The following is a 72,089-nucleotide window of genomic DNA, read 5'->3' on the forward strand; positions in this document are numbered from 1 at the left end:
ACCTCATCTTCCTCAGTCAGTATCGCAAGAATTTCAGTGTGGGATAGAAGGACTCCTATTTGGAGCAATTGAGCCAACCAAGCCCCCAGAAAAATGGCACGTGGCTACTTCTCTTTAAGGAAAAAGGGAGGATAACCCCATTTTAGATCTTAACAGTCATAGCAGCTTGAACATCTGCAGGGGAGAATTAGATGAGAAGAAGTAGGTCTATTTCTCAATAGGAAATCAGGAGTATCTGTACAAAACACACCCATTGTAATGCTGCTGTATTTTTTTTTTTGTTATCCTGTGGCAGCCTTGCTGTGACATAAGGACAGTGAATACAACATTAGGTCCTCCTGATTTTAAACCAACGTATTTGTGCACCAGACTAGTAAAACGCTAGTCGTCAGGCATGTTCATCTACACTATCGTAAAGCTTGGTCCTCATGACTGGACATTGGAGCAGTAGACCGGTTCCACTGTGGTCCTTTCCCATAAAGGACACTTGTTAGTCTCTGTTTATCTTCATCACTCTCTAGACAATATCGAAGTGTTAACAATTGGTTTAGCGATACTTTATACCGCTTCGCTTTGAAAAATGTGTTCAGTCAGCATGATCCGGTTGCACACAGTATAGCACGAACATGCGCACCTCTTGCAATGTGTCACTCCCCTTGTAAAAAGGGTTCATAAGGAATACATCTGTAGGGCTCTTAATGTAGCCAGATTACGCTTGTGATTTCTCTAATACATGGGAGCTAGCATTTCTTGTTTAAAAGCCGGTCTCTAATTTATTCATTATAGTCAAGTTGTGATGTCACTCGTCACCTGTAATAATGAAATGACATAGCTGCTCCAATATATTGAGCTATTATAGTTGACTTCTGAAGTCACAATGCCTGGTGTTTGAGCCAGAAGCTATGGTGACAGGTAGTTTGCATAAGATTAAAGCTGTAGTTTAAACAGTGAATATGGGAACTGGCCTTTCCTCCTGATATGTATATTCAAAAAGAAAATATGGTCAGTAGAAAGGAGATTCATGGCAAGGTTGTAACTGGAAAGGTAGAATTTGTGCATGTTTCTAAAAAATCTAAGCTACAGGTTTTTTTTTTTTAGCCTGATTTGGCATTAAACCGATTCTAATACTTTAACAACAAAAATACTTACTGCTTTTTGACCGTTTAATTTTGCAGTACATATTCTGCTTTTATTCTTCATTTCTACAATGATCATGAAAAGAATTACCTACCAAATATTTAAGTGGTTTGTGGGAAGTGTAATGTCTGCCCATGTATAATAAGGGATAAAATATCCTTTGCCATGTTATTTCCTGACCTTACAAGGGTCATGGAACTTCTCATAACCTGCAGTATTTTTTTTATGTAATGTAGGGGTACTTTATCCCATATATGCACATCTCTCAATACCATCCTTTGGGTTACAATTGTGTGATTATGTAGCTAAAATAATAGGCTATTTTTATCACTTAGACTGTTAAAATGTCAATCATAAATAACCATATACCTTATGAAGAATTTCAAACACCTACATTCTCACGGCAATGTTGCAGAATTGCTGAAAGCAACCATGGTGCACCGGGTGTATAGCACCATAAACCGTCACGAACGACGTTGGGTATTTACAATACTCACGGCTCGTAAAGCCCCTGCCTCATACTGAAAGCTCTAAGGGGCACAATGTCTGAGTCCACTGGTAGCTCCTGTGAGGTTTCTCCTCCAGTTACCAACATGTTAGGTACCTTGATTCTAGCATAGCACCAGTGATAATACCGAATACAAATCAAAGTTGGTAGCACAGCATCAAAGATGTATTGATTTGTCAAAATAAAGTTCAAATCGGGAATGTGTGTATGTGTGTGTGTATATGTATATATATATATATATATATATATATATATACACACACACACACACACACACACACACACACACACATACATACATACATACACTTCATGGGTGAAGGGTGCACCATTGCTATTACCTCTTGACACCTACTATATTAAAGGTATTCAGCTTTGCCAGCTGTATTTCTCTTAAAGTAATTGTCCCATGGGTCTCGCATCAAGATTGCTGGTCTTACTCCTCCCTGCACCCAGCCTGTTCATCTAGTAGACAGTGGGGCTTCTGTCAATCCAAAGCAAAACATAGCACTTGAGTCTGTTCTGCAGGAAAGGAATGCAGATGTCCCAGCTGGTGCTCCCAGAAATGTATGTGGACCGAAGACAACTCTAGAGAACTTGTTTCCCAGCTGCATCAACAATGAAGGTCAGCGACCTAGTGGAGCTTAGTAGTAGTGCACATGGCTTGAAAATGTGGTGTGAAGAGGAAAGAAGTGCCTCTAAGCTGAAAGGCTCCCATGACGGAAAGCCGGAATGATCTAATACTGTTAATTCAGAAGAGGTTGTCCTGATTCGCTTCAAGAAGCAAGACTGGGAGAGTATAACAAATACCACAACATGAAATCTGATACAGTGTACAATCCAATCTCCTTATGTTGATTATGAAGCCCAGGGTCTAAAGGTTTATAATCCTGGAAGTATCCTGGGCCATTAGAAGGATACTGTTAAGACACCGAATTAGGTGAATGTCTGAGTTCTCAAGAAGGTAAAATGGTCTAGAAAAACTTTTAGAAACACCAAAGATAAATAAAAAAGGATGACAGATGGGAAGGCAGTGAAGATGCTGCATCTCGTCATACCAGAAAACTTCAACAAAAAAAAGTAACACATAGATTCATCAAAGTGCCATTCTGCGAATTTATAATTGCGAAAAATAGCGAATCGCAACTTGAAAATCGCAGAATGGCATTCATGAAGAAATGCGATAGAAAAATGCGAATCGCAGTCGGCCGCAATTTCCGATTGCGATTTTGCCACAATTGCTTAAATTTCGCAGAATCGCCAGTTTTCCATGTTGAAATTGCGATCTCGCAATTTGCGATCTCGCTAACTGCGAGATCGCAAAAACGGGAAGTTGCATTTCGAGCCCATTGATGACATCACAACCAGGAAGTAGGCTTTTCCCTCCCACAAACAGATCACTGAGCCAGACAGTGGAAGCAGCATTGTGAAGAGCTCCACAACAGTGATTTTTCAGCACCCCAGCCGGACACATATCACCAACATGTCCCAGGAAGCAGCAGGGAGCAGTGGCCAAGGAAGGAAGAGAAAAATAAAGTTCGCAGAACAAGAACTTGAGTACCTCATAGAGGGGAAAGGTCCATAGGTCGCACGCTACTCCACCATTCCAGCGGGTATACCCCAAGAGCATCATGGTAAATGCAGTTTTCTCAAAGCGGGTGCGCTTTTCAAAAGTTCCGAAGTGTAATGCAAAGTTTCAGGCCAACTCTGGACACCGGTGTTTCAGGATTATTGTCCTTCATCAGCAGAGTGTAGGAAGATTTTCAGGGGTTGCTGTGCAGGCTGCCAAAGTATTCTCAGGTCTGGTACCTCTCCGGGCGCGTAGGGCGTTACCTGAGCTCGTCAGCTCGAAGGCTCGAGGGAGCCGTATTTAAGTAAAAGGTCCATAGGTCGCACGCTACTCCACCATTCCAGCGGGTATACCCCAAGAGCATCATGGTAAAGGCAGTTTTCTCAAAGCGGGTGCGCTTTTCAAAAGTTCCGAAGTGTAATGCAAAGTTGCAGGCCAACTCTGGACACCGGTGTTTCAGGATTATTGTCCTTCATCAGCAGAGTGTAGGAAGATTTTCAGGGGTTGCTGTGCAGGCTGCCAAAGTATTCTCAGGTCTGGTACCTCTCCGGGCGCGTAGGGCGTTACCTGAGCTCGTCAGCTCGAAGGCTCGAGGGAGCCGTATTTAAGTAAAAGGTCCATAGGTCGCACGCTACTCCACCATTCCAGCGGGTATACCCCAAGAGCATCATGGTAAATGCAGTTTTCTCAAAGCGGGTGCGCTTTTCAAAAGTTCCGAAGTGTAATGCAAAGTTGCAGGCCAACTCTGGACACCGGTGTTTCAGGATTATTGTCCTTCATCAGCAGAGTGTAGGAAGATTTTCAGGGGTTGCTGTGCAGGCTGCCAAAGTATTCTCAGGTCTGGTACCTCTCAGGGCGCGTAGGGCGTTACCTGAGCTCGTCAGCTCGAAGGCTCGAGGGAGCCGTATTTAAGTAAAAGGTCCATAGGTCGCACGCTACTCCACCATTCCAGCGGGTATACCCCAAGAGCATCATGGTAAATGCAGTTTTCTCAAAGCGGGTGCGCTTTTCAAAAGTTCCGAAGTGTAATGCAAAGTTGCAGGCCAACTCTGGACACCGGTGTTTCAGGATTATTGTCCTTCATCAGCAGAGTGTAGGAAGATTTTCAGGGGTTGCTGTGCAGGCTGCCAAAGTATTCTCAGGTCTGGTACCTCTCCGGGCGCGTAGGGCGTTACCTGAGCTCGTCAGCTCGAAGGCGCCGTATTTAAGTAAAAGGTCCATAGGTCGCACGCTACTCCACCATTCCAGCGGGTATACCCCAAGAGCATCATGGTAAATGCAGTTTTCTCGAGGGTTACACTCGCTGGTGAGTTCAGAAGTGTGCGACCCACAGACTTTTCACTTATTTATGGTTCCCTCGAACCATTGAGCTGACGAGCTCGGATAACGCATCTTCGCGCCATGAGGGGTACCAGACCTGTGAATACTTTGGCAGCCTACCCAGCAAACCCTGAAGAAACCTACACTCTGCTGATGAGGAACAACAATTCCGAAACACCGGTGTAGAGAGATGGTGCTGCAACTTTGCTTTTACACTTCCAGAGCTACGAAAGGCGCACACGCCTAGAAAGACTGCATCTACCATGATGCTCGAGGGTTACACTCGCTGGTGAGTTCAGAAGTGTGCGACCCACAGACTTTTCACTTATTTATGGTTCCCTCGAACCATTGAGCTGACGAGCTCGGATAACGCATCTTCGCGCCATGAGGGGTACCAGACCTGTGAATACTTTGGCAGCCTACCCAGCAAACCCTGAAGAAACCTACACTCTGCTGATGAGGAACAACAATTCCGAAACACCGGTGTACAGAGATGGTGCTGCAACTTTGCTTTTACACTTCCAGAGCTACGAAAGGCGCACACGCCTAGAAAGACTGCATCTACCATGATGCTCGAGGGTTACACTCGCTGGTGAGTTCAGAAGTGTGTGACCCACAGACTTTTCACTTATTTATGGTTCCCTCGAACCATTGAGCTGACGAGCTCGGATAACGCATCTTCGCGCCATGAGGGGTACCAGACCTGTGAATACTTTGGCAGCCTACCCAGCAAACCCTGAAGAAACCTACACTCTGCTGATGAGGAACAACAATTCCGAAACACCGGTGTACAGAGATGGTGCTGCAACTTTGCTTTTACACTTCCAGAGCTACGAAAGGCGCACACGCCTAGAAAGACTGCATCTACCATGATGCTCGAGGGTTACACTCGCTGGTGAGTTCAGAAGTGTGCGACCCACAGACTTTTCACTTATTTATGGTTCCCTCGAACCATTGAGCTGACGAGCTCGGATAACGCATCTTCGCGCCATGAGGGGTACCAGACCTGTGAATACTTTGGCAGCCTACCCAGCAAACCCTGAAGAAACCTACACTCTGCTGATGAGGAACAACAATTCCGAAACACCGGTGTACAGAGATGGTGCTGCAACTTTGCTTTTACACTTCCAGAGCTACGAAAGGCGCACACGCCTAGAAAGACTGCATCTACCATGATGCTCGAGGGTTACACTCGCTGGTGAGTTCAGAAGTGTGCGACCCACAGACTTTTCACTTATTTATGGTTCCCTCGAACCATTGAGCTGACGAGCTCGGATAACGCATCTTCGCGCCATGAGGGGTACCAGACCTGTGAATACTTTGGCTGCCTACCCAGCAAACCCTGAAGAAACCTACACTCTGCTGATGAGGAACAACAATTCCGAAACACCGGTGTACAGAGATGGTGCTGCAACTTTGCTTTTACACTTCCAGAGCTACGAAAGGCGCACACGCCTAGAAAGACTGCATCTACCATGATGCTCGAGGGTTACACTCGCTGGTGAGTTCAGAAGTGTGCGACCCACAGACTTTTTACCTCATAGAGGGGGTCTGTAAGGACCATGGACGCCTCTTCAGCAAGGACTCCCAGAGGGTGCCAGAGGCAGACAAGCGCCGGATCTGGCTGCGCATCCGCGCAAAAGTAAATTCTGTCGGGGTGAGCCAGCAGGCAATCGACGACTTGAAGAAGAGTTGGTACGACCTGAGAGGTCGTGCAAAGGAGCGTGTTGCGGAGAGGCTTGGGGAGCGACTTGCCACCGGTGGAGGGGATCCAATTGCCACACCCAACACTCCATTGGAGGACCTTGTCGAGGACACCCTCACACCAGAAGCCTGCGTGGGTGTTATTCAGCTGGACTCGTCCGGACCCAGCCAAAAATCACAAGGTAAGTGCCATGCGACTGCGACCCCGTCCCCTAACAATGCCCATGACTCCTGAGCTAGCAATATGACATCCCCAGTAATGCAGTCCATGAACACCTGAAATGCCCCAATGCATTGTGGTAGTTGTAGTGTAATCATAATTTCCCAGATAGCCCAACAAAGCCAGACCTGTCAAATCATAGTAATTCCAAAAGCCAGTCAGGGAATGCAAGCCTGCATGCATGTAGCAACATCTCATGTGCAAGATACACATCATTAATCATTCACCCTTGTACATCACAGGTGCTGCCAACCAACCCAGCACTGACAGCGAGGCCCTACATGTCGAGGAGGTACCGGAGGACACTGAGGGAGAGGGCCAATCTGAACAACAACCAGGTCCATCCCAGCCACCTGCAGTGATTTCACCACCACCCCGTGTGGACAGGGCCACCCCTGCTGCCACAGGTGTCCAGCCACCACCCCAACAGACACCCACGGCAGTTGTACAGGCAACACCACCAGCGGCTAGGAGGCAGACGAGGCGCACGGCCGGAGCAAGATCCCAGTCCAGAAGACTGAGCCGCATGCAGGGTCAAGCCTCAACAGGCACGGGCAGGGCACTCCATCTACCTGATCCTGGCCTGGCCATTGAACGCCGCATGCTGGCGGTACACCAAAGACAGGCGCGTCACCTGGCAGCGATACATCTTGAGCTGCAGAAGACTGGCCAAAATGTTGGACAGATGACCGCAGCTGTCCGTGAAAATAGCCAGCTGCTGGTAGCCCAGCAGGACATGACCCGCCGCCGCCACCGCCAACTACTGGCCCGCCTGTCAGCCTACACCAGGTCCAACCATTTAGTAGGCAATGCTACATCGCAACTGTCGCGCAGATCACTTGCCATGCAGGGTCAAATGGTACAGTGTTGCCAAGATGTGGCCAGGTCACTCGAACTGCTGACAGCAGCAGTGCTCAGCATGCGGCCCACTGCCCATGGTGAACCAGGGGGGGGTGAGGATGCCAGCGAGGTCGCGTCCACCAACAGCAGCATGTCCTTGGCGCCGGTGCCTGAACGCCGCCACAGCAGTAGGGCCACAGCAGGATCACAGGCCAACACCGTCCCTCAGGACCCTGAGAGACGACTCTGTGCGTCTGGACGTAGGCGCCAGTGACACCTTGAACACTGTCTGTAGGGCCATGCTGGACACCTAAGCAAGCCCTCTACCCCTGCATGGGGAGGTATGAAGCAATACTGTCCTCATGTCACACCAAGGAAAACAAAGGCAACATTATTGTGATTTAACAATAAAAATGTATGGTCTCACTTAATTCCAACTCATGTCATTATTACATTTGTCATGCATGAGTGCAGTGTTGTGTGAGGGGAATGGGTGCACTAGAAACAGTTATTAGTGAATTGGTTGCGGTGCCTGTGTCCTTCTGCAGGATTTTTCCCGCGTGCATGACGCACATGTGGAGGTGGGCGGTTGTCCCCTTCCGACTCACTGCCAGATATCTCCACTGGTATCCTGCGCTTGGTAGCAATGTTGTGGAGTATTGCACACACGGCCACGATGCGGCAGCAGACCTCAGGCGTGTATTTCATGGCCCCACCAGTCTTGTGAAGTATGCGGAAACGGCTCTTCAAAAGCCCAAATGTCCTCTCAATGCAATTTCTTGTGCGTATGTGTGCAGCATTGTAACGCCTTTGCTGTGGTGTGGCAGGGTTGAGGTATGGGGTGAGGAGGTAGTCACGGAGACCGTAGGCGCTGTCACCTGAATTCGAATCTGCTCAAAAAAGCGGTAGCTAGAAACTGGCACCTAATTAAAAACATCAACACTGAATTCAATGCGAAGCCTCTATTAGCTTTCAGAAAAAAATTGGACCATTGGAAACCATTTGGTAAGGGCAGCCATGCCACAAAAGGGTGTTATATCAGTCAGAAGTTACATTGGCCTCCCTCCAGTGGTAGGACAAAAAAAATGCGTAACCTGTGTATGTTGTCCATCCACAGAAGAAGGATCAGTGTTCCAACATAAAAACATCTTCTGGAAACACAATTCGTTTACCAATTGTAAGCCACGCAATGTAATCTATGGAATTAAATGTCCATGTGACTTGTTATATATTGGTAAAACCAACCAGGAAGTGAGGTCCCGCATTACACAACATAGGTCACGGATAAGAAATAAGGTACTTACAGCGCCATTGGTGAATCATTGGTTGACAATGGACCCCAAGGAATCTGAGCTCAAATGGACAGTCATCCTGAAGGTTGACAAAGATCAAAGAGGCGGAGACTTAGATAAGAAACTATTCCAAAGGGAAGCAATGCTTATCCTCAAATTTAACACGGTGGTAGAGGGTTTGAACGAAATGTCAGAATTATATAAACTCAGCTGAATTGTCTATACAATTTCCTGCCCTGTGAAGCCATGACCGACACACAACCTGTCTGTATTCCTTAGGTTGCACAAATAGATTCCCACTTTTTTGCAACCGCACTTAAGTTGGCAACAGTGTCCGGATCAGCAAACACAAAATCGTCTGAGAACTACAACATCCAGTGCACACCAGCCGATGGATGCCTGGAACAACCTATTCAAACACCAACGAGCATTCTCCTCATGCTCGTTTCTGCATGTTTTCAGCCATCTATTAATGTTGTCGGCTCCCAATACACCCTCCTATCTAAATCAGCTAACAGCCTGCACTTTCGCCCACTCGCGGGACCGAGTAAACACTACATCACCCCGAATTCCTAGCTACTCCAATGACGATTCTTAACATCCAATGGGCGCGCCCATCAAACGAGTTTGCCTTCCGAAGATTGCAGAGACTCGAGCAGAGGCACAGACGCCGGTTGCACGAAGGTAAGCTTCGTCCGCCCCGGACGACACGCTAGAATACAATATTTGTAGTTATTTCCAACAATTGAGGAGACTTACGCAGGACTCTGTTTTCAGGTCTTTCATTGACCCGTGACTCCCGCCAGTGTTGCGAAGATTTACAGCCCGACATTGGAAACGAAAACAAGTAAGCAAAAACCGTCTGTGACATGTTTTGTCCCGCCCTTGCTCTAAATTAGCCCGTTAGCTCACTCTAGTCTTCTTTCCCCTGCAGACCCCTGACACACCCCACCACCCGAATTCATGTAAGTAATACTCTAGAAGGCTCTGTGAGCCGTGTTGTATATGGTTGTACATATATAGGTCGATTGACAACAAGTTGTCCTTTACATTTGTGTTACAGTGGTGCCTCGCCCGGTTTTCCTCATTTACAGTGTACATGCTCATTCAAGGTAAGAGGTGGTACACGAGTGGTGGTAGCTAGTAATCCCCTACGCTAGTAGTTCTCATTAGTGACATCTCCCCCATTTCTCTCGTTCAGTTATGAGGTCCTGATGAGAACCCTCTCACTGTACAAGGGTTCGAAACGCGTAGACCGTTTTTCTACACCATAAGACTCTTTGAATTACAAATAGTATTGCAAGAAAATCTTTAAATAGGATACCCAATTCCGAAAAAATATTGCTATGGTGTATGCTTTTGTTGTTGTATAATTTCATTTTGTGACATTGTAAATTGTAAATATTGTTGTCTGGATGTGTGGTTTGGATGAGAGAGTGAGTGTTTGAATGCAAAAGTTGATCAACCAGGTATGATTGCGTCCCTTCATTATTGAGTCTTTTATGATAATGTCATTTTTATGAATATGATATTTTGTATTGTTTGTGTTTTCTACTATTGTTAAATCTTGGTGAACTCTAACCAACGAATTGTTCGAAAAATCCTTCGTTAAAATAAAAGTGATTAACTCTATGAAATTTATTTTCCACCCCGCACTCAGTTTAATTCTTTGCGCGTAGGTTATTGAAACAAAATAGTAATCACAGTACTGGCAGGTGTTTTGTTTGGACCTGAAGGAAAGAAGCACAGGGTGAGTGCCTGTTCTGCGCAGATACATGATCACAGTGTACTATTTGGGGGCATGTGTACTTACCTAGTAGGTGTCCTTCGCCAAAGTCTCCCCTGGCCAGTCGTGTGTGCATGCCGCTGTGCCGGAATATGAAGGAGTCATGTGTGCTCCCCGGATATTGTGCCACTATGTCCGTGATGATTGTTTTGGCGTTGCACACCATCTGGATTTTGAGGGAGTGGTAGGACTTGCGGTTGCGGTACATGTATTCCGTTTGTGCTGGTGGGCAGATGTGGATGTGGTACAGTCGATGCATCCTATTACATGTGGGAATTGCGCGATATTGTAGAACTGAAGCTTGGTGTCATTCAAGGCCTGTTGGGAAGGAGATGTAGTGGTGTAGCCGGGTCAGCATTGCCTCCAGGAAACTCCTTAGGCAGCGGGACATGGTGGGCTGGGATATCCCCCCTGCATCAGCGACTATCCCCTGGAAGCTTCCGGATGCCAGTAGGTGCAGGCTGCACAAGACCTGGACATGGGTGGGCAAGGCATTGGTCCTCCTTGTTGGGTGCTGCATCAGGGGCTCTAGGTCCCGGATCAGCTTGATGATCATAGCCCCATTCAGGTGGTACTTAGAGTATATTTGCTCATTAGTTTGGCCCAGAAGGGTGATCCGCTGGTGGAATATTCGCTCCTGGATCCTGCGTCTGTTCCCTGCTGTAGCCTTCGCCGCCTGACCACCATGTAGAGTCCAGGCATTGTGAGAGTCCTCATGCTCCAGCTGCGTATCCTTAAGTGTGTTTGGTCAGGCCTGCACCTGTAGGTAGTTTGTTAGTTATTATTATTATTTTTTCTCATTACTGGTTACCACCTGGTTTGGGTTCTCCTTAAATTGCACGTCGCTAATAGCGATTTCGGTTTTTTTCGCATTTTGCGATTTTACATGAATAGCGATAGCGATTATTTAGCGATTTCGCAAATTAATTAGCAGATTCCATGGTTTCTCGCAATTTCCGATTTGCTAATGGGCTTCTTCCAGGATTCTGCGAATTACTTTGCGATCTCGCAATTTTTCTTTAGCGAATTCGCTATTTTGGAGTTTACACTGTCATGAATTCCTTTTCTTCAAATTGCGATCGCAATTGCTAATTCGCAGCTATTGCGATCGCAATTTGGCTTCATGAATCTATCTGTAAGTGTCTATCCGGTCCAGCTAGACTATGCAGTTACTTGTAAGCAGAGATTCCACTCCAGCTTGAAACAATCAGGCCAAGTACGTTCAGGTGTGTCGAGTTTTTCACAGGCACCTATCCCCCCTGGCCTTCTTGGGCACAGGAAAGAAGGAACTAATCAACACCCACCCTAACAATGAAACTGGTAAGATGGCACACTTCAACGCCAGTTTCTAGACCTTCTCATATATGTGAAAGTGTCCTGTGCCAGGTAGGGGTGGGTAGATGTCAACACCACTGGACCAGTCACAAAGTCTATGTATCCTTGGGCAGTGTGGAAAACCCAATGTATTGGGCTTGTCCTTCTGTATCCTCTTTCCACTCTCCCAGACTCTTTCCTTACTTAGAACTTTCTCATCATTCACCCATCTGCTTTTCATAGTCTCAAATTCCATTAACATTTTAGCCACCTGACCCCAATGGGCATCCTAAATTTTTTTAAATAACTGACTCACATGTAATTCATTTACTTTTTTAAACATATCCTTCCCATCCATCTTTATTTTAGCCCCGTTCCTCGTTATTTGTTATTGTATCTGAATCACTCAGTTTAAGTTTAAGTTTAAAAATTTGTATAGCGCACTACTCACCCAGAGGGTCTCAAGGCGCTTGAGGAAGGGGGTACTTTACTTATCGAATATCCAAGTTTTTAGTTGTTTTCTGAAGGAGAGGTGGTTCTGTGTAAGGCGGAGGTGGGTGGGGAGAGAATTCCAGGTCTTGGCCGCTAAGTAGGAGAAGGATCTTCCCCCCATGGTGGATCTTTGGATGCGTGGAATTGCGGCGAGGGCTTGATTGGACGATCGTAGTTGGCGGGTGGGGGTGTAAAAGGACAGGCGCGTGTTGAGGAATTCGGGTCCTAGGTCGTATAGGGCTTTGTGTGCGTGGGTGAGGAGGCGGAACGTTATTCTCTTGTTGACGGGGAGCCAGTGGAGGTCTTTCAGGTAACCGGAAACGTGAGCTTGGCGGGGGATGTCTAGGATGAGTCTGGCCGAGGCGTTTTGGATGCGTTGGAGTTTTTTCTGTAGTTTGGCTGTGGTTCCAGCGTAAAGGGTGTTTCCGTAGTCCAGTCGGCTTGTGACCAGTGCATGGGTGACCGTCTTTCTTGTTTCGATGGGGATCCAACTGAAGATTTTTTTGAGAATACGTAGGATGTTGAAGCAAGATGATGAGACGGCGTTGACTTGTCTGGTCATCGAGAGGGAGGAGTCCAGGATGAAGCCCAGGTTACGTGCGTGGTCCGTCGGCATTGGTGCGGTTCCCAGGGCCGGTGGCCACCATGAGTCGTCCCAGGCGGAGGGGGATGATCCTAGGATGAGGACTTCCGTTTTGTCCGAGTTCAGTTTTAAACGGCTGTTCTTCATCCATTCGGTTACTTCTTTCATCCCTTCGTGTAGGTTGGTTTTGGCGGTGTTTGGATCAACTGGGTGTCGTCTGCGTAGGAGATGATGTTGAGGTTTTGTTGGCGCGCGATGGATGCGAGGGGACTCATGTATACGTTGAAGAGGGTGGGACTCAGTGATGATCCTTGTGGTACGCCGCAGATGACTTCGGTGGCCTCTGATCTAAAAGGGGGGAGGCGGACTCTCTGCGTTCTTCCGGTGAGGAACGAGATGATCCAGTCGAGTGCTTTTCCTTGAATTCCGACGTTGCTGAGGCGTTGTATAAGGGTGCTATGACAGACTGTGTCGAAGGCTGCGGAGAGGTCAAGTAGGATGAGGGCAGCTGTTTCTCCGTTGTCCAGTAGAGTTCGAATGTCGTCAGTTGCTGCGATGAGGGCGGTCTCGGTGCTGTGTTTGGCTCTGAAGCCGGACTGTGAAGGGTCGAGGGCTTTGTTGGATTCGAGGAAGGTGGCGAGCTGATTGTTGACGGCTTTTTCGATGACTTTTGCAGGGAATGGGAGGAGCGAGATGGGGCGGTAGTTCTTAAGTTCAGTAGGGTCTGCTGTGGGTTTCTTCAGGAGGGCGCTGAGTTCGGCATGTTTCCAGCTTTCCGGGAAGGTAGCGGAGTTGAGGGAGCAGTTGATGACGTCTCGGAGATGGGGTGCGATAATGGAGTCTGCTTTGTTGAAAATGTGGTGGGGGCAAGGGTCGGTTGGCGATCCTGAGTGGATGGTGTTCATCAGACGGATGGTGTCTTCAGTGGTGATTGGGTTCCAGGCGCAAAGGTTGTTGGAGGGGGGTTTTAGTTCGGAGGTGGGTGGGGTGGACTGGTCTCCAAAGCTGTTATGTATGTCCGCGATTTTGCTGTGGAAAAACGAGGCTAGAGAGTCGCAGAGGTCTTGGGAGGGAGTGATGTCGTTGGTGCCGGCGGTGGGGTTGGTAAACTCTTTGACGATGTTGAATAGTTCCTTGCTGTTGTGGGCGTTGTTGTTGAGTCGATCCTTGAATGCTGATTTCTTGGTGGATCGGATCAGTTGGTGGTGTTTTCGGGTGGCGTTCTTGAGGGTGGCTAGGTTGTCAGTGGTTGGGTTTTTTCGCCAGGCTTTCTCGAGGGTGCGACATATCTTCTTGGATTTCTTAAGGTCATCATTGAACCAGGGGGCTTTTTTGCTACCTTGCTTGGTTTGATTGTTTTTCAAGGGTGCTAATTCGTCAGCGCTGTGGGTGATCCATTGTGTGAGGTTAGTGGCTAATTGGTTTGGGTCCGATGAATTGGCAGGAGGGTTTTGGTGGAGCGATGTGAAGAGCTGGTCGGTGGTGATTTTGTTCCAGTTTCTGCAGGGAATTGGTTGTGGGTGGTTGTAGGTCGTAGTCTTTTTGTAGTTGAAGTGAACGCAGCTGTGGTCCGTCCAATGGAGAGCTGTGGTGTGATTGAAGGAGATGTGTTTGCTGGAGGTGAAGATTGGGTCGAGTGTGTGCCCGGCATAGTGGGTGGGGGTGTCAACAAGTTGTTTGAGTCAGAGATTGGCGAGGTTGTCCAGAAGGGTGGTGGTGTTGCTGTTGTTGTTTTTTTCCAGATGGAAGTTGAAGTCTCCCAGTAGAATGTAGTCCTCGGAGGGGAGGGCGTGAGGGCTGATGAAGTCAGTGATGTCTTCGCTGAAATGTGTGCGGGGTCCTGGTGGCCTGTAGATGAGGGTGCCTCTGAGTGTGGTCTTGGGGTCGGTGTGGATCTGGAAGGGAAGGTGTTCGGCGGCTGCGAGGTTATCGTCGGAACTGGTCGTGATGCGGATGGTGTTCTTGTGGACGATGGCTATGCCTCCTCCTGTTTGGTTGGTGCGGTCTTTTCGGATGATCTTGTAGCCGTCCGGGATGGCTATGGCGATGTCGGGCGCTGATGAGGCGATCATCCAGGTTTCTGTAAGAAAGGCGACGTCCGGCGATGTGGTGTCGAGTAGGTTCCAAAGTTCAATGGCGTGTCTGTGGACCGAGCGGGTGTTGAGCAGGATGCACTTCAGGTGATTGTAGTCGGAGCTCTGTTTGCAGTTTGTGGATTTGGTGTGGGTCCTGATGCAGTCGAACTTGCAGGAGTGGCAGGTGAAGGGTCCATGGGTGTGTCCTGGGACGGCTTGGTAGCATTTAGGGAGTCGGCCGGGGTTAAGTGCTGAGAGGGTTGCGGCGTCGTACGTTATGCGGGTGGAGTGGGTTTTGCGGGGGCCAGGGGGTCTGGCGCTGGGCGCGGTCCAGGCGCGGACGGGCGTAGACGGGCTTACCTTTGGCGCGCATGGGGCGCGTTCGCTGCGCGTAAGCTGTTCTGACATAAGTGGATAGTGGGGGGGGCGGAGCGAGGGAGGGGCAGCTGGGAGGCGGGAGCGGGGTGGAGGGACGGGCTGGGAGGCACAACAACAAGATGGCAGCAAAACAAAAGCGAAACACGACGAGATTGGGGCACAAGATGCAATATCGCTATGATGTGGGTAGAGGCACCGGCACAATCAGGTGCTAATTCAATTAAAAGGCAATGCGACCTTTGCAGTGAAGCGCTACGAGTTAAGACAGGCACAGATCAAAATCCATATACACGCTATGTGGGCTCTGCAAGTATAGCGCTACGCTATAATCAGGCACTGATAAATTACAAGCAATGACAGCAGAGCGCTACGCTATAATCTGCACTAATATGATACAAGCAATTGGGGCAGAGCGCTACGCTATAGTCAGGCACTAATAACATACAAGCAATGGGAGCAGAGCGCTACGCTATTATCAGGCACTAATGAGATACAATCAATGGGGGCAGAGTGCTACGTTATAGTCAGGCACTAATACCATACAAGCAATGGGAGCAGAGCGTTACGATACCAGGTGACCAGGGAGCGTGGGGGAGCGATCGCCTCAGCACGAGTCAGGACGATCACAGCGCTGGAGGCTACGGGTCCGACCTTTTCTTTCAGTGGGAGGGAGGGGCAGCTGGGAGGCGGGACCGGGGTGGAGGGACGGGCTGGGAGGCACAACAACAAGATGGCAGCAAAACAAAAGCGAAACACGACGAGATTGGGGTACAAGATGCAATATCCATATGATGTGGGTAGAGGCATCGGCACAATCAGGTGCTAATTCAATTAAAAGGCAATGCGACCTTTGCAGTGAAGCGCTACGAGTTAAGACAGGCACAGATCAAAATCCATATACACGCTATGTGGGCTCTGCAAATATAGCGCTACGCTATAATCAGGCACTGATAAATTACAAGCAATGAGAGCAGAGCGCTACGCTACAATCTGCACTAATATGGTACAAGCAATGGGGGCAGAGCGCTACGCTATAGTCAGGCACTAATAACATACAAGCAATGGGAGCAGAGCGCTACGCTATTATCAGGCACTAATGAGATACAAGCAATGGGGGCAGAGCGCTACGTTATAGTCAGGCACTAATACCATACAAGCAATGGGAGCAAATAAACCATAAATACATTAATTTGGTTTCCAAAAGATGTCATAGCAAGGAGAAAAAAAGGAGGCTCCTGGTCTCGGATCCAGAGGATGTTTCAAGTACAAAGCCTTCACTTCTGGCTTATCGTCTTCCTGTTCTGCTGATTACTGCATCTTAAAACTTGGAGCTTAGGCCTCCACGTATGTGAAAAAAAAGAAACATTGATTGGTTTGACCAGTAAGTTGCCCAATCCGATCATTGGCAAGTCAAGAAGCATGACTTATATAAAGCAAGTTCATGATGGCAGAGCACGGACGGAGCAAACATTTTTAAAATGTTGAGGATTCACTGAATAATGAATCCTCAAAGAGCAGCTTACAGCTTTCTCCAAAAACCAAACCACTGAACCTACCACTAAATGCTACTATACACAAAGCGAAAGATGAGAAACCCTGCTCAAGAATGTATAGGAGTCTGAATATGGGGTTGATGATGCCAGTGAGTTGAAGTTTTAAGGACTTTTTGGGTCCTTCCTTGAGCAAAGGATAAATGGAAACAAAATTAGCATTTACATCTAGTGTAACACAGTTCTTCGCCCCAAAAGTGGATCCAGAACACTCAACTTCAAGGCTAAAACATGAGGGTTATTTAAAGGTCTGTGTGACCAGTGCATATTGAATTGTACCACACAGTCAACTTTTAACCACTTCAAGGAAACCTGGTTGCCAGAGCTTACCAAGCTTCAATTTGGGCTCGCAACTGAACTCCAGAAAGATGAAGTCTTTAAAAGCAAGGGAATGTCACGTGGAGTCATTGCCCAATGTATTGGGTTATAATCGGTTGAGTCCTTGTCATGTACCATATTCTTGATTGCTGCCTGGGGAGAGGAAACTAGGTCCTCGTCATTATTACCTTGGGCATGAATACCCACCTGAACAGAGGGAGACAAGTGGCTCATATAACAATCTTCAAAAAGCCTTCACTCCAGCAAACACACAGAAATGTGTTTGGAGGGAAAGGGTGGCTCATTTTCTAACATACTTTGCCAGTATGTAATATACAAAGGTTGCATAAACCATTCTGCAATGGTAGGCTAAAAGGCTCCTGGTTCTTAAGAAGAGAATGCCCTGGGCTGAGGGGGTGGCACTACGTTTGCAAAAATGCACAAAAAGAGGATTGTGGAGTGAAACCTGAGAGGCAGGCTCAATTGCCTCCCAGGTGAAGGCTTGAGATGATTTGAATATGCCAATAACTTTAGTTTTGACCATCTAACAAGGAAAACAATCATGGCAAAACTACAGATATAGGCTTGAGATTGCCAACATTTTCTGGCAAAAATAAAGATATTTTATTATTTTCCCTCTATGAGCTTACATTCCAATGTAAGTAGGTAGTAAAATAAATCTACAGATTTTTGTTTATTAATCTTCCTCTTAAGATTTTCCAGAACTGTGGGTATATGTTGACTGCCCAAACACCTTATTTTTGGATGCAAAATGTCTTGGTATTTGCTCCTTATGCTTATTAGGACAGTGTGGAACAAATTGGAGCAGAGTGGGAAACCTTGACTAACTTGGAGTGGCTATTGCTTTTCATCCTTACAGACGGACCATAACAGTACAGTGAGGCCATAGAAAAGGTGATGCAGACTTGAAGGTTACCTGCTAACCACAGTTTTAGGACACACAATTTAATCTTATAAAATGCTACACGATGAATGTCAGCACCTACAGTGTATTAGTCCTGAACAACCAGAGTGCTCACAAAGCCTTAAAGCAACCCACGGTCTTCCAACAGCCCAGTGGAGTTAACAGCCAATCTAGACAATAGTATGTGTCCCTTTTGTTAAGAAGAGTAATGAGTTTTATTTTCTTTCATAAAAACTGAAGGAAGGTAAAGCAGTGAGACTTCAGGGATCTTTGGAAACAATTTTCCACAACTCTGAGATGTGCTGGGAGACCGATGTCTTTGCATACTGTCGGTGTAACACTAATGTGAGAAAATGACTCAACTTGAGTCAAAATATTCTGCCATGGTTGAATAATAAAGAGGTACACTGATGGACTGAGCGATTGTTCCTTGTCATCCCTATAGAAAAATGACCCTTTTAGGTCTCGCCTGTCGATGCGCATGCGCATCGAGCAAGGCGAGAGTATTGCGAGTTATCCACTCTTTATCCACACTGCAAGGAATCGTGGCGATTCCTTGCAGTGCCCGTGACTTTTAAGGTCAATGCGCATGCGCATTAAGCTTATGCGCATGCGCATTGACCTTAAAAGTCACGGGCGCGTGCACGTCCGTCTTTGTTTACCCGCTCCGCCCCCTCCCCTTCCCGCCGTCTCGCATTTCTCCTCCCCCCTCCCCTCTCTTCCCTCCGGCTTGTTTGTTTATTTGACCCGCTCCGCCCCCTCCCCTTCCCGCCGTGTCGCATTTCTCCTCCCCCCTCCCCTCTCTTCCCTCCGTCTTTCTCTTCTCACTCATTCCTTTTTCCAATCCCACCCTCTCTCTGTTTAGTTTGCTCTCCCTTGTATACTTTTACTCTCTGTCATTTTTTCTCTATTTCTCCCTCTCCCTTTTTGCCCCTTCCTGTAATTTCTTTCCGTCCCCCTCCCGCCGCCCGCCCATGTGCCTCTGCCTCCTACAACCCATCCCTCGCTTAACAATCTCAAACGCTCCGTCCTCGGCTGCCATCTCGCAGTTTGCTATTAATTAGCCCCTCTCAGTCTGGAAGACCAGCTCAGCCGGGGAATTATTATAATATGCATGAAATTAAAAATGATAAAAGAGCCGTCATTAACTCCCAATTCACCCCAGAGAGTGAGATATGGACAAAGCCGGAGATACGACACCGAATCTCTCTTCATCCTTTGCAGGCGCGAACAAGCCTATCACAGCGGCTGATAATGCATTCACCACGTAACAGTCACGGTTTAGTGGCTTACAAAAAGCTTCAATGGGATGTGCGTCTTCGCTTTCATTTACTAGCGCGCCCGGCTCCGGCCGCCATTCCGCACGTATCGATATCAGCTGCGATAATCACACGGCTCCTTTACACTGCGGTGCTAATCACGGGGTGACGAAGGGAGGGGGTGCAGCGCATCCCCCCACACCCGCAGCTCCCCCGCTTCTTGCAACTGGTCTTTCCCATGTAAGGAGTTCGGCTGGTCCTGCCAGCATGTATATATCAGGTAAGTGGCAACTGTGTGACAGTGAGAGTGTGTCGGCTGTGTGTCAGATAGGTGAGGGGCGGCCGGGCAGTGCTCACCTGTGTATTGAGCTCCGCATCTGCTTCGCTGGGGCTTCTGGGCCTTGGCATTCCGCATCCAGGGGTAATACTATAAAGTTATCTGCTGTTGGCGTCTGCTGTCTGGATGTGCAGGACCTCCATCATGAAGGACTTCCAGTTTTACCTCTCTCAATCCACTACTACATACACTAAATTATTGCAGGAACTTTGCACAAGCATCTTCACAAGATTGAGTTCAAAGCGTGAAGATGTCTATAGGCCACGCACTTAAAATCCATTTAAAAAAAGATTGTTTATCTAGGGAGCTGCTCATCATTATTCACACCATTCACTCTGACAAGCCCTTAAGAAGGCCAAACACACCCCTTACAGTTTAAAGTCTCGAGGCGACATAGCCTTCTCATGTACTTTCAGGAACACCAAAAGATTTTACTCAGGATATTAGCAGGAGTGTCTCCTGCCTTAGATGCCAACATAGAACAGTGGGGTGTGATACCTGGCGGAGGCAGGGTTACTGAAACCAGTCTGTGACGGGGAATGGACATATCAATTGGTTAACCTCACTAATGCATGCCCAGCATGCATGCAAGTGGTGAACGTTTGCGCCTGTGCCAAGGACAGCACATTGCTTGTTTTAAACCACAAGCCTTTCGGTTACGCCATGTATGTTCTTGTTATTTGTTAACCCCTTCGAAGCTAATGACGAGCTGGGCTCGTCATGGCGCTTACCTGCCGTGCGCGGATGACAAGGCCAGCTCGTCATGAAAAAAAGTAAAACAGCAATTCCCAGCGCAGGACGGGAAAACGCCTAGCAGCCATGGGGTTAAGGAGACAAATATAAACCACCACTGAACTTAAGCACTCAAATCACGGCAGCTGTAATGTTACTATGCCACTTAAATACTTTATAACAAACTTCAAGGAGTGCAACCAAAATACGCAACCGGCATTGTAAGTTAATATACAAAATAAAAACAATTGGAAAAACACCCTCAACACCTCACCCTCACTCACTCACCCTCAACCCCTCACCCTCAACCCCTCACTCACCCTCACTCAACCACCCTCAACCCCTCACCCTCACTCACCCTCACCCACCCTCACCCACCCTCACCCTCACTCACCCTCACTCACCCTCACCCTCACTCACCCTCATCCCCTCACCCTCAACCTCAACCCCTCACCCTCAACCCCTCACTCACTCACCCTCACTCACCCTCAACCCCTCACCCTCACTCACTCACCCTCAACACCTCACCCTCACTCACCCTCAACCCCTCACCCTCACTCACCCTCAACCCCTCACCCTCACTCACCCTCAATCCCTCACCCTCACTCACCCTCAACCCCTCACCCTCACTCACTCACCCTCAACCCCTCACCCTCACTCACCCTCACCCACCCTCACTCACCCTCAACCCCTCACCCTCACTCTCACTCACCCTCACTCACCCTCAACCCCTCACTCTCACTCACCCTCAACCCCTCACCCTCAACCCCTCACCCTCACTCACCCTCAACGCCTCACCCTCACTCACCCTCAACCCCTCACCCTCACTCCCCCTCAAACCCTCACCCTCACTCACCCTCACCCTCACTCACCCTCACCCTCACTCACCCTCACTCACCCTCAACCCCTCACCCTCACACAGTGCAATAGGTCTCGGAGCATTTGAGTTAGAGCTTTTAGAAATGTTTATGGCTTTTTTTTAAATTCTTTAGCATTGGCTACAGGAAACAAAAATGCTAAAGATTTACAAAAAAACCCATAAACAATTCTAAAAGCACTAACTCTAATGCTGCGAGACCTATTGCATTTCCAATGCTTGTTGCCATGGTCACCCCACCAGTTTTTGCCTGGTAAATTATGCAATTTTGACAGAAGTGCACCGGGTTCCAGCTATCCTGGTCCTCCGTGCCAGATCTTGGGCCATATGTATGAACATATTTTCCCAAGGACACAGAATGGGTAAAACCCTTTGATACATATGGTACCTTGTTACCTAAAATAGTATAAATGTTCCCCTAATTGGCAATACCTTTAGCACCCCCTGTAAGTCCCTACTAAATTGTATCCCAGGTATCTAGGGCAGGGTGACTAAAGAGAGTCCCTAAGGGCCGCAGCATGTATTGTGCCACCCTAAGGGACCCCCCACCAAACTCATGCAAGACTGTCATTGCAGGCTGCATGTTTTGGTGCAGACAAAAGTGAAAGTGACAAGATACGCATCCCCTAATTCTACATTATTATTACATGTTTGGACATAGATGCAGGAGCAGATATTCCCCCTGTGATGGCCATGCTTAGGGCAGAAACAATGCCTGTTACGGGCAGTAGTCTTGTCTCTTCCTCCAAGCAGGATGGCTAATAATCAGCATATCAAGGCAGGAGGTGTCAAAAGCATCTGCTGCCTTTGATATGTGATACAGGCTTCCCCAGACAAGCGAAATACCACCCCCTGCACCGGGCCCATTTGGCACCAGGACAAGTGGGAAAATTTGCTAAACTGGAGGCCTGTTCACTATCAGGCCCATTCCTCCGCTAAGGTGGATTACAACACGAATACTAGAATTCCACCATCTTTGTTTTTGGTGGAATTAGGCTCACTGGGTCAGGGTTAGGCCCACTTCCCACAGGATGTGTTCATATATGGAGTGTAGTCGCCCTAAAGGAGAGTATCCCATTTGCTACCACCTGTCACTCACCTTAATGCCCCTAAATGGAGTATTTAGGTGGCACCCCTGATGCCATGAACTCCGATTTGACTGACCCAGAAGAAGAGGATAAGGAAGAGGTGCGAAAAACAGAACTTAAGACTTGCTGTGGACTTTTTGGCGCCAAACCCAGCATGCCTGCTCCAGTCTCGACAATCGAGAAGAAACTGACTAGTCCTGTAGCTGTATCAAAAACCCCGGTAGACTGTCGACTCTTCGTAAACTGCCAGCAATCTCCCTTGCAGACCGCAGGCCCCACAACAGCAGAGTCCGGTTTACCGTGCTGCAGCTCCCTGGTTGTACAAATTTAGCAGCCACCCACGAAGAGGTCACTGTGCTCTGAAAGGTTAGATCTGTTTCCCCATCAAGTGAGAAGATGCCAGGACCAACCAGTCGAAGGATGTCAGCACCGCAGGGGCCCACTTCCAGAATGGCATAGCTGTCCTGATTTTTGCACTCTCCACCAGCGAGACTGTCAAGTGCAAGGTCCAACGACGTACCAATCTAGCTGACCTAACCATTCTGCACCTGAGCGATCCAGCCTGAGTTCTCGAGAACTGATTGTGCTGCCCTGCTCCCAAGATCCTTGTAAACCGAGCCCCCGTTGGGAGCTTCCAGACTTGTCACCAAGTCCTACTCTGCAGTCTCGTTGTAGGTGGCTTCTCTCTTTTCTTTGGTGTAGCACGTAAGGCTATGAACTTGACTAGCACCTCTATACTCGAACGGCCCAATCCAGGTAAACTCTAACTGCAAGCAGTACTTTGGACCTTATCCCCTTAAGTCCAGAAGGGGACCACTGGAAACCTACCTACTGTATATATTTTTTTCTTCCATAGCATTACGCATAAAGGAGCACTTAAGTGAACATTTTACTTACCTTTGAAAGTCAATATCTTAAAAAGTACTTACTTGCTTACGAAGTTCTTGATATCAAAATGTATATGAAAATATGAGTTACTTCTCTAAATTGGCCTCAGATTTATTCTGAGGCGGTTTTCTCATTTATCGCCTCAGAGTACAACAAATGCTTATTAGCACTAACCTCTGAGAAACCTAAACTGCTTGCTCGCACTACCACAAAAGAGAGCATTTAGCGTTATCAATTTTGCCTCTGTAAACCAATAAGTGTTGCCTGCACTCTACACAGTGTATCTAGTTTTGGTCCACTATATAGAGAGCCACCTCCCTACAAGCCTGTATCCATTTAGCCATAAAAATATAAAATTCTAATCATGTCTGAATGGAAATCATGGTGGCTGCCTGGCCAGGGAATATGTCTTAGTGGTCATTTTCTGTATCGAACCTTCTTCCCAAGTACTCACATTACGGAAGATGGAGACTGAGGAACATGTAGATGATGAAGTAGACCTTAAAGTGCAAGCAATACTGGACTGTTTGCTTTGAAACATGTAACATTTTCACTACAGAAAATGTCACCGAACAGATTAAGAAACTGGGTACTGTCTCCCCTGTAGTAATATCTTGTTCATGCTGTATCGAAGTCCAGTTCTGAAATGCTTTATTACGTGTATTTGCACAGTGGACAACTCACCCTGTGTGGTATCATGGAACACATTGCAAGCACCTTTTAACCTGTTTATAGGTAGTCCCAGTCTTGACAAAAATACTGATGGAGCCTGCTTGCAACGTAGGGTCACAGGGGAAAGCCGGGATCAAAAATCATGAATTTCAGATTCTAAGTTTATTTGAAAGGGGTGGGGGGGGCATTTTGTATTTTTTTTTTTTTAAGTCTTGCCTATATTTAATTAACCCCCTCTTTTCCCATTTCCCCGCATAAATACATATAATTTTACTCTACCTCAAGTGAATCCTGACTGAAGGCTTCGTTCGCCTCAGAACCTTGCGAGGCCGGCTCCCTCCTGCAGGGGGCGCTCACACGCCTTTCCTCGGCCGGCCGCGGCGGAGCCAATGATGCGGCAGAGGACGCCCGGCCCCACCACGGAGAGGGAAGTTTGAAACACAAGGACCGACAGGGGCCGGGCATGGGAGCGCAGATGGCGCCCGCGAGCTGACAGGAAGGCCGGGGCCTAGAGTGTCGCAGAGCCCCACAAAACCCCACAAAACCATGGGCGGCCCGGGGCGGCTGCTGGCCCGGAGGCTGTGCGAGGCGCTGGAGAACGAGGACACCGAGTAAGAACCGAGGCCGCCGCCGCGCGCCGGCATCCGTGAGGGGGAGGCTCGCGCCGGGCGCGAACGAACGGCGTCACGGGCGGCGCGCGGCGGTGCGCTGCTTGAGGGGAAACATCCGGGGACCTGGCCGCGCGCTTGGGTTCGGCTCGTGGGTGCGAGGCGGCCTACGGGGCGCGTGTTGTCATCGGGGGCGCGTGCCCCCTCCGCACAGTGCGTGACCCCTACGCAGCGGCCTCCGAGCTGCGCCACAGGTGCGGGTCATTCACCTCAGCACGGGTGGCTCGGCAGGACGGGGGTTAAAACAGTTGGAATATTTTTAAGGTCTCGTGACCTGCTCCTGGAGTTTTAAGGGTTGGTATAGAGCCCGGCACCTGCCCAGGCATGCCCCCGGCTCTGCCCTCATCACACCTCGGGCTCTGCCCGCATCACACCTCCTTCCGCAGGTCTTAGTTCTGCCTCTCAGAAACATAACATAACATACCAGGAGTGTTGCCCAGGGATCTTTCTTCTTTCTACTTAAACCTGGTTGTCCGTGGCTGCAACGGTTTCGGATTGCTTGTGTGTGTTTTGTCTCTATGGTGCATCTGGTTCAGGTTCAAAAACAAGTTTAATTAGACAATTGCCTCATAAAACATTCTAAAAAGCACACTTATCAATTAAAACCTTTAAATGAACCCCCCTCCTCGTCACCCCCATTACATTGTTTTAAATTCTGTTCAACAGATCGTAAGAACCGAGCAATCCCAACTGCCACATCTAAATATCGCATTTTAGACTGTAACTCCACTGCTTTGTTCCTATGAAGAGCATCATATTTAAAAAACAAAGGTCTTAAAAACTTGATCCAATTGTGTGTCTGAGTGACAGTCTCCTGTCAAATGTGAAATTTCGAGTGACTCTTCCTCAAGCATACATCTTGAGTCTGTTTGAGAGGCCCTTTCAGTTTTCTGTTCGTGTTCTGCATCCAGGCATACCGTAGAGCAATGAACATAAGCCTAAAGTAAGCCACACCTATTAGCATCGCCAATGCTTATTAGCAGAATCAGAATAGTGAGCAACAACATTGGTTTTGTTGCGAATAATTTCAATTGAAAATGTTAACGTTCTGGAAATATGAACCGTGAATTAATTCTAGGTCTGTGCAAGGGGTAGTGGCCCTCAGAATGTCTCAATCACTCCTGTTCTTCCCATCACACCACTTCATTTGAGTAATAGTCCTCAATAGTATTTAATATTTTAGAGAACTTTACAAGGCAGTTACTAATGATTTTCAGTGTGAGTGCTGCATCGTCTGAAATTATGGGTTGCTTGACATCAAGAATTGTCGATGATGAAAAAAAAAGTAGCTAACATCCCAAAACTATAACGAAATGTGGCTGTTCTTTGTTAGATTACAACGTGGCTTAAAACAAATAAGCGCCTCTTCCTAAGTTACCATTTGATATTGGTAATAGGCCATATTGAATACATTTGTTGTCGTTCCACAGGGCATCATGCAAGTTTAGCTGAAACAACAAATGCCCTTGGTTATGTTAGTAGCGTCTGCAGTGTTTACTCATCCATAGGAGCCTAAGTACCATCAGTTGACCAGACCACCTTACACCTGTTCCAGAGGTATTTGTCCTGTGAAATGGTCTTTGCTTTTTGGACAGCTGTCTCAAGTTTGGGTGGCAATATCTAAATAATTACACTATATGGGTGTATGAAATATTGCAAATGTTTACTGTGCGTAATCTGTTCAAATTAAGTTGAAGGAAAATTTAAGTATACCTACTAGCCGTGGGTGAAGGCACCACCTGAAAAAGATGCTAAAACACATATTTTCCAACTACAAAGTGTGTTCAATGAGTGTGTTTTTATATTTAGTGGTGGAACAAAACCACAGCCATTAAAAGTAGGGATGTGTGGCTCTTGGCCCAATTTTAACATCTTGTGCGTTCTGCTCAAAGCCACTGTAATCATGTGCCTCTGTGGTCATGGAGTTTTCTGCACAATTATAGACTTGCAGCATTTAGCACTGATTCCATTATCTGCTAAATAATACGCAAGGTTTAACAAAAACACTTGATTCTACCTCCTTCGTATCAAAATGACTAAAATGTGGTGGCACATGATCCCACACGGTGAAAGACCCTTTACAAAGGTTGGTTGGCAGGTAATCAAGTTAGTTATTGCTGCATTTGGTTGGTAAAATGGTACTGAGGTAAAATCTGCTTTGACAGTGATACCATGTGTTAAAATAACTATCACAAAATGTGTCGCATTATACTGCATAATTTTCCTTTTCTTGCCTCTTCATTTGGGCCTCTCATGCCACATACTTTCACTCACCTTGGTTAAGATACACACAACAACGATAGGAAATGGAATATGAAAACATTGCTTTTTCAACTAACTAGCACAAGCGGATGCAGAGCATAGAGTCTGAAGTATAAAACTGCAAAACCACTTATTGGGCAGAAGGTATAGGAGGCAGTCCAGGTATTGCGGTTATGTATATGTGTTCTTTATTCATTGACATCAAATATTGCCACTGTAGGCTCCAGAAATGCCATGTTGAGAACAGAAAAGAGCCATTGAAGAGCAAATGTGCGGGTGGTCAAGGCTGATGATGAGCAAGTGTTTGGCGTGTCGCATCTCTTGAATTCCTCGATTGACAAGGTCTCAACTTCCTTGTTCACTTCTCACTAGAAATTCTCAATATTCAGTTTTAGGGATATTGTCAAATACAAAGGTGAGTCGTTTGTTGTTTTCTGTATATTGTCAAGTAATATTGGCGAAAGCACCATTTGTCCAATTGTGACTCTTCCACAGCCCTTCAAGCAGCATATCTCTTTGGATAATATCACAATTTTATTTCTAGTTGTGGAAGGGGAGGAAATGGCTGATAAAGCTGTAGTTGTTTGTATTAGAATATATTTTGAACCATTTGTTGGAATATGTTGATTTTTCAACCCAGTATGCCCAATGCTCTGCAGAAAAAAAACCAACCTTCCACACAGTATAACATATATTGTTTAAGAGTAAGATGGAAACATGGTAAGGAAGAGAATACCAATGATTAATGTCACTTAATGAAAAATAACCTAAAAGAAAAAGTCATTATTTTTTGTCAAAATATTTCTTAACATCAAGGGAATTTTGGTATAGGAGTGCCGCTTTCAGGAGTGAATTGCTTTTTGAAGTTTTTGATGAAGAGATGCAACCAGTAAAATGCAAGTTTTAAATCTTTTGAATTCTTTCATTAGGTATCCATCTTGTAATTGAGATGTGTGCAACATCCCATTACCTGTTAAACAAAATAAATAGATAGGTGTTATTAAGGTCCTCATTGAAAGTAAACTGGCCCTTTTGAGGCAACAAAACTGTTGGGCCTAGTAGGTGTGAATAGTGACACAATACACTTGACGAATGTGTGACTACAGGGACATTTCCCGCACTCCTCCCATGTAGCCTCTTGGCTTAACATTGCAGGGACCCAAGAAGGGGACCCCACTTGAACAAGGTCAACTGTGTCCTTCTGCATACCATATATATGTTGCATCTTTATTTGTTGTCCTGACTAAGTTCACTTAGGTTTTTTTGGCATCTTTTCACTGACAGTGTTCCAGGGCAAAAGTAAACTAGTCCTGACGAAAACCCTGTGCTCTATGGCCATCACATTTTAGGGCTAAAACATGTTAACATACACAGGGTTTAGGATCATTATCTCTGTAGACGCCCCCATGATATAATTTTGATCATACCAGGAACACCATTCATAAAGGGACAGGATAATATTGGAATATGTTCAAGCCCATCCTGGTGTTTAGGTACTAGGATGCAACCTGATGATGAAGCATGACACCTGTCGAGTCTGTGCGGGTCTAACAAACAACACTACGGTCTTGTTAGATGGTTAGGGTCAAGCTTCACTTGGTTTTGTGAGTAATCCCGGTATGGATACCGGGAAGGTGATTGAATACATAGCATACTTTTTGATGGAGTGAGCCTATAAAGGAAACCTGCACAGAGTGAAATAGTCCTCCAAAAATGATATGCAATGGTGTATTGTTCTGTATTTGCAAATCTAAGCAATACCTAGCAACCTGGCACTGATTCTTGATAAACTTTTACTCATCTAGCAATGTTTCTATTTGCAGAGATGTGGAGTCACTGTTAAAAGGGGGAGCTGATCCCAACCTTCTTTTACCTGAGGGAATTGCTCCTGTCCACCTGGCTTCGGGAAAGGAGCGAGAGAGTGCACTGCGCTGCTTGAACCTGGTCCTGCAGCACGGCGGAAACCCAAACACAAGGTACTTCTTTCAGATGTACCTCTTCATAATTGGTGTTAAACCAAAACAAGGCTGAAAGCCCCCCTTCCTGCTGGGTGGCACAGTGAAAGATATATGTTATATATTCAAGAAAGGGATGCACTTCTGTTTTAGTTGTAATCCAATATTAATCCAGATGCTGAAATGTTGCTTGCTCCTCTTAGAAGTGCCATGCCCAGGTGGCACTTCTAAATGGTATAACATCATTTTGGTGCGACATTTCACCCCCAAATGATGTTATACAGTGAAGGAAATGCCATATAATGTGGTAGTGTGATTTCCCAGATAAGCCAAAAATGAATTGGGACTGTCAACAATCAACGTTATAGTATTGTAGCAAGAGTGGGGGAAAAGCGTATAGGCGATACACTTTCCCTCCTGCCTCAAAGCTTGTTACTGGGTTTTGTTTCTTTTCCATTTGTCCACCCACCTTACCTTTAAGAGGGATCACATCATTCCTTCAAAGTGTCATGCCAGCAACACAAGTTTGTCTCTGAACCTCTACAGAGGTCGTTCCCAACCTCGTGGACAAAGCACCATGAAGTGGTTAAAAGGAAACCTGCTTGTGCTATAAAACATACCTATAATAGATGAATCTTGTCCACAAGGGTTCTTTTGCGATGCAGGTTTTCAGGAAGGTAATTTAAGTGCACAGCTGTCAGAATACATTGCAGTGTTGTTTTTCTGACAAATGGACCAACTAGAATATGATCCTTTCAGGTTTGATTTAGAGTCCCTCATACCTTCTCCAGCCCAGGACATCCCTTCACATCCCTTCACTGTACTCCTTGTTTACAAAACAATGGGTAGGTTTCCATTGTAGGGCCTCAGAAGATGTCAAGCGGTCAGAACGTTTATGAAACTCTAATTAGAGTTGATTTAGGGTATCTGATTTACTTCAGAGGTAGGTTGCTGGTCTTCTTTTGAGCCACCCCATCTTACAAGTCACTCACTTCCAGTGTACTTGAAGCCTGTACATGCCTCAGAGAAGCGTTTGTGTTTACCAGGCCGGCTGAACTTCTGAGACATAATTGGCTGAAACAGTGTGAAAACATATGAGCACATATCATTTTGTTAGAGCAGTTTGAACGTAGACACCACAAAAGAGATATGGAAACTGTAGCCAGCATAGCAGGCTACCTAATAACGTCTCGGGTGAAATCTCATCTATATATTTTTGTTTTCTCATCTATATATTTTTGTTTTCCAGATCAGTTGATGGACTGACACCTTTGCATGTAGCAGCATCTTGGGGCTGTTCCAAGTGCCTGAAACTTTTGCTGAAGAAAGGAGGCGACCCCACGCTTGGAGATCAGGTTCGTATAAGTTCTTGTCCTCCCCAGTTGTCTACAGCCATGGTTTACCAGTGTCCCCTTTGAGTATCCATATGTGGTATTTATTGCACTCATGTTCCTAGTAAGGATATTCCCATCCAAACAGCTTGTTTTCTATACACTTAATAATAACCGCTCACAATTTAGTGCTTGGCCAGCTACCCACCCTGTGATTGCAAAATCTTGAAGGAAATAACTGTTCTTTCTGCAAATGAAGGTGAATAGAACTTACTGGAGCTGAATTGCGATTGTATGCCAGATCCTCGGTGCATAGCAGGAGAATGCGCCATCTTGTCTTTTTCCTCCGCTTCATGGTCTCCAGTTTTGCAGTGTAGAGCCAGTAAGTACTTTCTTCATGACTGGCAGCACTGTAGCAGGTGATATTTAGAAAGCGTGGTGTAAAGGCAGGTTGCTCGCTTTTACAGAAGCTCATTGCTTCCTTCGAAATGTGTTGGACAACAGTTCTGAAAACAAACTTCAGGAGGTGACAGTAGATGGAAGACATTTATTGGTTGCCTTGTTTCCATTGTGGATTTTAAAGCTTGGGATGGTGTCAAGGTGGTGGACCAGGAATTTGGAGTAGGTTGGTAGTTGTGACAAAAAGCCATTGAGAATCATTTCATAGAACTAACCTTTCACCAAAGGTTCATCCTTGTCAGACCACGTTCGGTGGGCCACAGGGTAAATGAGCTACTGGGCTCCAACCCTGGTGCTTGAGGTAGATTACCGCCGATGTCTTGGGGTTCATCCTACTATGGCTCTGAAAACTGCTCCAAGTACAACCTCTTCAGCAATTAAATATCACGGTAGAGAGGTCACTCAGTCACAGGCTTTTCCTGGAAGTAGTGTGGGTTGGGGCACAGCAGTACTCAATACTAAGCAATTAAGTCCAGCATACAGGGTGGTACACCTGATCACAACTCTCTTGTGAGTGTTACATCCCTTAGGCCCCCCCCCCATCCCAAAAACCTCCTTTGTGCTCTCACTTACACAGGTTTGATCTGTCCCTTCGAAAAATTATTGTAGAACCAATGAAAAGGCTCAGGAGCAGTTTACATTTCGCCACAAGTCAAATGCGGCGTCACACTTTTTACTCAAGTTCTCTGTGTTGTAGGTAGGAAATCAGTCTATAGTCCTTTGCACCTCCTTCCACTCGATCTCAGCATCTCACTACCACTGCATGAAACACGTGGTAATGTAAATGCAGCCCTCCTCCGGATGATGTGTGCTTGTTTGTAGACTTTTGCTGTACTTGATTGGAACTGCGAAGAGACAGGGAGACCCTCTGCAGCATGGGTCAATCGTGGCTTCACATGCTCAAATAGCCTGCTTCTCTGGGTGCTTTTCAGGCCAGGGTGGTCTTCTTTGTCTGGACAGACTCTTCTTCTTCAGGGCCAGCCAGATTTGTCCCTCTCTCAACAGGCAGGCCTTTCTCATTGGACCAAAACCTGTAGTGCTCAGTGATGTCAGTTCGAGACCAAGGTAACATATGGAGTATTCCACAAAAGCTTCCTTCCCAGAACTCTGCAGGGCAGCTGCATGGGGAGCCAAACATTGTCCTAGAAATGCTTTCTCAGCAGGTAAACGTAGAAAATGTATTGTATCGAAACATTTGTGTTGTTCTTAACTCCTGAGAAGGCCGTGAGGACCTTCATATTTAGTTCTCGGCCAGACAGTGCATGGGCTGCCTTGAAGAGTATGTTGTATTCAATATGTGGGCTTCAGCCCGCCTACAGGCTTCTCATTTGCTGGCACCATCGTCTTTCTCATATTCTTTCTCCCCATTTCTCCATGGCATGCATGCGTCATGCCTCTTCCTGTGTTTAACCCTACCCAAGAGAATTACTACTATCCATCCACTGTTCCCATTTTAGGAACTGTTTTAAGAGCCACTTTTTTTTTTTTTTATAAAGAGCGCTTCACGCGTGCGCTAATGTTATCACACTCTCCGAGTGAAAGCTTACACACCGCGCACACCACATTAAGCAAAGTGAGCTGAATCCCTGACTTCCACATCAGCAATACTTTTCCCCAGCGAAGCCCAACACTCCCCCACTGTACCCTTGACCATACCCAAGCTCTGCATTTCTGGACTTCTCTCCAAGCGACGGTTGCTAACCACTGACGTCACTTCCACAGCCATAGGTTCCGAGACATCTGGGCTCTCAGGACAAGCTTGCCTACAGCACCCCTTTGTAAAGTACACAAACTGAGACAAAACAAGAATAGCAACTAAAACGGAATACATGTTGCAACTATTAGGTAATTAATGTTGAGACATTTAAAATGTTTTTTGTCAAAAATATTTTTATTGAAATATACACGAGTAAACAGTGCATTGAGAATCATGGCAAACGCCAGCAGTCCCTCGCAGGGGAGTATGCAAGTCAGCAGACGTCAAAAACAAGTAGAGAAGGCAATCAGAGGTAGCATACACAAGCCATTGAAAGTTGAGAAACCCCCACCCCCGAACAGTAGTCAGGCTGGTAAAATCGTGGGGGACCACCCAAACATAGACCAGTCGTAGAGAGTAGCATAACGTCGTTCCAACTGCAATGTCCATAGGGAGACTCCCCCAGAGAAGTTGAAGGAGGCGTAGAAGAGCTGGCGAGCGTCGAGTGGCCTCAACAGGAGGCAAGCTGCGCATTCGAAGTAAGCAAACAAACCCCCATCCCCCTTACCCCCCCCCTCCTCACCCACCCCCCACCCCTCATGGTGGCGGCCAAACTAAAGCACAGGACAACGAACAAGGGAGAGTAGGCAATTGAACGGGACTGAGAGGAGACAGTGTGACAGCGTTAGTGAGGCGCTCAAACCTGAAAGATATGTAGTGCCCTGATGGAGGAAGGGCACACCGCAGACGGGAGACCCCGGGAGAGGAATGACACTAGAGGGCCCCATCGAAATTCAAAATTTTTAAAGTCATCTCTGAAGATGTCCGCCATCCTCTTCAGACTCAGGAGTTGCCAGAGGCGGGCATGCCAGAGAGAAAAGCTGGGGCTTCCTTTTTCCAGGCAGCCGCCAAGGTAATCTTGGCTGCTCCAATGCAAAGCCACATGATCATTTTGTCTGCCTTGGTCTGGTGCAAAAGAGATGGGTCACGCAGTCCCAGAAGAACCCCCGCCATATCAGTCGGGATAGTGTAGCCTAACATCTCCTTAATGTGTGCCAAGATTTCCTCTCATTAGGGTCTAATGGAGGGGCAGTCCCACCAAATATGTTGAAAATCTCCCAGTTGGCCGCATCCCCTCCAGCATATATCGGAGGTGCTAGGGAAGATGCGCTTGAGCTTGGAGGGGTGAAGGTACCAGTCCATCATGGTCTTGAGATGGGCCTCTCTGAGCGCAATAGAATGATTTTAAAATGTTTTTTATGTTTTATTTTTATAATTGTTGACAACTTTTTTTTTTTTTATAGCAATTCAACTGCTAGCACCAAAGTTGTTAATGAGCTTTCATATTTACTTATCATGATCAATGTTGTTCACCATTCCTGATAAGAAGATGGCTCCCTCAAATGCATACTATCCCGGCTATTGACTGATCCTCCTTCCCAGTGTTGTCTTTTGTCTCTAATGACTCTGCATAATGTTGCTGCTTCAGTCCTGAGCTGTAACTTGTTGTACACATATAGTTTCAATGCATTTTCTCATGGGAGTTGTAATTTGGTAAGACCTTGTTTGAATGTTAGGCAGCTTTTACCAGACTTCATGAGCCGGCGTTCCTCGCGTGGAGACAAAGTATTGTTGCTTTAGATATTCACATGTCCGTGAGTAGAGACAGTAATATGAAGAGAAATGGGGAACAAGAAAAAGAGAAAGAAGCCAAGGTAAGTACAACATTTATGTGGTGCTTTATTCTCCTGTTTGGGAGCTGCATTACTTCACTTGCTGTTTCTGTCTGAGCTGCATCAAGACCAAACAGGGTAGGGAATTCTAATAACTTTCCTGGCCATCTATCTCTTTTTATGTCACACTGTCTTTTTTTGAGGTGTCTTCATCACCCAGCTGGTGTACGATGCCAAATATCCTGACTTTTTACTCCTCACACATAAAGGTGTCAAGAACGATTATTGAGGAGCTAGTGACACACGGAAATTGACCTGGAAGTCTTGGGATGCTGCCCATCAGACCCTACACAGTGTGAACATGAGGTGTAAGGTAGAGGGCCCGTTTTTGCTTAAAAGTAAGTAAGAGGAAGGGCCTGCAGCACAAAAGGTGCAAGTGACAGTGCAGTTTAGAAGCATGTGTACCTTTTGTAGTTGTTCTTCGAAGAGTACTTACACCTGTGAGCCCGCCCCCTTAGCTCTTCCGACCGACTTCTCCTGACAGGTGGACCGCCTGCACCGGTGACTAGGACCCCGGGGAGCCCCGGACCGGTCTGTGTAGTGGCTCGCCTCGGGGAGTTCTTCTGGGGCTCACTGCGTGGAACACTAACCTGGGAACCGCGAGGCACCGAAGTTTTTAAGGTACTGGCATGCAAACTGTTATTTTATCACCCATGCCGGCTTTTCATTCTCTACCCGGAACTTTGTAAAAACTGCAGAGGCTTTCAAACTTTCAAACTAACGACACGAGCATAACGGTCTTTTCCCTCTCCACTCCACATTGTCTAAAAGGGCAGGGGCCATTAACTGCTGCAATAAATCGCCTCCACTGCCCACAGATGACCATGAGGCAGCATACCAACGCGGCCAGGGGTCATCAAAACGGAGATAAGGCTCTCTCCTCCCGCGTGCAACATAGAAGCTGGTCCTCTCCTAGCAACATAGAAGCTGGACTAATTCGACTGCCCCAGAGTAGAAAGGGAAACTTAACCCTATAAACCCCAACAACAACAACTGACAAAGGACTACTACTCCGGCCCCCCTACAGTCCATTTTGGCAGCCATCTTAGACTAGTCCTCAACTCTGGTGGCCATCCCAGACTAGTCATCGGCATTAAACTGCCCATACCTATGGCTATCCCTAATTCGTCATTCTCTTTGCACTTTCGTATCATTCTAAGAGCCCTGTAACGTCACCCATTCACCCACGCACACCCCCCTCCCCATCCTACACCTCCTCTACCATTGAACGCATGGGCACTTCACCTCTTAGCATTCCTAGAGCCCGGTAACGTCACCCACTCACACACGCATACCCCCCCTCTCTAACCAACACCTCCACCACCATGGAACGCATAGGCAAGCACACGTACAAAATTAACTACCCACCTGAATGCACCAAAAAAAATGCCAAACGCTTCAAACACAACTGCCTGAAGGCCCACCCTGATACACCGTTTGTGGACACCTACTATTCACTGATCAATGGAGCCACGAGCACCGACATCATCCTCTACACTTTACGCAGAGCACAATGGAGGAAAGCGTTCCTCTCCATTCTCACTGTCTCCACCTCCAGAAAATCCGCTCATGGTCTAACGCTCTCTATCACACCATCCCAAGTTTTCCCAGGCAAGGCCACCATCACCATTTACAACAATGGGATCATCCTACTCCAATCGACAGATAGGAACCTTAATCTACTTGACAACCTGTTCCCCACCTTCATTGAACATATCTCCAACATGCGGCTCCCCTTTCCTAACTCCTCAGACTACTCAACACCCTCTACTTCCAATCATCAATCTAACCGGTCACAACATCTGAGCGACACACCCCTCTCCTCTCCTCTCAGCGCTGTAGTCAGTCACCAACCCGTGGTAGCTTCTTCTCCACTCTCCTCACTCACTGGCGAAGTTCACTCCTACACCCTCCATACCCCCACCCTCCCTAGCCCACACCTCACACCTCCTTCAGGTCCGTCAGAACCTACTTCCCCCCTGATCCTATCTGCCCCGCCCCGTGACAGGACCATCTCCCTCTCTCGAGCTGAGGAAGATCACTCCCCGTCATACATTCTCCATACCCCAACCCTCCCTACCCCCCACCTCTCACCTCCCACGAATCATGCAGAACCCATCGCCGCCCTCTTTTCTCCCATCCCCTGTGACAGACCCATCTCCCACCCTATCTCCCCCTCCATTCTTAATCACCACTACCCCACTCTCCCAACTAGTCTCACAAAACACACCTCCACCGCCCTGTGCATATCTCCCACGCCCCGCGACATGACCAACTCTCACCCTATCTCCCCCCCCATTCTCACTCCCCACTACCCCACTACCCCGGGCAGCCCCACTGAACACATCATCTCCCCTAGCCTAACCAGTTATCCTCTAACCCCCCCCATTCTTAGCCCCCACTACCCTAACCTCACCCCCACCTGCTCCGGCCTACACTCATTCCCCAACTCACATGCGCCGCCTTCCACCAGCGCCATCACCTACGCCACCAACCTCCCCCCTTCCTCACCAACGCTCCTTACTCACAAACTCTCTCATCCATCGAATGCCATCCCTCCTGCTACGGCCGCAGAGCCCTCTCATCCATCGAACGCCATCCCTCCTGCTACGGCCGCAGAGCCCTGCACTGTCGCGCGCACACCCCTCCCCAATCAGTCCATTGCTCACCCCACTACCCCACTCATTCACGCACCCACTGCTCTCAGCCCCAATACCATCCCCAATCCAACCCTGGACATGATCATATCCACCCTCCTACAAGTCAAAGAAGATCTTCACACCATCAAAGAACTTTTTTTCGCACACCCCAGACACCCCCTACCCACCACTTCCGCGCCCAACAAGTACACCACCCGCCCCTCAAACCGTTTCACTCATCGCTCCCCGCCTTGGCCCTCTATCCCTGATCGCAAGGCCACTGATCGCCCCCGGCGCACCCTAAACCCCCTTTCTGAGCGAGACTTATACACTCTACTCCGTTCATACGGCCCAGGTCCCACTAAACACCCACCCACCACACACCTTCCCATACCCACGATCCTCACAAATCCCCTCAGGCCTCCCACACTGAGCAACAGAAGCTCCGTCCCCAGTAACCTCAGAAAAGTCCCCCTCTCCCTAGAACACTCGTCCACTCTCCTCACCCCCAGACTAAAGTGTATCCTGCTCAACTGCAGATCGGCCCCGAGACACTCCTCCGACATCGCGGATCTGATCTTATCAATGGACCTTGACCTAGCCATCCTGACGGAAACGTGGCTAACTGAAGCCTCCACACCTATAATGGACATACTAGTCCCCCCCAACTATCACATTATTAGACTGGACAGAAATGGCAAGACGGGCGGGGGAATTGCATGCATCTATAGGAGCAACCTCGCTGTTACTAAAGGTCCCTCCCCCTCCCTCACCTCCTGCGAACTCATCTGCCTCGATATTACTAGCGAGGGCAAACCTGTATGCTCTCTACATGTCATCTACCACCCACCTGGGGATAACCTCACCTTCTACCAACAACTCATGGACACGATAACCACCAACGCCGGTCGACAGATCACTCAAATCTACTTGGGAGATTTCAACCTCCACTGGAACGACCAGAAAGACGCTGTGGTGAATAGCCTCAAAACCTTCCTCAACGCACTTGACCTCACCCAAATCTGCAACCGTCCGACACATGAAAAAGGCTCTATCCTCGACCTTATCATCGCCAAAGAAGACTCTACCCAGCTGGAGGCAATCCAACCCTGTGACTGGTCAGACCACCACATTATCACCTTCTTCATCAACGAAAAGGTCAAACTGAACCCGGCTCAACCTACCAAAATCAAGATCTGGAAGAGGGACATGAAGAATCTTAACCGAAACTCCTTGCCTGCCCACACAGGCAGTCTCCTGCTTCCCCCGGCTGGCGTGTCTGATGTTCATTCTCTGACCGACCTCTACCTAGACACTATGACCTCCATAATCAATGAAGCCGCCCCCCTGCAACTGAAAAGAGTCTCCACCAAAAACTCGAACCCATGGTATGATGGTAGACTCAATGAAGACAGACGTGCTATGCGCATGGCAGAGCGCACGTGGAGATCTGACCCCTCAGCACTGCACCTTAAAACGCTTAAGAATAAGAGAAACGCCTACTTCAGAAAAATCAAACGCTCGAAATCAGTCTTCTTTAGCCAACAGCTGGACCAAGCAAAAAACCGACCAAGAAAACTGTTCGAGTTAGTCAAAATCCAAACCAAAACTCAACCTCCACAACCTAACATCTCAGAAAATGATATTCCAAGCTGTGAGGACTTTTCTACTTTCTTCAAGCAAAAGACCGACAATATAAGAGGTGATCTCCTCAAGGATGTAAGTCTATACTCCTGCTCCATCTGCATAACCAACACTCAACCTAAAAACAACGCTTCATGGACGTCCTTCGACACCTATTCTGAAGAATCAATTCACAAATTGCTCGGCACCTTGAAGCCCGCTAATCACCTCACAGACCCACTACCTGCCAATGCTGTTAAAGCCTTCACCCCCCTGCTCCTCCCACTCTGGACTAAAATCATCAACGGTTCCCTTCAACAAGGACTCATCCCAGACTCCCTCAAGATAGGGCAAGTCACGCCTATACTCAAGAAACCCACGGCTGACCCGGCCGACCTAAACAATTACCGCCCTATCACCAATATCCCCACTCTAGCCAAATTGCTAGAAAAATGCGTTCAACTCCAATTGACAAAACACATTGATCAGTTTGACCTCCTCAACCCTCACCAATCAGGATTCAGAGCAAAACATAGCACAGAAACGGCTATGACACACATAATTGATGACGCCATCCAAATCCTTGATCACAATGAGTCCTGCCTCCTCATCCTTCTTGATCTCTCCTCAGCATTCGATACGGTCAAACACGAGAATCTACTGGAGCTCTTAAATACCAGAATGGGCATATCCGGGACTGTTCTCAAATGGTTCACGTCCTTTCTACACAACAGGTCTCAGAAGTTCAAGATCAACAACGCACTGTCCTCACCTGTGCCCGTAACACTTGGCGTCCCTCAAGGTTCCTCCCTATCCCCCACATTGTTCAACCTCGTCATGGAGCCACTCACTACCCTGCTTCAAGCATCAAATGTACACTTCCATATGTACGCCGATGACACTCAACTCTACCTCAAGCTACAATCACCGGAAGACATCAAGCTTTTGAATGCCACACTAAGAAACACCCAAGCATGGCTGGCCGATAATCACCTCAAACTAAATGCGCTGAAAACTGAGTTCCTTCTGATCTCACCTCCGGCGAAAAAGGCCATCACCCAAACCTGGCTCACTCATCTAACCGCACTCAATGTCCAACCCACCATCGTGGACTCTGCGAAATCCCTTGGCATCACACTTGACTCCAAGCTCAACATGCAGCAGCATATTAGCAAAGCAACTAAAGGAGCCAACTTCCAAATCAACACTCTGAGAAAACTCAAACCCTTCCTACCACCCAAGGACTTCCAAACTGCTGTACAAGCCCTAGTCATTCCTCGCATAGACTGTGGAATTGTGGCTCTCAGCGGGCTGCCCCGAACAACAACGGCACCACTAAGAGCCTCGCTGAACGCAGCCGCGAGACTCATCACTGGCTCAAGAAAACACTCGCATATATCCCCTGACTTAAAAGCCCTGAACTGGCTGCCTTTTGAAGCCAGAGTACAGCTGAAAATTGCCTGTATGACACACTCTGCCGTACACCACAAGTCACCCAACTACCTCACTAACAAGCTGACTGTATCAGGAGGCTCAAGATCCAACAGAAGCACAAAAAACCTCCTCCTGAAACCTCGTAGATTCCGGAAGGAAAAAACATACAAACGCTCCTTCTCAGGAATGGCACCTAGGATCTGGAATGCACTCCCGCCAGAAACTAGGCTTATCCCCTCCACTGTTCTCTTCAAGAAAGAGGTAAAAGCCATCCTTATGGCTAAGTTTACCTGAACACTATTGTTACTGGAACATTGACATTACACGGCCCCTATATTATCGGCTACCTGAGTGTTTATCTGTGTTATACTCTTGTTTGATTGCTACTGGATCAAAGCCATTGCACGGACTCTATATTATTGGTTTCCAGTTTGTTTACTAGGGTTTATACTATGACCTGATTGCTCTACCAACACCCGCTAGGGTGCTAAAATCTTATTCGATCGCCACGGGAGCAAAGACACTGCACGGCTCCTATTTTTTGTTTCCTGATTGTTATTAGTGTGTATACTCTTATGCGATTGCTATCCTACCTTGCAACCCTCTCACTACCGAATATTATAATGTCTCCAAAAGTTTGTCTACCCCACCTCCTGTTTCTGTAAAGCGCTCTGATATCTGCAAGGATCTTGTTCGCGCTATATAAAACCTTAAAAATAAAATAAATAAATAAATAAATAAATGCAATTAAGGTACTATAAGAACCCGGTTGAATTAATTTCTGTTGCGCTGTGGAAGCAAGACTAGCCTAGGAGTCCCTTTTTAGGTCTGGACTAGACAGCACATGTGCTCTCTCAAAGATACTGTTGTATTCAATAGGTGCGCTTCAGCCCTCCCATAGTCTTTCCATTTTCTGGCTCCATCATCGCTTGCATATTCTCCCCCCCCCCCCGTCTCCGCCTCCCCCTCCCCCTCCTTGTCCATGGCATGCACACGTCATGCCTCTTTCTGTGTTTAGCCCTCCCAGAGAGCTTTGACCAATTGGTACTATCCATCCATTGTTCCCATTTTAGGAACTGTTTTAAGAACAACTTTTTTCTTTGTAAAGAGCACTTCGCACGAACGCTCATGTTTTCACGCGCTCCAAGCTGCATTACTGTAAATAGGCCTATAAATCTTGTTCTTATATCATCATATTTGCTGTGCAGTCAAAGACCAAGGTCAAATGTTAGAGGCTGTTTTCCGAGGGCGCCTCTTAACTCTCTTGAATTGACCCGCTGGTTCCTTGCTCTAGATGGGTACTGAACAACAGTCATTTTTATGACTAACGTTCACAATTGCCACTGCTTCCAGACATCCCCTATTCAGTGGGCAACACCCAAGATAAATACCCTGGTTGGTTATTAGCCTGTTCACAAATGTTAGGAACTTTTATGTCGGTTTAACCAGTAGCATGGACCTCGGTTAAAGACCTTCCGATTCTTCAGTAATTGCTTTGATTTTTAAATAGAAGGGTAGACTAAAGCCTTTCAGTGTGTAAGCCTTGGAAGAAGAACCCTCAAATGAATGAGGCGGCCACTTATGCAACAGATAATGTTGTTACTTCTGGAGCGGTTGGCTTCATATTTTGCGGAGCAGGATATTACTTTTTACCCAATATGAAGCGTCATCAGGTAGTAGAGCCAACCTTATCTCTGCAAGTACAACCCTTCAGTATGTCAGTCAGTATAATCTTTTCAATTGGCTATCTTTGCCTTCAGTTTTAGTACCTTTTAAGACTTGTAAGCAAAACAGAAGGTATTAGATATTTAAGACTAGTGGCCGAGGGATACAAGGTTAGTTTGTAGTTCGGGACTCTTGTTTACATTCCAGTGTGGTTGTTGGTATTTGTGGCTGCATGGAATAAGTGAAAATATGACCTTGACACACAAAATGTGGTTACCGAGCGTATAGTATAGTAGTGTACTCTGTAACCTTTTGGTCTATGGTGATTGTTTTCCCTTTGTTTTTCTCTTTTAGTGCTCCCTCGTTGTTGTTTTTCATAGATATACATTACTACCAATTCTTGATTCATTCTCCTTTTTTTAGTCTTACCAATACGTTTCCAGCGCCATTGGTTTCATCCAGGGATTCAAAAGTAAAAGTATTGTCGTGTACTGCGAACCTGCACTTTATTTTCAGAACCCAGAGTACCATCACTTTTCAAAAGCAAGGAATTATTCTAGGCCAGGATACCAGCATTCTTTTTCCATTTGAACTAACAATGTGCCCTCCTTCCAGTACTTCCTCAACTCATTACTTGTGCTACAATCTGCTGAACCTTGCACCTACATGCTCTTGATAGACCTGGTCTTTTAAACCCACATTCGAAACAAGAGAATCTCAACACCCCTCACTCGCTTGAGAATCCCCTCTTTAACTTCCAACCTAATTGCTTACCATGTGCCTTTGCACAACAAGACTCAAAACGGCATGTCCTGCCTGCACTCCAAATCCTGTGAACCCCTACTCTCCCTCCTACCCTCCACTATAACTCTTGCCTGGCTTAATTCTCTCCTACGTCAGCATATTAAAAAATCTCCATGCAGTACCATGGTACCATAGCATGTGGCTTCTCATGCAAGCTAGGCTGATTATGGCATGGTTGTAATTTGTCCATCTATGCTATTAAAAAGGCATGTGTAATCCTTAAGAAAATTTTTCTGGCACTAGCTTATATACTGTCTCCTTTCCAGTGAAACACGCGGGAAAGAATATATTTTTCCAAATACACTCCTATTAAGGAAAATAAGAAAGGGCAATGATGTTTTAAATGTATAAAACATGCAGAGCAATTTCTTGTATCACTAGGTTCACAATCAAAATAGTAGTTTCCATTGGTCATTCAGCGGTTCAGATCTGTGCCATGGATAGCCTTAGCCTTTTAAAACATAACTAACTAAACCACAGACCATATATAGATTTCTATACCTCTGTGTCATTGCACCCAGTTACTTCAATGATACCCTGTCATTTGTACATTTTAAGCATAAATTCTTGGTGACTGGTTTTGTTCGCCCTGTTTTAGCCACACGTTTCACATATCTTATTCAAAATCTATGAAGTTATCATAATGTACTGCATTCAGTATTTTTTTAAATATATATATTTGTAGGGCAATCTGGCTTTAGAATGCAACAGTAGTTGAAAATAATTCATCATCTTTAGTCACTTGTAATATACTATGCCACCCGAACTGCACTGGAAGCATTTGACAGTGGCCACCTCTGAGTCGAGAGTAGGTACATGGATGAATGAGCAGGTGTATGGATAGAAGAAGAATGGCTAATCGCATGAGTGCTTAGGCATACAACTGCCTGGGGCATCATTAGGACAGACGACATATAATTTGCCTCTTTTATGGTCTGCATTGTTTATGTTGAATAAAGAAGCGGTGTTTTTCAAAAAACCTGTATTTAAAACGTGTAGAATTTGTATTTAACAGGATGTTGTGCCATGCATTAGTAATGCAATTTTTTTTATAGTTTTATAATTGTAAAATCCTTTCCGGACTGTTAATATTTGTTATTCCCAAGGTCAAAACATTAAACTTTGTTTGCTTATACATCATTGTCCGCATCTTGTGTTTACAACGACAGATTGTTTTTAATGCCTTCCAGAATTAGAGGTGATTGTCATTACTAACTATTCAAGCAGGCATTGAGTTCCACGAAGGGGGACTTTGGGATGGTGGTGCAGTCAATAATGGCTCATGTTTGAGCTCAGCGTTTTTGTGTAGCGATGTTTGTGTTGCCGAACAAGTTATCCAGTCCCTTGGTGATCCCTTCGGCTAAATGGAGCCAGTGTAGGGAAAAGTAACCCGGTGTTGTGTGTGAGGTTGAGCATCTTTTTGGCAACCATGTTGGGAGTTCCATCTAGTTCCTGATTAGTTAACTGTTCATCAAGTACCGTCTGTCCTTTCCTGCCACAAAGACTTCCGGGATTCTGTACTTGCTAATCTGTTTTTAGATATTGAGAATATTAAATACCAATACACTGAATTAATGATGAATTACTCATAGTAGTAACTGTTGCTCTAACTTTGAGGGTTCTCCCCCCTCATTGGCAACACCTGCCAACTCCCACGCGTCCCCCAACCCCTGCCTGTCTACACATTGCAGTTGGTGACAAATTGAACACATGGGCAGTATTGAGACCAAATTAATGAGACGTGGGTGATGTGCTGTAGGTTGACATGCACATGCAATATTTCATTCCATCACCTCACACATTTTTATAGTGTCACTGCGGGCTTGCCATCCTTCAGCGTGGATCACTATTACTGTTGACCATTTCTGCGGCCTCACCACAACCCTCCACACCTTCACAATTGATGCTGGACCAGACTGTAAAGGGGGAAATTTCGCTTGGTCCTGTGGGGATTTTAACGTGTATTTCGTAATTTTAAAAATGTCTTCCCATTAAGCACTTAACCCACTGAGAGATTTTACCAGTGCTTGACTCCAACACGTTAACTGACAGGACACTATGTATTTTTTTACCCTGTCACATCGTACATCCTATGCAAACATATAGACCACTTTTCCAGTGAAAAACCATTGGTTCGGTACTAAAGTTTGTCTTGCCTTTTTATCCCAAGGATGGAAACTGCGCTATTGACCTGGCCATTGAGCAGGGAAATCGAAGATGTGCCCTCATCCTCCAGCATTACGATCATTGCAGCAGCCCCCCTAACGCTAATGGCATGTATGATGGTAAGTTCCAAAACCTTCTGTGCCTTACTGACATGTATACCAGTGAGTTTCAAATGTATCTACCCTCCAAGTGCTGTTGGCTAGAAAAGCCTCTTTATAAATGGATTCACTTTATAACCGATTAGTTACAAACTCTGTGATGAATTCTCTTAGCTACTTTTCAAATGGTTTAGTACTTTGGGGAGGACAATAAAACAATGGAAACATGTACTCTGATTACCCTGATGTAGACATCTACACGTGCCTAATTAGTAGCTTCGTTAGAGCGCAGTAAATTCCCCTGTGATTTCTTTTATTTTTATAGCCACCTAAAGTGGGAGTGCGAGGACTCTATTCAGCGCTTTACTCACATAATTCCTTTTTAGATCTGGTTTTTAGCCAAGACCTTTTGTTTTTTAACCAAATTCTTGAAAAAATAAAAGCGCACAAACGTTTTACTGCTCTTCAATTATTGGTGTATTCACGTGTCATTCACTTTGATTGGTTGCCTCAAGCCATCCCATCTTTTGGAAATAGTTCACCCCATTTCATCTTTTGGTTATGACCACTGCAAGAGGCCCAATATATATTAAAAAAAAAAAAGTGCCTGGGCTGGTTGGCCGGTGTCTTGTTTAATTTCTTTTACTGTTTTGCTGTTCCATTTCGGAATGATTCAAAGATGGCTGCCCCTCCATGCACATGCCTTACCATTCCCAAGTAGCTATTTGTGAATGAATTTTAATGAAGTCTAAAACAAAAACATTCACATAGCTTCCCATGCATGCAAGAGCAACCATCTTGTATTTGTTTTTGGTATACTTGATAACAAAAAACACGTTCTGATGTTAGTGTATGTGTGCACGGATAGCCATCTTGGAATGTTTTTGTCAAAGTATAACAGAAACCACTATGAGAGGGCAGCTTGTTCATCTGAACACATGAAAATGCATAGCCAGCCATCTTTGAATGGTCTTACTTGTACCTCACTAAACCTCTTCAAACAAAATACACAGTGGCAAAACCAAAAGGTGAGAAGCCATCACCAAACCTATTACCCTCCCTCATTCTTTGAGTCCTCTGGGAGACAGGCATCTTTCCAGACTTGGAACCCGCATAAAAAGGAGATGTCGCTTCCATGCCTTAAATACTGTGCAGTGTAAAGATTCTTTGGAAAAGACATTACGTGTAGCTAAGGATTGTTACATTAAATGCCACCGCTAAAGCTAGAATGTTTTCTTTTTCCACTGATGACGGAATTAGGATGGGGAACAGATATTCTGTGGAGGCAGGCACAGACTTTTGTTTTCAACCAGGAAGTCTTCCTGGATTTGGAAATGCCCCCAAAACAGTGTTGCTATACAATATAGAGGGTCACCAGGCTTTTTCTCCCTATTACGCAAAAAAATCAAATTTTTTTCACGGGAGTGGTCGTTTTGAATCTTTCCTGATTTGAAGCATCCACCATCTTGTTTTGATAGCAAGGTCTCTTTAAAGATAATATTTTCTGCTAAAGATCAGCATTGTATATAAGTGAAAATCACAGGCCTGTGTTTTATAGATCTCATTTGAGCGCTGTACACTTTGCGAGTGTCTACAGAGTTCACACATTCTTTAACTTTCTGTGTAGTTTGCTATCCTAGTCGTAGAACTGTTTGGGGAGATTGAAGTTGCTTGCACCCTGGGAAGTATAGTTTGTTTTTGAGGCTATTAGTAACTGGATGCTTGTGTTCTTTACAGATGGGTATCTGGAGGAAGAAGACACCAATAACACCACGGAACTCTCAGAAACGCATGCTATAAGATGCTCAGATGCTGGCCCCCTGAATAGCACCCGAATGTCCCTTCAGTGCACCCTTCCCAGCAGACCAAACCTGAATAGCCACCTCAGCGACACGGTCATCGCTAGTCATAGCCAACAGCCAAGTTTTGTGGAAAGCCTGCCAGAAAGTTTGTGTCACTTGGATGTTTCAGTATCGTCTGGACTCCAGATGCCTCCCCTGGGGACAGAGTCTAGTTTACCAGTGAACTCCGATAGCCCAGCCTCGTATCCATATGAACAGCTTTTTGGTGCTCATCCTGTATTTGCCCACCTTAGTGTTGTAAACACTATGCGCACATTGAATGCTAGACACATTCCTGCCAGAGATGATCAGTCGGTCAATGTCTCAACACAACAAATCGCTTCAAGTATCAGTGACAGTTCAGCAAAACGTGACTTGACAAGTGCCTCTCAGCACATTATTACCTCTCCAACAGTGTTCACTGGAACCTTGTCTCAATGCAGTGGCTACGCTGAGGCACATCATAACACCGCTGATTCCACAGCCGGTGGGGAGCCCCACACACCTTGGGAAATATCTGGAGCCTGCACTTTGAGTTCCACCTCTAAAGGCAGCCACTCTGCCATTGGCAGGGACGCAGACACAGTAGAGAAAACCTGCTTTCGAGGCTCTTTCTTGACTCCAGAGTTAAAAAAAAGCCAAGGTCTAGATGTCACGTCACCCGATCACATCTACGTATTCTCACGTGAAAACTCTGAAGCTTGTGATTTAGAGAAAACCATGCTAGATCCAAGGCTCACAGGCACCACAGATGATGACAGATGCTTGCATTCGGATTTACATGATCAGAGCGTTAGCCCAAAGAGTGATAAGTACAATAGCTGCCACAGCGAATGTTATGTTAGCACAGGCGATGCTTCTAGCTACGACAGCAGCCACAGTCAACACTTTGAAGAAAGCGAAGCTGATCTTGCTTCGGAGACTCAACAGGACGCCTCTTCACTCTCAGGAAGTAAGAGCAATGTCCCTAAGAAAGAACCTGGTCTTTGTGAAGTCGATTTTAACTTTCCCATGTGGCATTCCCATCCAGGACATGACTTCACTCCACAGGATGTGCATGTGATGTCTGACACCTCCCCACTCACCTATATGTTTGGGAAAGAATCTGAGATATGTAATGCTGTCGAAGGAGAATATACAGAAGGTTTTTCTTTTCACGGTGGGAATCGACAGGAAATACAAAGAGGGTGTACAGCACCTGGAGAGTCTGAAAGTGGGAGTGAGCCCCAAACTACAGAGAGAAACTTCTTGGTAGCAGATTCTGCTTCTGCAGTGAGTGGAAGGAACGGAAACCCTACAGTTACCCGTGCTTCACAGGAGAATACTGCTCCTACTTCACAGGAGAATACTGCCCCTGCTTCTCGGGATAACACTGCCCCTAATTCACAGGTTAATACTGCCCCTGCCACACAGGATGCTTACCCTGCAACACATGATTCCCATACCTCAGATGCCTCCAGTCGAAACGGTGTCCTTGCTCCTAAAGACTTTGATATGTGTGCACAATTAAAAGCTATGATGCTTTCCACAAAGAAGTACAAGTCATCTCTTCTTTCTGAACATTCATTGGCAGAGCGTGCTCAGCCAGGACAAATTTGCAATGGGGGACTGGTTACGGGAATGTGTGGCAACAGTGTTGATGTTCAGGAGGCCAGTTCCACGGCTGAGGAGGAGATAAATTGCCAGCATCCGGATACCTTGTCAGTGGATGTGTACCTCTGTAAAAATGGCGCTTCTCTAGATGAAAGATCTGGCACATTGAGCAATAATTTCCAAAAAAGTGTACTGTTGGAGCGAGAGCAACAACAAAAAAATCCAGTTGTTGACACGCTGCAAGGGGACTATTCATCAGGTCAGGATACCTCTCCTGGAAATGCAAACTATGCCAGCTTGTCTTCAGAACTCAGAAAGATGATGGTTGCCACTAAAATGGTGCAGTCGCCTTCGTCGCAGCAAAGCAAAAGTCCCTGTTATATTACGCCTCGAACGAAGAGCCGTGTTAATTCGTCCTCATCCCGTAACAGCAGCTCTTCACTTTTTGATGAGTCTTTAGAGATGCCTCAAAGGGGTCCACGGATTTTCAGCCCATTTCGAAGATGTAAGTCTCCTCGTGCATGTGGTGAAATGACAGATGCCAGTTCCCAGGATGAGAGGCCTCTTTCCCAAGATGCAGGACTCTTAGGACATTTTCCAGAGTCATCTACAAAACAACTTGAAGCACACAGCCTGGACGATACTGTAATCATTGACGAAAATGTTGTGCCTCTAGGCACATTGTGCTGTAAAACTGGTGCCCCAGAGACTAAGGAGGATGCGTCAGAAAATCGAAGCTCTGCTTTGTTCCTTGACTCTCGGGGCAAAGGAGAAGGTGGGTGTTCTGGGCTTGATCATCCCAGTCAAACAGTGATGCTCCGATCTCAGGGAATTGGTCGAATTTGGGAGAATCGGCTTGAGGACTCCAACCCAACATTGCTATTCCGATCTCCGAGCGCTGGTTCTAATGGAAATAATTTGCTAGCCGATTCCCCTGCGACAGCGCTGCTTCGATCACAGGGTTTTGTTGGATCTGGGGGTAATGAGCCCGATGACTCTGCCACAGTGCTGCTCCCGTCTGGTGAAATTGGGGGTAATGAACCAGACGATACCATTCCAACAACATTAATTAAACCACAGGGAAACTGTAACTTCACTGATTTCTTCACTGACGACAAATCTTCCTCGTTCACAGATGAGCGCATGCCCTTTGCTGTCCATACTGCCAGGCCACTAATTTCTCCACTGATTGCAGACCCAGACAGCAACATGTCGGATAACACTTGGATGACAGAAGATGGAGACCATTCTGGAGCTGCTCCTCATCTGGATATGGGCAGTTTGAAGTGTCTCAATGCTGAAATTGGACCAAATAAAAGCAGGGACATATGTCACAGCACACTCTTGTACCCTCACATTTGTTTAGAGGAGGAAGGATCACCTCTCAGGCCAAGGTACAGTTTTAGTAGATTATCCACTATCCAGCCTTCTCATCCGGTGTCTGCAGTGAGTAAGAATTTGGATACGTTGTACCCAGTTCCGGACTTGCCTAGTTTCAACCTCCCCCTGTCTCCCGGGGGACGCCCCGTGAGCACGGATGTGAATGAGCCCATTGAGTATCTGTACATGGACCCTGAGGAGGGACATGCATTGATAGAGCGGCACTACCCGTGCACAGACGACTCGACTCAGGACTCTACTAGCTCCAACGATACCATCATCTATGACTGGACGACTTACAAGAGTCCGCTGTCTGAGCCTAATGTGAAAAGAAAAAAAAACCTGAAGGTTAATGGCCACAAAATTTCACCTGAACTCTATAGACTTTCCAATGATGAAATCATGGCAAAGCTGAGGGAATTTGGAGAGAATCCGGGGCCAGTCACCAGCTTGACCAGACGCGTCTACTTGGCACTCCTAGACAAGTTGATGAAGGATCCACAGACAAAAGGGGCTCAGTCAGGTAACATTTGGGCCGTTTACTACATATTTTTTGTGGGTACAATGCTCAAGCCTGTTATTTGAATCTTTTCCCCATCCTTTTTTTTTTTTTTTCTTTTTTTGGACTCTCCTGCGTCACTCAGAGTACAGTCCGGAGCTGACCTTGGCTCTGCGGAATTTTCATATTCCCGACTGCACCGAGGATGAGATGATCCTTTCCAAACAGTTTGACAAACCGGATAAGAATGCAAAGTGGCGTGAGGGCGTGCTGAAGTCTAGCTTCAATTACCTGCTCCTGGATCCCAGGTACCAGTCATTGCCGAAAGGTGCCGCAGTTATTCTAGGCAGTCTATCAGACTATGGTATGACTGGCACTTCAATTGCAGATTGACTTTGTATCAGGCTTTATTCTCATGTTTTGTACAAAGCTTTGTTGAAATATTTTAGGTGAATGTTCATGAGTTTTTGGTAGATTAAAAATAACATGTTAATAGTGTTTGGAGCCCTTCAAATGAGTAACAGACCAAGCCAGATCTTTTTCTTGAGATAGTCAGAAAAATGTCTCTTGCTCTATTGAGAATAGTCCAAGTTTTAAAAGTTAACAGCTACCAGTGTTTTCCATTCTAACCTGCCCTGTGGGTTATTGTTAAACGCCTATCCTTATTTGTACCTTTAAAGCATCCATCCATTTCCTATAAACTCCCCCACTTTTGTTTCCTCAAACTCATTTGATCCCCATTGACTTTTAGGTACTATTAAGCCATGTTTACAAAAAACAGAATATTTTCTGGCAGCAAGTAAAGAGCTGTCAGTAGGTCTATGAGGTGTCATTTGTTATTAGACGGTGCCATCGCAGGTTTTGTTTCTTGGAGTTGTATCCACATTGACCAAAGAGTTAAAGAATTTAGTTGCAAAAGTGAGGCAATGCAATCAAATAATTGATGCATCTCCACTAGAGATGAACTGGAGAGAGGTTTCACGTGAACTTTATTTTGATGGAGAGTTGCTGACTGATGAATGTCTGAATAAAGGCCTTTGAATTCCAGAGCATTTTGTTTAGTTTATTAAAATCTTGAAGGTCAACATGAAGAGGCTAGAGAGATTAGAGCTGAGCAGAGAGCAAGGAGAAGATTAATGAAATGCAAATGAGAAGATACCATAAGTCAGAGTTTGGAGAGATTTGAAGACCTCATAAGAACCTCAATGTGAGGCAAACTGGGGAGATTTGAACAAGGCAGGAGATGTGTCGACGGATATGTGAACTGAAAGACAAAATGAACGGCACAATAGTGAGTAAATTACAAAGAGCTGTTGAGATGGGGAAGAAGGAGGCAATTTATTTGCAGAAAATTGATAAATTACATACTTTGTAAAGCATAGAGTGATCTGAATGACAATATAGAAGTGAGCCCAGAGAAAGAAAGGTAAAGTTGCAAGATGTTTACAAGCAGAGAAAGTAATGGAATATAAGAAGGAGAATAATAGAAGAAGAATGGATTAAAGGGAAAGGAAAACACAGCATGATCAAATTTCTTGCTAGAGAAAGGACTCTTCCATCTTACCGACTTCTTGAATTTAGCAATTTTTATAAAGTCTTTCTTGACAGTTCCCTGTTTCTCAGTTCTTTTTGAGATCTTAAAAGTTGCAACCTAAGGCCGCAAGGCCACTTGCATGAAGGTAGAGTCACTAAGGCCCCTTCATAGTTTGACCAAAGCCAATTGAAAATGTTTCAGCATGGTACTCCATTGTTTTCTTATCTGCAGAAGTCTGGCATTCTCAGATGCCAGCTCACCGCCATGTCCACACTTGAGATGTTTTTGCCTGTTTGTTTTATTTACACATTAATTGATCTTTGTGATGGCATTCTTTGTTGTTGTTCTTATTCCTTATTAGTGATTCAAAACCGCGTATCCAGAAGCATCACTGTCCAGGATAAATACTGGCATGTGTTTCGCTCCTTGGAGGTTGTAACCCTGGAAACCCTTTTCAAGACTTTATTGATTAAACTTTTGCTTATGTATTTTAAAACATTTCATTTTGATCATATAATCTCATCTCTTGTCCCAAAAGGTCTGGTTTTAATTTAATTTTGTTTCCTGCTCAACTCTTTCATGCTACGAGTCACTGTAGGATCGCTGCGTTTATGCCCTTGCATTTAATCTGATTTGAATTTTTTTTTCTTTACGTTCATTCTAAAACTTTTCTCATGGCTTATAAATCCAGTCTCTTGGTGTGTTTTTGTTTCCTGTTCTCTGTCTTTCCTGCAGAGTGACCCGGAACCTGCCTTGTCGTTGCCTGAACCTGAGTCGGGCAGAATGTTTTCGTACCTTTGTCAGTGCTGTCTTTTATGTGGGCAAAGGCAAACGATCGCGCCCCTACAGCCATCTATATGAGGCCCTTACACACTACAAGAACAGCACGAAACAGGTATGGCAACACTGCTGCGATCTATAGCTGGTAGTACGGGCTTGGCAAACAGGAGGTGGACTAGTTCACGTATCTGGGGGACAGCTGCAGCTAGTCAAGTTAGAAGAAGGAATTGGCTACAAAATGGTATGCAAATGTATTTCAAGCTTTTTATTAAGTAAGTTAACTGAGCTCTCTACATCTTTAAATATGAGATCATGTGAAGAGGTTCGATATTGGGTATAGGAGTAATGGTTGGGCTTTATATATAATAGTAATCTATTGCAGAAAGTCGGTTTCAGGGTGGATGTCTGGGTGTTTGTACTATGACACAAGGTTTCAGCCAAAGAAGGGAAGCACAGAGTACATGCAAGATGTCATTTCATGCATTTTCAAACATTCGGTTTCATTTTGTTTTGAGGCACATCTAGGCAAGACAAATAATGTAGGGGTCAGCCTGTATAATATTATCAGCACTTATACATAAAATGTATTATATCAGAAAAAAAACACACTTGTTAAAACTATTGATAGTAGCATAACATTGTTCTTAGTCTTCAATAATTGTCCTCTCTAAATCATTCATTAAAAGATTAATGCTAACTAACATTGCCTAACAACCGAGAGGATGGTTTGTGAGAATGTCCTGTATCCTCGTCTATTTGTGAATCAGAAAACTGAATCTTCAGCAAAATAAATAATAGATGAGCTTCAATCACGTTGGTTACTTGTGTGTCTTAACTCTGATAACCTGTATCTCGTGCTGCCTTCTCTTTGCAGCCATGTTCAAAAGTGCAGCACATCTTGGATATATGGCAGACTGGCCTCGGGGTGGTATCCCTGCACTGCTTCCAGAATGCTATCCCAGTGGAGGCATACACACGGGAAGCATGTATGGTAGATGCTATCGGTACGTTATAAGTCATATTTATGGCAGTTTATGACTGATGGGCAGGAGGAGCTTTTAGATTCCAGATCTTTTTGGTTTGATGCTACTTGGCACTCTTTTGTGTTTCTCTCATGGACATGTGAATCCCATTATTGATGTTAACCCACAGCAGTCCTCATTTAAATGTTTCCTGAATTTCTTCCTTGGGTATGATGACTTTTCCCATTTTACTACTGAACCATTCTTTCTTTATTTCCAAGCACCACACCAAATAAGGCCTATCTCATAACCCCTTACATTAAAAACTGTCTCTCTACTCTGTTGTACTGAGTTCCTTCTTTATATTGATACTATTTGGATATTTGGAGTCACTTCTGGCATCTTCTCTCTCTTTTCAAGACTTTACTACAACTCCATTCATCAGGGTTGCATGGGTATCCCTTTCCTTGTCTTATTAATCTTCTTCTAAACTATCTCTATTCGATGTTTCTCCCTTGGTACAGATGTAAAATAGGGGTGGTCTTTGACAAGATTGTATTGAAAACTGACTTTTTCAAGCTTCACACCTATGCCACCCTTTGTTATAGGTATCTTTCCTGGCATATAAGCAGCTGCCTGACCCATTCTAACATGCTTCCTCCTCTTAACTCTTCAGGGATAAAGATGTTGACCAATCAGAAGAAAGGGAATTATTATGGTTACTCACAGGATTGGCCAATGAAGCGGCGAAGGCGGCTTGGGGTGCATATGCTGCAAAGGGCAATGCAGATCTTTCTGGCCGAGGGGGAGAGGCAGCTGCGTCCAGCGGATATCCGGATCGGCCAGTGAAGTTTTGGTTTGTCCTGGTCATTATTACTCTGACTAGATAAGTCTCCTTCATCTGATGTCGGAGGAGTGTACCTGCTTCCTCGGGAATAAAGAGATGTGATGTTATTGATGCTCCACCTTTCAATGCCAGATGTCCTTGAAAGCCCGGCACAGAGTATGCTGCATGCTTGCTGGGTCTGCTGCAATGCAACATCTTGGAAGGCTAATCTGGAAGCTGATGATCATGTTACGTTTGTGTGCTTTACGGATAGGAAAAGACCTCTACCATAATGTGTGACTGACTGGAAATGATGGTCTTGGAATTCAGTACTCAGATTTTTGGTCATCCATGCTTGCTGCTGAATCTTCTGTGGAACCAGACAATCTTGACGTTCATAGTCCAGTGATTACGTGTTAAAAAGCAGCTCACTTCTTTTTTGTGTATCCTGGCGTACCGTGAACCGAAGATGTGAATCTGTTTAAAGGGCAAGAATTGTACAAACCTCACACAAAGGATTTCCATGACCCCATGTTCTCCGCATATCACCCGTTTTCCTCTTCATCCTCCTGACTGAGAACAACTTGTAGAGGAAGTAGAGGGTAAATGGGCAAGTTCTCAAAGATGAAGAAAGGAAGGAGCAAATTGGAATGAATTTTTATTGTATTTGCACAATATTTTTATTGTTTTTTACAAGCATCTACACTGATGCTGACAATCGTGAATAATGTTTTAATATTTATGATGACCCTGCATATCAGCAGAGAAGATTTTGGTTCTTCATGGGCATTTGGAAAGACTCCAAAGCACCTCTTTTGAACAAAACTTCAGAAACACTGGTACCATACCTCAACAAGGCAGGGTCACCTCTTCTGTGTTTTTTTTTGTATGTGGACCATAGCATTTAGGAACACTGCAACACCTTTTTTTGTTGCAAGGAATGGCCTCTTCTTCAGCCTTTAAATTCTCGCTGCACTTTGAGCGTTGCTGTAAGAAACCCTTCTCGTCTCTTCTCAGAGCAACCTGATTGTCCTTGTTGTTGTGTTTTTGTTTTACTTCTGTGAAATGTTTAAATGTTTAGCTAGCTTTCAGCCTTCCTAGTTTAGAGGGTTTGTGGCCTTGTTTTCTTAGGCTTATTTATTTGCCCCTAGGTCCCATTAGAGTCAAAACTCAAAGACCAAACCTGTCCTCATATGCAGTCCGATCTATCCTAGCAGATACAGAACAAAGGGTGACACCTGTGGAAGGGCAAGAAGGTGCAGGCCGCCTGCTTGTTTTCAGCCAGTGCCATACTGTGGTCTGTCCATGAGGTGTCACTGCTGCACCATTGAACTTGCTTTCTCTCTATTGAAACTTTATTTTCCCTGAACCAGTAGCCCAATGCTACGTACGATAAAATTACATTGGTTGTTTATAAAACACTAATGTAGGCCTGAGGCCACCTCCAAACCCTGTGAGTGGTGAAGGAAAAAAGGGCAGTGAATAGGCTGTTAGATAACCGCCTTGTAAAGAGAATGAGCGGCACGAAAACACTTGTACCAGACTGGCTCGCAATGAAAGAATTGTTTGATTTGTAATACCTTCAGCAGGCCCCTCCTTTTTTTTGTTTTTTAACCCAACGTGGATTTTCATTCTGAAACTTGTAGTTACCATGTTAACATTTTATGACTTAATCCCAGCGCTCATAGGGCTGAAAAGCCTGGACTGCATTCTACACCATGAGGTTACTTGGCAGCCATGATGGGGATATCATTGTTCTATTCCGCTGGTCTGCTATTGTACAGTCTACAGTTCCGTCAGACCAGTAGGTGTACCAAAGTGACTATGTCCTTGCTGCATAGCTCTAGGAATTATGCTGTGCATCTTCCTGTGGTTGTAAACCGAATAGGGGTCAAATATTTTAAAAACATGGATTTTCAACGTTTATGAATTGGAGGGAGGGCATTCATTTCAGGTTTTCTGATAATCTACATTTACACAAATTAATTTATTGGCATGAATTAGGTGGTTCTCATGGATGCCTAGCATGAATCACAGCATCAGGGCTGGTCCGCTTTTGGTGGACGTTTCTGTAATCTGATTCAAGTAAAGTCGTAGGAGTCTGAGAATCAGGCCTGGCTGTGATTTCACTCAGTGCCTTTGTTCCTGGTTGTGATGTCCAGAATCTGTGCATGAATCGCTTTACCATTAACCCAAAGGAAATAGTTTAGTTCAGTATACAGCTCTGGACAGAACATGTTCGCTCCCGCACTCACATCTTACTCGAGGTTTGGCATGTCCAGTGACTTCCTCATAAGCCATGGGACTGTCATTTTGAACGTCTTTAAAGGTCACGTAGAAGCTGCTGGCCTGAAAACCAACTATAAGTGGATAAATCAATTTTCGAGCATGGCTGCAGTCAAATGTAAATGTACCAGTCAGTCATTTAGCTGCCTTTACTAGTGTTAAACAAACCTTCCCTCATGTTTCATATGGCAAGGTGACCAGAAACTTCTGTCTGATCAGTTAGTTTATTTCTCTACCAGTCCTGTATGCTCCTCCTAAAATTACCATCAAAGTTCTCCGTAAACCTTGGATACAAGAGCAACCGAAATCTCTATTTTGACTGATCAACGATCGGTTGAGCGTTGAGAGAATTTTTTGCTTGATGCCCACTTTGTGGACAAAGCAGCATTGAAATAAACTCTGCTTCACTGGATAGGAACATGCATCTAATGATTAGCAAACAGCAAATTCTTGAAAAGAGTCTCAAAGGAGAGGCCACCCCTGTGGGAAAAGATCTGCTTAAATGAAATCTGCAAACAGCTAGATGGTTTTAAGTGCACACCTTCTTGATGAACCGATGCAAGGATTCCAATCGCCTGCAAGAAGCGCTAGTAATTCAAGTGGTGCTTCAAAACCTCATTTGAAAAGGCAGCATTCCTTCCACCACAAACCTTTGTAGACTCAATGCCTTGCTTGGGAGTGTATTAAAGATCCATTCTTCAAAGTAAGCAGTTATGCACCTCTAACAGTGTTTTACAGCTTGGTATCTGTTATAGTTCAAGATGACTCTCGGCCATCCTTCACATGAACAAGGATGGCAGAATAAATTACCTTGTAGAGATCAGTAGAGGGTTACTGTGATCTAGTGACCGTAACCACCTGACTGCTAGATGTAGTGTGTTTTGAAAAGTATTAGAGCTATACCCTGTCCAACCACCAGATGGCAGGAGTATGCAAAGCAGGTGAGTTATTGATTCATAATAAACTGAAAAAACAATGTTTCAGGTAAGTAACTTTTTTTTTCCTCAGCCAGAATTGATGGACACATTGCCTACTGAAACCAGGGTTCCACTTGTTTCGTAACCCCCCACCAGTCTTTCTTTTATGTTTTTAATGTAATGTGATTGCTTCCGTTTCTTGCTTGGATGAAAGGCACATACCTCTGTTCAGCTTTGTATACTGGTCTGGAGACCTATGAAAAGGGAGAAGGATGTTAGGGACGTGGTGGTACCCAGTGTATGACATTCGCATTAAACAGTTACCTGCAGGATTACCTCAGTGGTGCACATTACGCTTGCACTTAGAGGTGCAGCAGTTTTATCAGGTATTCCCCGCAGTTGTGAACTGGTGATTTTAATCAACTGGAATATCATTCATTGAACGAATATTCAAGGTTTTGCAAACTAATGTTTCTGAAGATAAAAAAAATATGAATGTACCATTTTTTGCACTATGTAAACTCCTGGAGAATGTTGCTTGCACATATTTTTTAAAAACTACAAACCTTGCGGAGTAAAAATGTTTTATATATCTAAATAAAAAACATAAACTGGCATTAGCCCCTTCCCCAAAACCTGTTCCGTTGCATATATTTGGTTCGCTCGTGTTAATTTGGTTTTTTTTTTATCTATACTTTTGAGGTGCAGATGCGCTGGGGGGAGGGGATGCGGATACAGAGCCTTTGTAAATTCTAAAAATTGTTATCCTTTCTCATTTCCTTCGGTTAGAGCCACACAGTGAGATGGCCACGAATAACCTTGTTAGTAGATGCTTAGACTCCTTAAGTCTTTCTCCGTAGCTCTTTAAAAGATGTACTGAATGCTCTGCTGCTGGTCTTCGTTGCAGACTCTTGTCAAACAGTCTCACTTCTGGCTTTTTACTCATGTCTTCCATATAACTGCCTTTGTTTTGTTTGCTTTCTTGAAGTCGCAAGTGTACCTTTCAGACAGTTTCTCAGTTTAACATTTGTAAAGTACAACCAGTAAGACCCAACTGTTTTGTTCAGTCTTCCAAGCGCACTTTCAAGTAACTGAGAGCTTTGCCTACTGTTAAACAAGCATTTGCAATGCGATAGGTCTCACATTTGCGAGAGTTTAAGCTATTAGCATTGTAAATGCAATGCCCTTTATTTCTGTTTTAAAAACCAAAACATAAATAAGACATTGTCATGTACAATGCCAAAAGCTCAAATGTCGCGTAAATGCGAGACCTATTGCGTTGGGAATGTTTGTTTAAATGGTTAGCAAAGACCTAACAAAACAAAAATGCTTACATTTCAAATAGACATGCCATACGCACTAATCAAAACCTTAATATGTCCGCTGTGAGAAGTTGGCCTGGTATATGGTGTCCACTATTCTAGTGGGCACCCTGTATCAGTCCAAACAACCCTTATGGTGATGGTTGTAAAGTCAATCTTATAGACCTAGTGGTAGCATGGACAAAGCAGTCTTAGGCGAAAACTTCAGAGAGCATGTGAAGCCAGCTGTTTTTACCAATAATAATCCCTTGAATATCAAATGAAAGGACACCACACAAGGTATATATCAAATGTATATGTATTTATTACTAACACAACCCCTCTGCACTCTTTATGAGGTCAGAGTTCAAGATACGTTACAAGTTACTCGTTAAGCATACTATAAGTTACACAAATACAATTCTGCCCTAGGGGCCTCACGAACCATATACTAAGTAAGTGGTATAAGAACCACTTCAGGAAAGGTGAATAGGCCTAGGGCCTAGGGAATCGTTGGGGTTACACTGAACAACCAAGGGATTGGAAGTAGGAGGCCCACGGGAGGCGTGTGCAGTGTCTAAACACACACGCGAGTTACCATAGAGTTAGAATGGGAACGTAAAAGTTACAAAGTAGTAGATTTCGGACACTTCCGGATGGACTACGATAGAACCCTGTTAAACTAGGACACTTGGATAGTTAATACCCACGGGAGCACCGGAGTACTCGAGTTACCTCACCCAAGGAAGCCGGGTGCATAGGTGTCTTTTCGTGTCGGGTTTCGTCGCTGTTTCCTATGGAAAGCTGCAAAGAAGTGCTGCAGGCCACCAGAAGAAAAGTGTCCGGGTGGATCCAAGGGTGGATCGGAGTCGAGAAGAACCTGAAAGCAGAGGGGACAGAGTCTGGGTCACTAGCCAGTGACCAGGAAGGAACCAGGAAGGAACCAGGCGATGTCGAGATGCATGAAGAGGTGAAGCTTGTCTCTGCACCCACGTGGACCAGGAGGCGTCGACGACGACCCAGCACTGGATACGAGCTGTCCCACAAAGGATCTAGGTGACTGTGGTGCCGGTATCCGGATTGGACCCAACAATCCTTGGTAACCGCAACCCACGCAGGAAATAAAAATGGGCTTCTGTTCAGACCAGCAAGGTCTGGGGCGCTTCTCCTTCACAGGAAAGCTGGAGCAACCAGGCAAGCGTTGTAGATTCAAAGGTTCGTCTTTGTAGGGCTCACTAGCCAACGGGCTAGCAACCGGGAAGACGCGTCGAGCTGAAATGCAGGAGCAGGCCCCACGCGGCACTCATGGAGTGTGGAGGGCTGAGCTTTGGTGCAAATGCTGCTCGGGTCTGGGGCTTCTCAAACCCCAATGCACAACTTCAAGGGTACCTCAGAAGCTGCACAGGTAGCAAAAAGCAGGTAGTCCAGGGTGTCCGGTCCCACGTCTCTCGTGTCCGCCACGGGTCTCAGCTTTGCTGTGGATGTTGATCGGAGTCGGAGAAGTCTGGAAGTCCAGTTCCTGAGTCGCTAAGTCTTTGGGTTCCGGCGGGAGCGTCGACAAAGCAAAGCGGCAAGTTACTGGTGGTGCCTGTTTGCACAGGGTGGTCACTCCTTGACCACAAAGGAGATGTCTTCAGTCTTCCAGTCGCTATGGAACGTCGAAGGTCCAAGAGTTTCGTTTCAGAGTTTCTTTCCAGGATAATCTAATGTCTCTAGACACAGCTCCTATCTTTATACTGAACTAAGGGGCTGGAGAACCTGCTAGGTCCCTCCTATGGGTGGAACCTGAGAAGGGGATCGTTGGCCCCCTTTCTCTTTGTCCAGTTTCGCGCCGGGGCTGGAGTGCCTCCGCAACTGGTTTGAACTGGGCTATGCATGGAGCACCTTGTGTGCCCCAGGCAGTGTCTGGAAAAGCATCTTTCCATTGAACCCACCCTGCCCCAATCCACTACAGGCTGTCTGGGGAGGTGCCAGCACCTCCCTCGACAGGAAACCTATTGTCCAGGCCTCCCTTGCCGGAGTTTCGTCCAGCTGCAGGAGGTCAGACTCGTGTCAATGGCAGCAGCATCCATTTTGTGATGCTGAGGCTCTGTTTAACTTTAACCGGGTAAAGCAGTAACTACATGTCTTCTCCCTCTATAGGGGTGGAATGCTACCCCCTCCGCCAGGACTGGCGGGGGGGGGGGGGTAGTATTCCAAAGTGTTTGACACCTTACACAACATGTTTTGATAAAGCCAAACCAAAGTTAGCATTAACCGCGAGGATTATAATGCACTTAAGAGTATATGGTATGGCTATATCATAGAACAGCTATAAGGACATGGTTCCGAAAGCTGCAGACAGGCTCAGTTCATTCTAGAGCACCATCTCACATAAAACCAAGCACTCTGCCTTCAGGATTGTCAAGGCCTGCCATAGGAGTGGCTTCTAGGTATATATGTGTCTATATATAAGGGTAGATATAGGAATACTATATCTAAGCAAGGGGTGATTACACCACCTTGCCCAAGCTGAGTGATCAGCCTGTGTTGTCAGTTTGGATGGCCAGCCAGGGGTGGCATAATGCATGCTGCAGCCCCTAGGAGGCCTTGGATGCACCTATGCCCCGAGTACCTATGGTACTCTATACAGGGGCTCACAAAGGTGACCCACTCCCAATTGAATATGTACCTAAAGTACACGGAGTCCATTTTACAGTGAGAGCAGATAGCCTGGGGCCCTGAATAGCAGGATCCCAAGCCAACTAAATCAAAAACCAGCTAAACACTATGCAAAAAGTTGGGGTAACCATATAGTCAGATATCCACCTTCCTACATCCGCTCCTCTGCATAAAAGAGTACATAGTGCTTTCTGATCATTACCTTTGCTTTTAGCTTTGCTCTCATTTATTGAGGTATGTCTGTATCACATACCAAGCAAGGCCTGCCTTTCCCTTCCTTTTATTCATTGGAATAGAAAATGCTCCAACATCTCTTGCGGGACAATTGTCTGCGCTATATAAAACCCCTCAAATATATAGATAAATAAGAGGTTTCTAAATCAGATGAGTTGTCTCCATTCCCATAAAGGATGTTTTGTTTCCTACTATAATAATTACCCTCCTGGTGGGGGCAAGGCCTTGAAACTGATTTTGCGTCACCACAGATCCAACCCAGCAAGAATTTGATGCAATGAAGCACCTCGTTTTGTGATAGCCATCATAATTGGCTTAGGTTGGCTTCTAATGTACCAGCTTTCCTGTTGTACCGACATCATCCACCTAATTGCCGGGTTTAGGTATTGCCTGGGTTGGTGTTCTGGTTTTGCTATTTTGGTAGCGTTCTAGTAAAAAGAGGTAGTCTGTGGTGCCTAGTGCATACTGCCCATTCCATGTTGCTAATGCTGCTCCTATAAGAAGGAAGAGAGAGGAGGGTAATCCAATATTGGGGTATCTTTCATAGATTCACATGCCTGAATCATTCCCCGTCGTCGAGATGGGAGTACCACGGAAAATATAGAAGCAGTGCATAAATAATACATAGTCTAAAATGGCCCATGGCCCTCTAATAGTAGCCTATTTATGTCCTTTTTAAACAAGCATTTACAATGCAACGGTCTCGCCTTTTCAAAAGTTAGAGCTATTGGCATTGTAAATGACAAATTTTTTATTTATGTGTTGGTTTTGAAAACAGATAAATAAATGGCATTGTCATTTACAATGTCAATAGCTTAATCTCCCCCAAATGCCACACACAAACCCACACACACACGCATAGACCCCCATACACATGCATAGAGCCCCACAGAGCCACACACACAGACCCACCCACACACACAGGGCCCCACATTATATGCTTGCCTGTTGATGACGAGAGACTAGGAAATTAATTTGTACATTATATAACATGATGACATCAAACAGTTACTGGGGAAGACAGTCATGAGGACTAGGTGGGCAAGGTAGTATGGAAGGATATGATTAATGTTTAATTATGGAGGTTAATTTACAGACACAATGGAAAAGGCAACAAAACATCAACTTTCATAACACAGGGCATGCGCTACAAACGCAAGGATATGCCACTAAACTGCTGATTCTCCAACAAAGGTAAGAGTGTTAGTCTTAAATGTTGGCATTGTTGAAGTTAGTGGAGATTAACAACTGTATGAAGTGAGAGGATGGTTTGCATGGTGGGCTATAGGAGAAATCTTGTGGTGGGGAAGTTGCCAGTGACCACCAAACAGTAGTTGGGACTCGAGAGATAGGCAAGCACACACACACACACACTCACTCACTCACTCACTCACTCACTCACTCACTCACTCACTCACTCACTCACTCACTCACTCACTCACTCTCACTCACTCACTCGATACCTGGAGATCGGGGAATACTCGATTGTAGGGCTGCAGCTCTAACGCAGCTTGACAGCAGGGTTACCATCTCAATATTACTGCCATAGCGCGGACAAGATCCTTGCGGATATCAGAGCACTTTACAAAGAGAAGTACATGGGGAAGCATAGTCAGACAGATAAATCAATAGGTCACATAGTATAAATGGTACAAATAGGTGGCTACAGAGCCAACCTGTGTACAAAATAGTACAAGTAAATGGCACAAGTAAATGGCTACAAAGTCAAACATGTGAGCAATCAGACAGTTAATAAAAATGATTAAGGTTGAGTGAGAGAGTTCGACGGAAGGATGGAGGACTCGTTGGGCGGGGAGGTGTAGTTGTGTGAGGTGTTGCAGGGGGGACGAGGGCATTTGCTGCGTCTAAGAGCGGGGATTGACGCCCGGTTTGGGGCGTGTTGAGTGAGTGAGTCAACCGGATGGGTAGGGGATAAGATGGGAGGGGAGGTGGGTGAGGGGTGTATGGGGTGTGTGGCGAGTAGTTCCTTGATGTTGTGTATGTCATCTTTGATCTGAGCGAGGGTGGCCATGATGTTGTCCATCGTGGGGTAGGTGGTGGAGGTGGGGGCGGCCGTCTGATGGGAATGGCTGACCAGGAAATGTGTGTGCAGGTGGGAGCGTGGGCTGGTGTTCGAGGAGGTGTGCGTTGTGTTGGTGTACGGGAAGGTGTTAGGGAGAAGGGATGTTTTGGGCGGGAGGGGTGTGGATGAGGTGGGGAGGGGGTTGGTGGTGTGAGTGAGGGTAATGATGGTAGGTGGGTGGGTCAGGGTGTATGCTGGGAGACTGATAGTCGAGGTGGGGGTGCAGGAGGGGTAATGGGGACTGAGAGTAGGAGGGGAAATGGGATTGGGAGTGGTCATGTTGTGGGGAGGGGGAGTTATACTAAGAAAGGAGGTGAGAGGGTAATGGGGACTGAGAATGGGGGGGGATCCATGTTGCGATGATGGTTTAGGTGGGACTAGGAGAATGCACTATAGTGGTACACATGTGCAGGAAAAACAAAAACATACAGTAGGTTACACGGTGTAAGAATAGTACTACTGATCAATCGGCGTATCCCAAATGTAAGAGTGTGCAGAGAAACATATACATACAATAGGTTACAATAGGTTATAGAGTACAACAGTGGCACTGGTGATCAACCAGATATATATATATGGGGTAGTGCCACCATCAAAAATCCAAAATCAGAAATGACATTAGTTAGCAACCAAGGTAAATGAAGTAGCATTGCATTACAAATGTTCGAAATACAGGTAGAAGAATAATACTGCGGTAAAAGGTATATGAGGTAGCAATCTGCGCATTACAAATGTTCAAAATACAGGCATAGGTACAATACTGCAAAACTAGGCAAACATTCTTTCAGATATGGTGTAGCAATCTGTGCATTACAAATGTTCAGAGTAAAGCTAGGAGTGTACTGCAATAATAGGCAGACATTCTTGCATATATGAGGTGGCATTCTGTGCATTACACATGTTCAGAATATAGTTAAAAGTATAATAATACAATAATAGGCAGGCATTCTTTCACAAGAGGGTGTAGATACCTAACTGAGCCAAGTACTCAGTAGTTGTGATTAGTCTAGAGTGATTAATTCTTGGCGAGTGTTCAGATAAAGAAGAAAATGACTAATCCAGGATGTCCGCCCATGAGAGAGAATAGTCAAACATGTCCGCCAAATAGGTGGGATAGAGACATTAGTCCTCTGTTTGTTGCTGTTGCTTAGCTAGCATAGAAGAGCAGTATCCCCTCTCCTTCATGCATGCAGGGCGGGTGGAGATATTAGTCCTCTGTCTGCTGCTATTACTTTAAGCCTAGGGGGAGGAGTTTCACTTTCTATCCGAGCCAGCAATGCTCCAGCTATCTGGGAGGAATGCTTATCTCTGTGTGGGGGAGTTAAACTGAGGAGCCTCGTGGACAGAGGTACCGTGGGGGGGGGGGGGATTTATTGTTACAGGTTTATGGCTCCAGCCATTTTGGACAAAGGAGGTAGTTTAAAAGTGAGCAGGCGGGTAGGAGAAATACAAATACCTCAAGTCTCTGTGTGCCCTCTGAGTCCGACCGTAGAGTCTTTCAGAAGCAATGCATTAATCCACAAAGTGTCTCAGTCCCTTCCGATTTGCTAAAATTTGTGAATTGCGTGTGATTGAACTCCACAGATTAGATCAGATCATGGCTCCAAGCCTGTATCACCATGAGACGCAGCGTAGGTAATCACCCGGTATCTAACGGAGCCGATGGGGGCAGGCTTCAGTCTTCTGTCGCAGAACCGCTCCCGTTGTTGGTCTCAGGGCTCTCCTCAGTCGCTCCCCTGGGCAGCGGCGGCGCCATACCCTCCGGGCGCATCCATCTCCTGAGCCCGTGTCCTGTCTCCGGTGCTGCGGTGCGGGGAAGGGGGGGAGGAGGGGGGGGGGGACTGCTCCTTCGTAGCAGCCGGCGTCCTCCACCGTGGAGCGGACGGTAGGGGGGCCACTTTCAATCCTCTGGCGTCGTTCGCTGTAGCTCCTCTGCTGCGGCTTTACTTAGCCTCCGTAGCCTCTGAGACTCACTGCGGTGGAGCGGGCGGTTCCGGCTCAGCAGGCTCACGGAGCTTTAGCCGCCTCTGCGCGGGGGGTGCCCTCCTATGCTGCCGAGGGTGCCCTCCGATGCTGCCGTGTATGCCTTTGGGCTTCCTTTGCAGCCTAGGGATGGATCAGCAACCGAGCTCCAGTGCCTTCCTCCGCCGTGTAGCGGGGGACCTCTTCCAGCCCTCCGAAGTCGTCGAGCTGTCGGGAACAGGCTCCTGGAGTTTCAGCCGCCCCTGTGATGCGATGCTCTTATGCCGCCTTGGATCCAGTGCAGGGCTGGTGGCAGGGTGGTCCGCGGTGTCGGCTCAGCAGGCTTCCGCGTCAGCGATGAGGGTGTCAGAATCGAAAGTCCGATCGCGGGGCATTTCAGGGGTCATTAGTCAATCCAGTTACTCGATCCAGTTACTCTTTCGTTCCATTCTTCTTTCTACTTTCGTTCCGTTGTGCTGGTAGGTGCTAACAGGGATAATGCCCGAATGGGATCCCCAGCACTGGGAGCTCCTCACAGGAGCTCCTACCAGGCGGCCATCTTTCCGATCTTTATGACATCTTTTCCATCTTTATGACTGTGATGGTGCTGAAGTTACCCGCTGGCAACACTGCTGCTTTAGCTGTACTCTATGGCAATGCTGCTATGGTAGTTTCACCAGCTGGAAGTTTTAGTGATGTTTCAGTGAGTGTCTCTGCCAGCACTCCTGCTTGTTACTTTATTACTGCTGCTGTTGTAATACAACGGTGTGACGAAAGTGCTTCTTTAAGCTTTGTGTGAGTGTCTATGTTTCGATCCCAACTGAGACCTGTCACTTTAATACTTCCTGGTGGAAGTGCAGCAATAGTACTCTTCTCCAGCGCTGCTGCTGTTTCACTGTTTGCCTGGCACTGCTGGCACTTTCATGTTACTACTCTTTGGCAGCAGTGCTCTTTTTACTAAACCGTCGAAACTTTGTGTTTCTTACTGTGTTCTGTGAATGGGTTTTCACGGTGTACTTACTGGGGACTTAGGGCATGTACATTTCCAGCATTGGGGTATTTGTGAAAGAGTGGCCCAAGTTCACAACAGCTGTAAACCAGGATGGACCTGTTGAGCTAATGACAGAGCCCTTCTTAGTACAAGGTGGGTCACAGAGCTACTAATTCCTGGCTACTTGGGACTGTCACTTCTGGGAAACCGTGGACATGGGATAGTCATGCCTAGGATCCCCAGCCTCCCCCTGTCAGGTGTCCGGAGCCTGAGTCAGGCTGGAAGACCAATGTCCGCCGCACCCACTCACCGTCCTGATCGAAGGGGTTGGATCCGAAGAGCGGCATGGTGCCGGCCTCCGATCCCACTGGTCCTGGCACCGCTGTCCACCCTCCAGCCTCTCTTAGCACCTCTTTGGATTTAGGTTAGGGCATAGCTGCCAAGGTTTCGGATTGTAATGAGTGACGTGTTCATAATTTTAGGGAAATTATGAGTGACATTTCAACGACTATATGTGACACTTTTTTGCGAGTAAAATCAAGCAATGAAAACTTAAATATCAGAAATTACACCCATTTGAGCAACGCGACTGTGCCACCAAAAGCAAATTTTCATAGCATAGCAAGTCAGTGCAGCAGTGGGAGATCATAACATACACCATAACAAACACGTTTTCAGGTGGTCCTCATATGCTATATACCTGTTTTGCAAGTCATATTCCGTTCATTTAAGCTTACTTAAGGATTTTATTTTCTTCAGAAAAAGCAGCAGTCCAGCCTGACAAGGCCACAAACAGACAAAAAAGAAAACAACTCACACACTGTGACCTGACCCGCCATCTGGAGATCGGACTGCACTGGTGGCAGAACGTCAACTAAAGAGATAGCTGCAACCTCATCTCAGGGGGGAAATTGCCATGGTCTCAGCTGTACCCTGCATGCGCTGACAAAAAGCTCGTGTCCAGTTTAGGCTTCATTGAAGCTCCGTGGCGGATCGCCGGTCCAGCTCAAAATTGTAAGTAAGTAATAGCTTTATTTCGATACAGTACATATCATAAAAGCAATACAAAGCATCAAGAAAAACAATGCAAGTTACATAATATAAAATACCTTCAGAATTGGTAATAAAAACAATAAGAGCAAATGTGCAAATAAGGATATCATTGACATTTGTACACCCATACGGGATACAGTTCATCAAGGGGCACTTTACTGGAGCAGCAGCTTCCTTGAGGTTCTTATGCGCCAAGCCCAACCTAAAAATTTTGCCATACAACATGCAAAAAACGGGCGGGCATCTGAGCATAGTATGCGTAGGGCTTCTGAGTGTGATCTTGTTCCTAGGATCCTACACAAAGGCTTTAGCCATTTCGATCTAGGTGCTGCATAGGCCTTACACTCAAAGAGTAGGTGTGCAACGGACTCAACCCTTGAGACACAGGCAATGCGGAAGCGTTTGAAGTGGAGGGTTCCAGGTGGAGGTAAACAATCCTAGGGGGAGCACACCCACCCTAAATTTAAAGTACAGGGATCTGTCTCCAGAGTTATGAATTAAGTCCAGATAGGGTTCCCTATAAGGGAACTCCTTAACTAGCAAAAACTGGACGACAGATTTGCAGTGGTTGGAATTGTGCATTCTCTTATTGTTTACCCATAGCCAATACACCCTCTTCAGGAACTGCTTGGGTGGTGCAGATTTATTAACCCAGGCATCACCCAGACCCAGCTCATAAAGCAGGCGTTTGACTTCCCTAAACCAGGGTACCTTACTGCAACCTGGAAGCGACAAGAGGTCTTTTAAGGCTTCAGCATAGCTGCACAGTTCGGGGACATTCCAAATCCGGGACCAGAGAAGCAAAGGTCGTAGGTTAGCTTGCTCACAGATTGGGCGAGTGCCTGTATCTAACAGAAGTGGGATTGTAGGGGTACTATGGGGCAACCTCATCAGATCTTTATGAAAGTTATTTTCAAGATGGGCCAGGGTATCAACTCTCTGTAAGCCCCACAGTTCAGCCCCATACAGAGCTGCGCTCACAACCCTCGCTCTGTAGATATCTATCAATGCCCCGATTGGTTTTAAGGATGAGGCTCGCTGTTCCTTGAGCAAGGCTCCTGTGGCCCTTTTATGGATCAGGAATACCTTTTGGTGATGTGCTTTCCAGCTCATGGTGTCGCAGAGCCGTATTCCTAGGTAATCAAATTCTTTGACTCTTTCAAGGGGGGTAGAGTCTAAGACAGGGGGGGTAACGGATTTCTTAGGAGGGTTAAGGACAAGGAATTTAGTCTTGCCTATATTTATTGCCAGACCCTTGGAGTCACAAAATGATTTAAAGCTTGTGAGCAATTTCTGAATGCCCGCAGGTGTTTTAGATACAGGAAGGGTGTCGTCCGCAAACAGGAGCGTTGGAACTTTTCTGCCCGCCAGGGTAGGTGCATCTGCAGGGTGTTGCAAAAGATGCTCCACCACTCCGTTGACATAAAGAGAGAACAGAGTGGGGGCAAGCACACACCCCTGATCTGGGCGAAATTGTCTTCATGGAATTTTCTAAGCAAAAGCAGCAAGTAGGGTGGTAGACCTAATCCATCGAGGACATTCCAAAGTAGTGCCCGTGGGACCAGGTCGAAGGCAGTACGCAAGTCTATAAAGACTAGGTACAGACTGCCCCCTCCCAGTACCACCACCTTCCAATATAACATTAGGAGGCGGAATGTCTGCTCGATGGTGCCTGTCCTTGATCTAAAACCTGCCTGGAAATCAGACAGGATTTTTTTCCTCGTCAACCCACTGCAGGATCCTACCCAGAACCACCCTGCCTGCCACCTTTTGGGTTGAGTCCAACAAGCTGATGGGACGGTAGTTGGCTGGATCGTCCCTGCTACCTTTCTTAAATATTGGCACAACTTCAGCGCCCCTCCAAGAGTCAGGAAAAGAACCTCCCATCAAAACCTTGTTTAGCAGTGAAGCGATTAATCTGCTCCACACTGCTGGGTGGGACTTCAAAAGGTCACCTGGGATTCCATCAGGGCCCGGAGCCTTGCTGGAAACAATGCCACCAATTGCCCTTTCAACTTCCTGGCTAGTGAAGGGGTCGACGATGACAAGGGGGTTAACTGTTGGGCTGGTCAGGGGGCCCGGGCATGAAAGGGATATCCCCTGTGTCGCAGAGTATAGTTTGGAGAAGTGAACAAACCAAACGTCACCAGGAATGTTGCAGGTTATCTGCTGGTCAACTGGCTTGTCCCTTGCTCTTAAAAGATCCCAAAACCCCTTCGAGTCCTTCCTTTTACTTGCCTCAGTTAACTCACACCAAAAATGATATTCATAGTTCTCCTTAGCCTCAGTCACCGTTTTTTTATAAAATTTCCTTGCGGATTTGATAGTGACTGGATCCCTGTTCTTTACTGCAGTGATGAGATCCCCCTTAGCAGCTCTACATTTGGCGGAATACCATTTGTCTCTAGCCTTGGTGACACCATTGGCTACAGTCCTGGCCTTGGGTTGAGGAATGACAAACAGATCACTCAAGGCTACTATGGTCTCTGTAAATAATGGTAACACTTTTATACTTGGTGGACATAAGGCGTCAAGCCGGGACTCCACCACAGACAAGATGGTCCCAGCTTGCATCAGTCTAGCCTCGTCTTCTTTGACTTTAGCCCACTTCAATCGTCTGCCACAGTTCGTTGGTACAATGTTATGGGATGATTTCCAGATGTGGGAAGACTTGCCCTGGTTCTTCGTCTGCCACGGGGAAGACAGGATTAGGGAGAGGGGGTTGTGGTCGCTGTCGGAAGACACGATAACCTCCATATCATGGTGAAAAGGCCAGAGATTATAGTTCAGCATGATAAAATCTATTCTGGAGGTGTGGCCCGTCCTGTTATATGTGTGGGCACCCCTAGGATCCGATTTGGATCGACCATTCGTTGAACGCAGGTTGTGTTCCATGCAAAGTGCATTGATGTCTATCGCACTTTGCGTCCATTTTGGGATTGGATCGAGAGTCAAAATCGGGATTCCTCTTTTTGTGTCCTCATCGAAAGACTCCAAAATGTCCTCCCTTGCCAGTGGTTCAAAACAACAGTTAAAATCGCCTGCAAGGAGGACATAAGAATTGATATTGCAAGCAGCTAGGCCTTTGCTTAGGCCTGTCGATGGCAAACTTGATGACCCGTTTCTAACACCTCTCAAGTACAGATTGAAAACCTCTAACATCCTTCCCCCATCGCAGTGAATTGAAATCCTCTGTAGGTCAGGAGATTGGGTGGGCCTGTGACTCACTTTTAGGCCCAGAGCAATGCTGACCCATATCAGGAGGCCGCCAGATGGGCGACCCTTAGATCCACTTTGCTGGTGAGCTGGGACAAAATAGGTTGTGAACCCTACCCTATGTTTTGGTTCCTGAGACCAGGTTTCTTGCAAGATGCAGATGTTATAAGGCTCTAAGAACGCATTCCATTCCGGGTTATCGAGGTTGCGAGCAAGCCCTGCCACATTCCAGCTTACAATCTTTAACAGTGATACCTCTAAAGGGGAATGGATTGTGGAGTGGGTAGGTACAAGTGGAGAGGACACAGCCACTGTCGGTGGCCTTTCTAAGGGCTCGTTTTTAGGGTAGTTAAGGGCCATAGTATCCTCCGGTGGGTAAGCCAGTGCTGAGGTGAGCTGGGGTGATAAAAACGGTAGAATATGGGAAGGAACCAACTGGATCTCCCTACCATAATGACAAGGCTCACCTGGAGCAATCAGATCAGCTAATACAACCTTGCTCGTATCTGTCAACCCTCCCTCTAGCAGTGGACTGTTAGGTGTTCCTGTCAAGTCAAGAGGGCGAACAATAGCTAGGGATTCCTTAGAGACAGGGGGATTCACAGGGCCTTTCGGTTTGTAATGGTAGTACGTTTCCCACTGTGTGGTAATCAGAGTGCTTAAAGAGTCAATCTACTTCCTCTAGGCCTCCGAATCTATTTGAAGTAGGGAAGCCATTCCAGTGTGAATAAGGATCCACATTCTTAGAATGGCGTTTCCTTGGTTGGTGGTGAACTAGTGACCAATTATTAGTTTGGTTGTAAGTGGGACGTGGAGGATAAAAGAAGGACAGTGGCCTGGGGATAACAGAGGAACCTTCGCTACAGGGCCACGAACATATATGCTGCGCCGTGTGGGGGTCGTCGAATGTTACGACTATACAGTCCCCAGGAATGGTTTTCCTCGTTGGGCCCACCCATGTCGTTCTACGCACCATCAGGACTCTACTTCTATGGCCATTAGGGATGGGTCTATTGACATTAAGCCAATGCATTATTTTATTTTTCAGGGACCAGTGGTTCTCATATTGGTCGTTGCCGATCTGGGGAACACCCGTCAGGACAACCACAAAATCATTGGCCTCCGGTGGAAGGTCAATGTAGCCCCCTCTAAAGTTGTTCTTAACTGGAAAATCCTGGGTGGGCTGGTAGGCCGATTTACTAGGATGTGGTTTAGTGGTGACTCCAGGTTTAGGGTTAACCGGAGGGTGTGTGGGGGCACGTTTAGGGGCCTTAGGGTTTGAAATGGTTGGAATTTTATCCACAGCCACAGTCCTTGGTTTGGGGACCGGGCGTGCAGTACAAGGAATTGTAGGGAGAGGTTGGGGGGCTTGTGGTGTGGGAGCTAAGGGTGTTAAATCAGCGACAGGGACACCCTTGTTCTCAAGACTTCTCAGACCGAGGGTGGCAAGAGCAATAATGCTCTTTTCCATCTCGAGTAGATTATTTTCGATCCGCGAGAGTCTGAGATCTAGGGGAGAGAGGAGTTTTTTTAGGGTTTCCCACACCAGCTCTATGAATTCTCTGTCATTCT

General features: G+C 46.1%; 1 protein-coding gene across 1 annotated transcript; it reads left to right on the forward strand.

The window, feature by feature from the left end:
- The first annotated feature begins 24,344 nt into the window (after nt 1-24,344).
- ANKLE1 (ankyrin repeat and LEM domain containing 1) lies at nt 24,345-57,647 on the forward strand. The gene is made up of 9 exons (XM_086946827.1): nt 24,345-24,476; nt 28,619-28,771; nt 30,000-30,105; nt 44,305-44,419; nt 46,136-49,735; nt 49,857-50,019; nt 51,981-52,140; nt 52,900-53,029; nt 53,664-57,647. The coding sequence occupies exons 1-9, from the start codon at nt 24,412-24,414 to the stop codon at nt 53,834-53,836; spliced, it is 4,665 nt and encodes a 1,554-aa protein (XP_086802953.1). The 5' UTR covers nt 24,345-24,411; the 3' UTR covers nt 53,837-57,647.
- Nucleotides 57,648-72,089: the final 14,442 nt, after the last annotated feature.

Source organism: Lissotriton vulgaris, chromosome 12, assembly GCF_964263255.1.
Source record: "Lissotriton vulgaris chromosome 12, aLisVul1.2, whole genome shotgun sequence".
In the NCBI taxonomy this organism is placed as follows: Eukaryota; Metazoa; Chordata; class Amphibia; order Caudata; family Salamandridae; genus Lissotriton; species Lissotriton vulgaris.

Coding starts and splice junctions, on each gene's coding strand:
- ANKLE1 (XM_086946827.1), top strand. CDS start 24,412: ATGGGCGGCCCGGGGCGGCTGCTGGCCCGGAGGCTGTGCGAGGCGCTG. Junction 28,772..29,999: donor GGCGGAAACCCAAACACAAG/GTACTTCTTTCA, acceptor TTTGTTTTCCAG/ATCAGTTGATGGACTGACAC. Junction 53,030..53,663: donor ATGTATGGTAGATGCTATCG/GTACGTTATAAG, acceptor TTAACTCTTCAG/GGATAAAGATGTTGACCAAT.